Raw genomic sequence first — 72,089 nt, forward strand, 5'->3', positions numbered from 1 at the left:
AATAACAGTTCATTTGGCTTAGTTTATGGATAGAGTGAGAGAAACCCTTTATAGATGAATGTATGGAACAAACTACTGCATGCAAAGTGTAAAAGTAAAATCTAATGTAACACGGGAGAAGGTATTGTAGATCATATGGGGTGAGGAAGGCAGGTATACTAACTGAGCTGGAGTGAAGGGCATTTCTCCACCTCCCTCTGGTGTGCAGCACATGACACAAGCCCAGCTAATTAAGCAGATGCCATAATGCAGTAATCAGGAACACAGTGGAGGGAGGCTGGAGAATTCATTCATAGACTTGAGTCATAACTGCTCAACATGCTTAATAACTTCTCCACCAACATAGGCAGATGGGAATGCAGACCAGCAGAGTGTGTGTGCGTGCGTGTGTAGCTGAGGACACAGTGTAACCTGGTGAGGTCTTTTTCTCATTATTTTTACAGAAAATGAGCAATCAGCTGTCTTGCACAGAGCCTGATTGTCTCCCTCTGTAAATCAATCCAGGAGCTGCAATTAAAAGGTACTCTTATGTGGTGTAATTGATGTCTTGCTAATCCTTTATTTGCACACCTGCCAGTGAGTCTGGATGTTTTATGAATTTCTAATTAATGCACATTGCACACTTAATTTATTTGTTAGCAAATGATGTCGCTGGTCTGCTTTCTGCTGGAATAAAGTGCTTCCAGAATGTCACACATTGACCAGAATCTGAGGTACAGCCAGTCGCATAAGCAGAGAGGAAATTGAAGACTGGGGGTGTGCTGAATAGGAGTTGTGTGCATCCTGCAGAAACTGGAAAGTTCAGTTTACATGTGTTCCCCACGTCCAACTGGAAATGCCACAGCTATGCAGGTGGAGGAGAAACATTAAAAGTTTATGATCATTTGTCAATTGTTCTCTGCCTTTCCCATAACCTTGACAGTTCCAGTCACACGCTGTCTTGCCCACAGTCACCCTCATGTATACCCCTAACACACAGTGCTCTCTGTGTGCACCTGTAAAAACCTCCAGCATGTTAATTACTGCCATTAAAAGCCTTACCTTCTTTATTATGATTACACTGATTGCTCCATTTGGGTGTTGCACTGACCAGACACGGACCAGCTCTATGCCTTGTGACTCAGTGTGCAGTGTGTGTCTTAGTTCTGGGTTTATGTTGAGGTATCACATTTGTTTATATGATACTTGATTATGTGAATGTTTGGGTGAGCACAGGTTTTATATCATCTCTATGTACAGTACTGTTACTGCATGTGGTGGTAGGAACTAGGAAGCGAGGCTATATGCTATAGCGTGTCCCAGACTTGTTAAGTCCCACTAACGACAGGACTGGTGTTCACTCTGAGCTGAGAGCTCTGACATCACTATCAAAACATGTGATGTCCTTGTGGCAGGCGACTGCCTGAGAGACAGATTTGAACTCAAAAGGAATCCATTTTTTAATGCTGTACATTTAGAATATAGGTCTACAAAAAATATATGAATACATTGAATTTTATTTCTGGAGTTTTTAATACTTGCCTTAACAGCAAAAAAAAACAAAAGACATGTTTGTTCCCTTTATTTACCTGTTTCCTTTTAACTTTTGAAAAACATTGTTAAAGGTTTTTGCGGTAAGTAACAGAGTCCATTAAAATAAACTTTGTTTTATATATATTTTTTCTTACCCAAGGTGTTAGACATGCTTAAATGAAATTTCAATATGCTCAAAGACCCCAACTGGTTTCCTCACAATTTTTGCTCAGGATGAAGCGAATTGCTTTAAATGGCAGAAACACTGCAAAGCAGGTCTCCTGTGGCTCTGAGCCCATAGAAACAAGAATTACCACCAACCGATGAAAATCAAAAGTAGTACGACAAAGGATTGTATCACCTAAGTAGCAATCCCTTAATTGCAATGCCTTTGTACATAAAAGCTATTCAGATCTGTTGAATATGCTCCGCTCTCTTTTAATACCCCATATGTTCAAGGCAAGCTTTGCTTTCACTCATAATTCTCCCTTAAAGTGGAAAGGGCCTTATTTTAGGTCTCAAACATTGCATCCTATACAATGTCTCACATTTTTGGTTACTTTCTATCTGATAGTTTCAAGTGATCTTTTTTGCTAATACAGTATTAACTAATAAAACTATATCATTCCAGAATACTACATTGTATATACACAATTCTATTTCATAATAAAATAATGATATAACAAAGTCTTGCGTTTTGCTCCTTGCCTTCTCCCCTCAGATAAAGTGACGGTGCCACCAACCTAAATTGGTTATTGCAGCTCCACATCTAGTTAGAATAAACTCAAATGCAATGAGCATTTATCTAATTTGTAATTTGCTGGTGCATTTCATTTCCCAGCCAATTCACACTCATAATCAGATGGCAATTAGCGAGGCATGATTCAGTGGGTGCAGACTCTCTCTCGCTCTCCCTCTCTGTGTTCTCATCCAAACACTGCTTCTTTCATGACACCTGCACACTCAGTACAACAACACAGTCTGGAGAAGTCATTATTTTATTCCAAATAAAATCTTATTTAGTTCATTTGAAACAGCATTTCTAATTCCATCAGCACTCTTTGCAAAATGTAATAAAACTTCATTTTTTCTCCATCACTTAAAAAAAAAATGTTTTCCCTCACAAGGCTATTTTACAGCTCTGTGGTTTGAGATGATAATGATATATCAACACATGGGCCAGCCTCCTCAAACAACTTTGGTTTTGGTATACGAACAAAAAAAACTCACTATGAACATTTAAGAATCTTTAATTCACACTAGTAATAAAATTGCATTACATTTCATAAAATAAATGTTCCAGTTTATATATACAGAGAAAACAGACTGTACATACCCTCCAAGGAAACGTTCCCGAAAGGGGAAAAGAATAAACAAACCCAAAACAAACGTCACAAAAACAAACAAGCAATACAGTGCTCAGCTAAGCAGGCACAACTGTACATCAAAACTTGTAACTGCTCAGTGTTGGGGTGGGAAGGGGAGGGGCAAAAAGTAGTACATTTACAATAGAGTCCTTATGGACTGATAAAGGGCTATTTAAAAAGTATTGCAGGCAAGCAGACAGACGCTCCTCTTCCCAAGTGTAGCAGAACATCCATGGCATCATGTGTAAGTACGGCGGGCCGAGGGTCCTGGTCGCTGCCACTGGGCCCGGCTATTGAACCTGCGTCTCAAAGCTGCCGTTCAGCTGGCCCTCCTCATAGTCCATCTGACACAGAATCATGTTGTTCTTAAGGAAAAACTTGTCCCCCACACAAAACCTGCCAGCCAGGAAAACACAAAGGCAAAGCATTAATAAAAAGAAAATTAAAAAAAGAGGACAACGTGGGGAGACAAAGGAGATTAGTAGGGGACGATATGACAGAGTTATTTGTGTTGACAGCATTGCTCTAGGAGAAGAATGTGGTTGATTGAGATCAGCCGTTAAAGGCGATGGCCATGGCTGCTCTCTGGGCTTTGATTGTACCCGTTTGGCGACGTCGCTTGTTTGCAAATGCCATTGTTCCTTTTGTGTGATTCAAAGGCCCCTCTGATTGTCACTGAAGGTGTGGCTTCAAATACAAGTAGATAATTGTTTTTTTTAAATAATAATTTCAAAGCATTCGGACAAGAGGACTGGCGTCCAATGAAAGCAGGCTTGGCAAACAAGAAAAGCACCACACTGGTTTCCAAGGAAACCCTGCCACAGGGCGAGCTTTCCATACACCAGTTTGGGTGCCAACTTGTATGAATCTTTGTCTCTAGATTTCAAGTCAATTGAAGAAAAAAAAAACGCTCACCCAAGTAGGCCTTTGATTTATATTTAACCTTTATTTAACTAGGCAAGCCAGTTAAGAACAAACTCTTATTTACAATGACGGCCTACCGGGTAACAGTTAAGAACAAACTGACTTGTTCAGGGGCATCCTTTAAATGGTGGTGCTTATTTACTGTACGACACACAGCTCCCTAGACAGAATGAGTGAAGATAAGAGCAGCCGTACTGATGGAAGGGCTGCTTATCAGGCTGGGCTACAGTAATGTGTTAGGCAGGCTGAGGGCTGGCAGAGGGGCAATGGCATCAGTGAGCCAGTAAAGCCTGGCCCTATGACTGGCTGCAGCCAGCATTCCCATACCCCAGCCAGGTGCTCACCATGGTTACTGACTCATCCCTGTGGAAGGTTAATGTGCTTGTGCTGTATGGATGGAGAGGGTCACAATGCCCCATGTTTAGCAGAGTGTTCTCTGTGTGGCACTGTTATGGGATTGTTGCATTGTATTGTGAGGAGAGTATGTATGGATGTAATAGTGTAGAGCTCAGAAGTGAGGAGAGGTCATTTCTGGACTGAATAGCATACAGTATTTATAAAATATATATAGAAAAAAACATAATTTGGTCTGTTTAATTCCACTACCCTGTAGTGTGGTACCCAAACTAGTGAGGCATGTTCCTGTAGAGTGGCCTCTTGGAGGTCTATTGCTGTGGCTTAAAGTGAACCTTTCAACTAAAGCATTGAGAGTGTTGTGAGTGTGATCAGCCTTGGCATTGGTCTGGCAGCTGTACCACTTTTGATACATGAGCAAATTTTGTTCCCCTCGAGTTTATAATCCCAGTTGTTTCTAGTTACAAAACAAGGACAAACTAATGGCAGGGTCAACATAGAAAATAATTAACAGAGTGTTGCTAATGAAATGCAGCACGTGTGTGCTTTCAAAATGGGAAGACAGACAAGACAAAAAAAAAGGTTTTACCCAGACAGTCTGAGTTAAGTTTTACTGACCCCAAAACAGATCTGTTGCACCTCAAGAGGCAGGTTTTTTGTTAAATGGCTAACTAGTTTGAGCTAATGGCCATTTTAGAACAGCATTACATATTTGAAAAAGGCAATCTCACGACACAGTTGTGAGCTCTCGCTCTCCTTACCTCTGGTTACAAAGCTGACAGGCAAAACAGTCCAAATGGTAAACATTATCTCTGGCTCTCATCACCATTTCAAAGGCTGGGATCAGTTTACTGCAGGCAGCGCAGTTCCCTGTTGTACCAAAGAGCCTGGAAGAGAGAGAGAGAATACAGACAAAGATTAACGTACCTTCCTTAGCCTTCATGCAACAGAGGAGCGAACAAAAAGTAAAAGCCAAGAAAAAAAACCCCTGAAAGAACGGTGAAAAACAGACAAACTCGAAAACATCTCATGTAATACACAAATCTATCTTGGCACACACTTGATATTTTTTGTTAATGAGGGCTACAAACCTAGATGTTAATTCTTTGCTAATGATCTAATTAAAATGATCACATGGTTCTAATCCCCTTCTTCAAAGCCTTTCTCCTAGCACATAGCGAAAGCAATGGAAACAGGTCTGAGGCAACCAATTGAACTGTTGAAAGTGCTCTTATTTTAAAACCAAAGTACCTAATGAGACTTGCTCCAACCAAAGCCAGCTGGATTTTACACAAGAGGCTAAATTCTATAATGTAGTCAAACATTCAAAAGATTCATGTTACAAGGATACTGCCTTGATCCCCCTCTGTTTCATTCAGAGACTGCCTGGGAGAATGGCGGGGAGACCTTGGAGAGGTAACTAGATGTTCGGCATTACACTGAACAGACGCACAACTCACATTTCACTGCTGTTTGTTTAAGCTTATTAGATAGGAGGCAAACGATGAAGGTCACAAGCAGAGCAAGAGGCACTGGTGTAGATCTTTCTCCTCAAAGCAAAGCAAAGGCAACTCCACTCCGGAGCCTGCAGACCCTAGTCACATTTTCCAAGCGCCTGCCCTTATGTTTAATTTGAAGATTTTGGATCAGATAGCGTTGTACATTTTGCAGGCAGGAAAAGGGGACAGTGCCACAGCTTTGTGAAAGGGGATCAGGCAGGCGACAGCAGATTGCCACTCTGACAGTATGTTAAACACTTTCCCAAAGTTGTGGGCTCAGAGACTCAGACGGAGAGAATAGTCAAAAGTTGGTATCCCCTCTCCATATTAGTCTCTGTCGGTTGCTCTCCCCTTGTCACAGAAAACATATCCCTCCAGCAGACCCAGGGTCTAATTAGAGCACACTGCCCCAGAGGAGAGGACTGCTGCTGGTGCCTTAGACTAGGAGAAAGAGAGCGAGACAGAGCTGTTTGGTTCTAATAGATACGAGGTGTTGAACAAAGTCATTGTTAGAACTGGTTACTGTTCCAGTAAAGAGTGTTGATATAGACCTCTGGAACCCTGAGCTTTCCATGCCACCCAGACGAGGTGCTGCTGCTCAAACCCACTTGGTAAAATTATTGTTGTCAAGGCTTTTAGATTTATGTATGTTATATTAGTGATTTCTTTCCTCTTTAAAAAAAAAGATGAAAAGGACTCAGTCTTCTGTATTGATTCTGTTATTATCAGCATCTGCATCAGTTCTAGCTCAAACTAAACCAGGCTGTTATGATCTCTGTGGTCTGACTCAGACCTAGTCTGTCCTTCTGTGTGTGTGCTGACCTGCTACTTGACTGGCCCTGTGAATATGGATGCTTTATTATATGCAGTGTTGTATGCCTCCCAGGGGACATGTCAGTGATGTAAAGCCATCATGTAGGTTATGTTTCAGTGTTATGGCGGCGTGGGCCCTGGGCTCTGTGGTTGATATAGGGACTGCAGCGCACTTTAAGTAATAGATTGAGACGCTGTGCTGACCATTTAGTGGGAGGGCTCATGTGGAATAGGGACTACAGAGACCAGCATGCATAGCACTAGGGAGAGCTGGGTGAGAATGAGGATCGCAACACCTTAATGGCGATTCACCATACAGTAGAGATTTGAGTTCTTTTAAGAATGATTACAAATCATAGAATATTTTCTGCTGAATTCCAACAATGCAGTTCCATTTTCTTGTCTGTTAGGATTAAGAAAAGTCAATATCCTCATAACTGGTATACAAATTATTTCAACATGAATACAATTTTTCCAGTTTGTCCATTGAAGTGCAGTATGAATGCTGTGGAAAATTTGAGGGTAGACTACATTGCCCCTCACTACAGCCAATCCTAGTTTGTTAAGAAGTCATCATTTTTTAGGCAGGGTTTGAAGCACAGAAAGGGCCCAGCTTAAAATAATGGTTCATTTAAGTGGATTAGAGAGTTACAAATACTCATTTGAAAGGTCACCCACATTATATAGCTTCAAAATCCATCCCATTTGTAAGATAAAGTGAAACCAGCCATTACCATGGGGAGGCCGTTTAGTGGGACTTTCCAGTGACTTTCCACTTTCATATTCTCTGTCTTAGTGTGAAATGACCTGTCACGGCATATCTATTCAATCCATACAATAGCATAGAGTATGATTGTCAAATAATTGAAAAGTTAACTGAAATTTGAAACAATCCTCAACAGAATGCCATAAAAAATAAATGCATATTAACAAAAAGGCAGATTTGAACTGTTCACTGCCAAGATTGAGAAAACACTGCAGCGTTAAGAGAGAAAATAAGAAAACAAAATAGTTTATAATGGAAGTCATTTTCTTCCACTGGTTGAAACAAAATGAACTGCCATTAAAGTTAAAGAGCCTCTCCTCCATTGTTCCACTCCTTCAGTTATTGTGTGATTTTTGGATCTGGAGACAGGTGTGCTTTCTTTAGCTGTTTGAACTTGCTGCTTCGCTAACTTCAAACTCTCCCCCTGCATGCCGGCATCATCTGCATGTCTTCTGTTTCATTGAGATTGGACTTGAGCTCTTCAAGTCTTCTACTCTGTTCTAAGCTCTGAGATTCACCCGCTCCATTTACAGTTTGTCCGATTTCATAGAAAGGAGAGCTACTGTATTAATGCATGTAAGGCATGTTTTGACCTTCCTCAACAGTTGTATCTTTCTATATAGATTAATGTTGCCAGAAAATTTGACTACTTTATTTGAGGAAATAACTTTTATTAGATAGATAGAAAAAAAAATGTGGACCTCCACAAGTCTGGTTCATCCTTGGGAGCAATTTCCAAATGTCTGAAGGCATCACGTTCAGCTGTACAAATAATAGTATGCGAGTATTAACACCATGGGACCACGCAGCCGTCATACCGCTCAGGAAAGAGACACGTTCTGTCTCCTAGAGATGAACGTACTCTGGTGTGAAAACTGCAAATCCCAGAACAACAGTAAAGGACCTTGTGAAGATGCTGGAGGAAACAGGTACAAAAGTATCTATATCCACAGTAAAACAAGTCTTATATCGACATAACCTGAAAGGCCGCTCAGCAAGGAAGAAGCCACTGCTCCAAAACCGCCATAAAAAAGCCAGACCATAGTTTGCAACTGCACATGGGGAAAAAGATCGTACTTTTTGAAGAAATGTTCTCTGGTCTGATGAAACAAAAATAGAACTGTTTGGCCATAATGACCATCGTTATGTTTGGAGGAAAAAGGGGGATGCTTGCAAGCTGAAGAACACCATCCCAACCGTGAAGCACGGGGGTGGCAGCATCATGTTGTGGGGGTGCTTTGCTGCAGGAGGGACTGGTGCACTTCACAAAATAGATGGCATCATGAGGCAGGAAAATTATGTGGATATATTGAAGTAACATCTCAAGACATCAGTCAGGAAGTTAAAGCTTGGTCGTATAAATGGGTCTTCCAAATGGACAATGACCCCAAGCATACTTCCAAAGTTGTGGCAAAATGGCTTAAGGACAACAAAGTCAAGGTATTGGAGTGGCCATCACAAAGCCCTGACCTCAATCCTTTAGAAAATATGTGGGCAGAACTGAAAAAGTGTGTGCAAGCAAGGAGGCCTACAAACCTGACTCAGTTACACCAGCTCTGTCAGGAGGAATGGGCCAAAATTCACCCAACTTATTGTGGGAAGCTTGTGGAAGGCTACCTGAAACGTTTGACCCAAGTTAAACAATTTAAAGGCAACGCTACCAAATACTAATTGAGTGCATGTAAATGTCTGACCCACAGGGAATGTGATGAAAGGTCCCGTGTGGCTCAGTTGGTAGAGCATGGTGTTTGCAAGGGTTGTGGGTTCGATTCCCACGGGGGACCAGTACATAGAAAAAAAGTGTATGAAATGTATGCATTCACTACTGTAAGTTGCTCTGGATAAGAGTGTCTGCGAAATGACTAAAATGTAATGAAATAAAAGCTGGAATAAATCACTCTACTATTATTCTGACATTTCACATTAAAATAAAGTGGGGATCCTAACTGACCTAAAACAGGGAATTTCTACTAGGATTAAATGTCAAGAATTGTGAAAATGTTTGTTTAAATGCATTTGGCTAAGGTGTATATGAACTTCGAATTCAACTGTGTGTGTGTGTATATGTATGTATGTATGTATGTATATATATGTATATATATATATATACACACACACACACACACACACACACACACACACACACACACACACACACACACACACATATATATATACACTGCTCAAAAAAATAAAGGGAACACTAAAATAACACATCCTAGATCTGAATGAATGAAATAATCTTATTAAATACTTTTTTCTTTACATAGTTGAATGTGCTGACAACAAAATCGCACAAAAATAAATCAATGGAAATCCAATTTATCAACCCATGGAGGTCTGGATTTGGAGTCACACTCAAAATTAAAGTGGAAAACCACACTACAGGCTGATCCAACTTTGATGTAATGTCCTTAAAACAAGTCAAAATGAGGCTCAGTAGTGTGTGTGGCCTCCACGTGCCTGTATGACCTCCCTACAACGCCTGGGCATGCTCCTGATGAGGTGGCGGATGGTCCCCTGAGGGATCTCCTCCCAGACCTGGACTAAAGCATCCGCCAACTCCTGGACAGTCTGTGGTGCAACGTGGCGTTGGTGGATGGAGCGAGACATGATGTCCCAGATGTGCTCAATTGGATTCAGGTCTGGGGAACGGGCGGGCCAGTCCATAGCATCAATGTCTTCCTCTTGCAGGAACTGCTGACACACTCCAGCCACATGAGGTCTAGCATTGTCTTGCATTAGGAGGAACCCAGCGCCAACCGCACCAGCATATGGTCTCACAAGGGGTCTGAGGATCTCATCTCGGTACCTAATGGCAGTCAGGCTACCTCTGGCGAGCACATGGAGGGCTGTGCGGCCCCCCAAAGAAATGCCACCCCACACCATGACTGACCCACCGCCAAACCGGTCATGCTGGAGGATGTTGCAGGCAGCAGAACGTTCTCCACGGCGTCTCCAGACTCTGTCACGTCTGTCACGTGCTCAGTGTGAACCTGCTTTCATCTGTGAAGAGCACGGGGCGCCAGTGGCGAATTTGCCAATCTTGGTGTTCTCTGGCAAATGCCAAACGTCCTGCACCGTGTTGGGCTGTAAGCACAACCCCCACCTGTGGACGTCGGGCCCTCATACCACCCTCATGGAGTCTGTTTCTGACCGTTTGAGCAGACACATGCACATTTGTGGCCTGCTGGAGGTCATTTTGCAGGGCTCTGGCAGTGCTCCTCCTGCTCCTCCTTGCACAAAGGCGGAGGTAGCGGTCCTGCTGATGGGTTGTTGCCCTCCTATGGCCTGATGTACAGGCCTGTCTCCTGGTAGCGCTTCCATGCTCTGGACACTACGCTGACAGACACAGCAAACCTTCTTGCCACAGCTCGCATTGATGTGCCATCCTGGATGAGCTGCACTACCTGAGCCACTTGTGTGGGTTGTAGACTCCGTCTCATGCTACCACTAGAGTGAAAGCACCGCCAGCATTCAAAAGTGACCAAAACATCCGCCAGGAAGCATAGGAACTGAGAAGTGGTCTGTGGTCACCACCTGCAGAACCACTCCTTTAGTGGGGGTGTCTTGCTAATTGCCTATAATTTCCACCTGTTGCCTATTCCATTTGCACAACAGTATGTGAAATGTATTGTCAATCAGTGTTGCTTCCTAAGTGGACAGTTTGATTTCACAGAAGTGTGATTGACTTGGAGTTACATTGTGTTGTTTAAGTGTTCCCTTTATTTTTTTGAGCAGTGTATATATATATACATATAAAAAGAAAAAAAGAAACGTCATTATTCCATTTCTGTTAGTCACATGTCTGTGGAACTTGTTCAGTTTATGTCTCAGTTGTTGAATCTTATGTTCATACAAATATTTTCACAAGTTTGCTGAAAATAAATGCAGTTAACAGTGAGAGGACATTTCTTTTTTTACTTAGTTTATATATTTTTTCCTCTAAGTCTTTCTCTCCCTCTCTTGTGGGTGGCAGAGAGGTTTGACATACATGAATACATCCACAGAAACTGTCATCAAAACATCTTATTAATATCTACTTCCATTGCAGTGCGGTTGGTACAGCATAACTTACAATGTCCATTAGCTTGAAAAAAAGTGCTTTTAACATTTCAATTAAAAGCGCTCTACTTTGATAAGTAGATGACTGAAACAGTCTGTTCCCCCTAAAATATTTGTCAGTTAGAAGATAAACGATGTCAGGCTTGGGGTTTGGCCGATCAAAAGCATGACTGGCTTGTCAACCTTCTTTGGCGAGGTCGCCAGATCCTGAGTCCCAGACAAAAATTAAACACCTAATTAATCTATTGTTCTCCGTGATAATGAAAGTGTGGTAAAACTGCTATTAAACCAACCCAGCCTTTTACAACGGAGGGAATAGAATGTCAAGTGGATTCAGAAACTTCTGATCTGAGGTTTTAGAAGACGCTGCTGGCAGGCCAGGCAGGGGAGAGCGGGGGGCTGGGGGGGTGCACAAGATGTTACCGGTGCTCCTGAAGGACGAACACAGACGGAGCTCCTATCATAATTAATGTGCGCATGGCAGGGCTCCAAACCCAGGGAAATAAATAGTGTTTGATCCACCCTGGCTGCATGTCCCTAATGAACTGCAGCTCCATACAGGAGGATTCCACTTCATTAATGAAGGTGAGGGGAAGAGTTCCTCGCTCCGTGCAGGACGGGGGCTCTGTGAGGGGATTACAAGGCCGTATGGAGCCTGTGTCACCTACTTTAAAAACTATGAGCTCTAAAACTGTCCCTTCCCTCGCTGCTGAGAAAGGGGACGTTTTTAATTTGTTCCATAATAGAATTAATCTCAAACATCTCCAGCCATTAAGTGGCATGCATTCGTCTCAGGCTGAAGAGCAGACGAGTGGGCTGGATTTCATTAGGCCATCAGGGTCCAGGCAGAAACACAGAAAGCCCATCTTTCTCCCTTGCTTCCTCCCTCTCATTCTAGCCCCCTCTGCCCCTCATTTTCTTCCCCCTCTCACTTCTCTGCCCTGGTCTTGCTTTGAGTTTGCTTTCTGCAGAGCTGCCTGTCAGGCCAGTTAGCCGCTTCTGACCTGCGCCATAGGAACACATTTTCATCAGGGAGCTGATGTCCACGATAAGGCCTTCATAATGGGAGGAGAAATCAATCAGATGGAGAAGCCGGCCCTTTTAAGGGATCATATTTAACCATGTCAAAAGCGCCACTCTTGGCTTAATAATTTCTGCCTTCTCTTGTCATTTGCTCCGTTTATTATGACCTCATCTGCACCATCTGCCCCTTCCGGGGGCAGCAGCAGTCTTAGTGAACCTCTCACTGCATCTTAACAGCATTAAATCTTGGTGGGAGCTGATGGATGGTAATGGCTCCTCTCAACGCCCAGCTCCTAAGCCCCTCTCGGTTGGGACCTGCTGGTAGGGCAGGGTGGGAGAGGGAGGGGAAAGACAGGGAGAGGCCAGGGGCAGCAAGGTCTCTAGGCTGGCCCCCAGGGGATGGTCTCAGGGATAAATGGTAGGATCTCATTCGGAAGCCCCAGAGAATGTGACTTAACGCCCAGAAAATGATCATGTTTAATTTAGCAAGCAGATGGCAGGGTACAGGGGGAAAACATTGAGCCACAGACACTGAGGTTGAAGCTAGCCTGCCTGGAGTCTTCCCAGAACACAACATAACCCATCTCTACTGTTACTGAAACCAGGTCTGTACCGCGAGGGGAGAGTGCTGTGTTCATGTAAACAAGCAACAAAAAGATTGAAACAGAAAAAATAAAAATTGAGCTAAAACAAACAAACAAACATGGAACTGGAAACTTTCTGCTCTGCCTTCCCAAGGCTTCAGATCAGAGCCTGGGGAGAGTCAGCACATGAGCATAATGGGATTCAGGCTTAATTGACACACATCTAGTCAGCATCGATATCCTATAATGAGGAACAAACAGGCGCTTGATCTACTAAAACAGCCTGGGAGGAAATGTCTACTAAAAGCTTGGAGAAAAAAAATAAAAAATAAAATAAATAAATAAAAGGGTTCACATACAAATGGACCCAAATTAGAGAGTTCTAGTGAGAGGCAGGTTCATAGACATTCATGGTGGCGCTACACTAGCGGTAGTGAGAGAGAGAGAGAGAGAGAGAGCACTTTAATGACACAGCCCTAGGTGGGGCGCGGCCTTTCTGTTCTATGAGGGGCGACTGACTGTGGCTTCTCTTACCTCAGGTAGTCCCTGCGACAGAGGATGAGGTTGGCTTTCGTGTAGAGGGTGGAGCCCACCTCCCCCAGGCGACAGTCGCAGCAGGCACATTTCAGACAGTCCTCGTGCCAGTATTTGTCCAGGGCCTTGAGCAGGTAGCGGTCTTTAATCTTGCGATTGCAGCCAGCGCACCCCTTCTGTTTCCCTTTGGGCTGGACGGAGAGCATCGGCACACCTGTAGCGATAAGGAGACATACGCCGCGGCGTGATTCACTGCCCAGGAACACCAGTGACTTTTCATGTTCTCTTTTTGATAAGGCTGCTGCTGCAGCGTCTGGAGGCAGAAGAGCCTCACGAGAAAGTGCACTGCCTCTCTGCTTCATATGCATTAACACTCTTCCGTTCAGATAGGCACACAGGTCACATTGGACTACATTCACTCCACTTGCTGCTCCCATGGAAACAGATGTTATATTACACCAGGTAAACCACATACAATGCAACAGGGACATACTACGCAGGCAGGCCTAGTGTTTTTTGAAGCTGTACTCGTAACAGAGTCACATTGCTTACCGTGGTATTTACAGCATGCTGTATATTATGTTAGTCACCTACCATTTCATCAGCGCTCATTGCTCTGAACTGTCCACAGCTGTAAAAGCTTCTCATGGGCTTTGTTTGGTATAGATTAACATTAACCTTTTAAAACGCCTCTGACCACATGAACGCTGCTCGCAGACCCCAGTGAGATATGTTATGGCCTAAGTGCCTCTCAGCGCGCACTCACACAGACACACACCACGCTCGCTGCATTACAGCCTTTCCTTCTTTTACACTTATCTGTACTCATGTGTCAGCAACGAGCGAGCCTGAGTAACTAAACCCGCAAATTGCCCCGCTGTCACGCAGGTCCCCTTTAAGTGTGCCTTTTAGCCTCCTAAAGGACAAATAAAGTCCATTTAATAACTGCACTAAACACTAATAGTCTATGTGTGGCTGACATTTGTGTTTGGACTAAAAGCCCCCCTCAGGCCACTGCTGGTACAGAGGCAGTGGCAGGCGGCACCCCTCCGTAGCACTAACAGGTCTGCCACAGCTGAAAGCACAGGACAACAGCTCTTAAGACACTCTCACACACTGAGCTATTGATCTGTCTAATAGAACACACGACGGCCACCACTCGCCTCTCTGCTTTCAAAACACATTTCTCTCAAAAACCGGACGCAGCCTGCGTCACAGGGAGGGAGGACGGCCATCGCTTTGTATGTGGGTGCCAATAAAACGGCAAATGCCCGATGGTTTAAAGACATGGTATGCTGTGAGGCTTTCTTTGAATTTCATAGCTTTTATATAACTTCAGTACATTTTCTAGATGTTTTGTCTTTATCCTCGGAGGTGTGATCTGTTGTTGAGGTGTTGTGTTCTAGTAAAGGCAGTTGCTATTGGCCTACGGTATATTTGTCAGAGAGATGGCCGTTACAGGACAGTACCGCTCTAATGTGTGTGTTGATGTCCTCTGTAGTTGTGTTTGGATGTCAGTGGTGTTGAGCAGCCACCCTGTAGTTTCACTGGAACCACAGTAGTTATTTCCATGATAAACAGAGCCTCTGCTGGTAGCTAGGCAGTGTATCACCCAATGCCCCTGATTCTCCTCTGAGCATGTAGTTTTTTCCCCCGCACAAAAACCTCAGCACTTTGTCACAAAGTACTTTGTTCGTCTGAATACCGAAGCACATGTTCCTGTCTCTGTCACACACACCCCTTATTGGATCCAGATTTGTTCAGCAATTTCTGACCATCAGTAATACTGTGAATGTAATATAATTAGCATCTCCCCTTAAGGGAAAGGGTGAGCTTGTTAGTTAAATTGATGGCTTTGGTTTGTATGTGAATAAGATCTCTGGTGGTATTCAGCCTTCGTCCCATTTCTTTATCACAAGTGGAAAGGGGAGGCTAATTGGTCCAGCGCTGGTGATGGGAACCATCAATTAGTGTTCTGCTACCCTCCAGCTCCCTCACCTCCTCCCTCCCCAAAACGGGCCCCTTGAAGCTAGCGCATTAGGATCACAAAGCCTGCTATAAATACCAATGTTGAGTGTAAATGAAGCTAAAAAGCTTCAAATTGATGGTCTGTTCTACCTGCATCTCATGGCTTGTTAGAGGAGCTCTCTGCATGTATGCCAACAGTGCTCGCCTGTCAGCCTTCCACAGAACTAAAAACAGTCTTAATGAGGAGAGTGCTGTGTGTGTGTGTGTGTGTGTGTGTGTGTGTGTGTGTGTGTGTGTGTGTGTGCGGTTTGTGCATGCGCATAGCAAAACAAAAATCGGGTTTCCTCAATTCCCTCAGGGATCACACAAAAATCTTTAATTTGCCTTTTATGACAGCTAATTAGTTATTCTACTCAAAATCTTTGCTTTAAATAAGAGAACTAATTATACACAAAGGTCGTTCCCCACCTCCAGAGAACCACTCATAATTGGTTTAGACCACCGCCCCCACTTACCATCTACCCACCCTGTTACATAACATGTGTGTTTTACATCAACTCTGCAAAGGAGGGGGTTTAACCCCTTCTATGGAATGACTGTACAGCACGTCCCCTGTTCCGGCCTCTTTGGAGCTCTACCTATGTTGAGACATCCTTAACATCAATGTGGCAATGTTCTATTCCCTAACCCAGACTTGAAACTGCAGTGAGTCGGACACTCCTCCCCACCACCATGTACACAGTGCTCCCTCTATGGGCCTGAGAGTGATGCCTGAACAGAGGAAAAGTCTGGGATACATGAGGAAGCCAGGATGCTTACTGCACAGATCCTGCTGTCTCAGGGAAGAAACACATGCTTGATGTCATCTACCAAAACAGCCTCAGAAATCTCCAGTAGTAGTTACACTGCATGCAGCATTTCCTAAACAAAGAGTAGTGACAGAATAAATGAATGTATAAAACAAATGTCATGTCAATTTCCTTAATACCAGGAGAATCATTTTTTGCACCTGTCACCACACTTAGTACCATGTGAAATCCCTGAGTGGAACAGCACCTTCCCAGCCTGCCGCCTCTCAGAGAACAAAAAGTTACATTATAAAAGGAAATGGCAGCAGCCGAAGAGGCAGCCTCCACTTAATCCAATCCATTTAACAGATACAAGTGCCACTGACCTTCCCGTGTCGTTTGATGTCCCAAAAAACACCTTGCTAGACCATGATTCATATTCCAACAGGGAATGCATTTGTCTTTTAAAGAGGGAGCTCTCACCTTGCCAAATATTTTCCCTGAGAAAGAAATGAATTTGCCATTAATACTTGGTTTAAGGGCTGTCATCTCAGTCTTTTTCCACCCCTCTTCTTTTTTAAAGACCTTATCGCTTAAGAATATGTAGAGTTATGTTTTTTTCCTCTTCATTGAAACGGTCAGACCATGTACTTTCCATTATAGAGATAGCATCCGATTTCTATGTAAGCCCATTTCAAGATCAGTTTTTACCGCTATCTAAAAATAAAATCTATGTGGTAACCCTTTTGATGTATTTAAGGTTTTAAAAGGGAAATAAGCTGTTCGGTGCACTCAAGGAAACGTTTTAAAGCATTGAAATGCAATTATCACATCTGCATGGCACATCCTCAGATTAGACAAGGAGTGATGGAGAGAGAGAGAGGGGATGATTTGCCCTCCGATCCTCTTTTATCCTTCTCCTATCATACATCTGGTTGCATGCTAATCTGTTAAATAAGCACGTCTGAATAGAAATGTGTACAGTACATCACTACCTGGTGGGTGGGATCACTCTCTGGAATTAAATACATTTCATCAATTAGGTGGAGTGACACCTTGATGTGACGCAGGCTCCCTAGGTTCCTGCGGAGGGAAGGGGGTTGAATTGCATCACTCAGGCAGCAGCTTGCCTCTGGGGAGGCTGGGCTGAGTGGACCTCATCTCTGGGGCCCGTATAATTACTGCTCTCAGCTCACTGCAGTAAATAAGAGACTGGTAACCGCAATGACAGACGCTGAGAGATGCCCCGAGAAATGACATGCTACATTACTAACAACTGCATTCAAGTGAAACAACGGTGTTCATCATCTCCTCTGTGACTCACTGACTCCTGCAGAAGACATCAGACAGACACATTAAATCAGGCACTATGAATCTATACACTGATTCCCGTTTAAGCATTGCTCAATAAGGATATGATAGGCTTTAGAAACCATCTAACAGATCAACTCTGTATGGGAAAATGAACCATGCTCTCTTGGACAGCATTTCAATTCAGTCATTATAATCTAGTGTTTATTACTAGGCATTTCTTTCTTCTATGTTGAGTGGGCAAAATGAAATCCTAGATTCTGGGTTGGTAAAAGCAATGTTCAGTCCTGTTGGTGTAGCCTAACCATTTGAGCTCCTTAACCAGTGGTGGCGTTGCTCAAGTAGAATTTCCGGTGAATATTGCAGTGGCTTGGAAGAGGCTGAAGCTGTAAACCCAGGCTTTTGTGTTCCCTCTCTCACTGTAAACGCTGTGGCCATGGCAATCCAGAATAGAATGTTGTCCCAGACAGGGCCGAGGCAGCCGCCATGGAGGTTAATGGGGATCTCAGGCAGATGTCCTGCCGTTGTCTGCATGAATCAGCCCCTTTCAATCAGCTCACATCATTACTGTAATTGAGCCTGTAGACACCAATTCTCCTCTATTGCCAAGACAAAACACAAGACATCTGGTCATAATATCAGCTGGAATATAGGCCAGCTGAAAGGAGACAAATGAGTGCATTCAAAATGATAAGCATAATCAAGACTTTGTAGGATTCATATTTCCCTCCGCAGTTGGAGCATATCGCTCCAAGACAGAAAAAACACACGCAGTAGTCGTTCACAGGCCCATGCAGTCAATGACACATGGTGTTATATTCAGCATGTTTTAGACTAGTCCTGTGGGTTCTGTCTGGGTGTGATCTCTTACAGTATACTACAGTACAGCCACATTTCCAGACGGTTGTGTTATGAATGCTTGGGTCTGTGAGAAGTGCTTGCTGGGCTTGCATGCTCTGATTATGACATAATTAACAGCCCCGGTAAGTGGGGTAGAGCAGGGCCTGGTGCCGATGAGGAGGGGACTGTTCATTAACGAGATGCACACTGGCAAACTTTGCAGTGGCTAATAAGCCCCGGTGAAACGGAGCCTAGCCGTCCCTTGCATTGACCCTGGCCCTGCCCGGGATAAGGGAGAGTTTTGTCTCCTGAAATAATTGCTCTTTTCACGTTACAAGTGTCCTGACCCCCGTGGTCGGCAGCCACTTTCCCCACCATAATTACTCCTGATCCGCTCCAAATGAGGCGACCGCATTAGGGCTGCAATAACACTGGCCCGGCTTCAAGCGCGGTGTGGGGAGTCTCAGTAGAGTGGCCTGGAACAGGGCTGCCTTTTCTCCAGGCCGCCGGTCATTTCCATCACGTCAGAGGTGCATTTCTTACACTTGAAGTCAGCATGGGCCCTTTTCTGTGGAGGCAGGGATGCTTACAGCACGATTTGTTAGCTCCTGGTGGCCCTAACTCACGGTGGTTTGGCTGCAGAAACAATCCCAATTAACAGAACTTCATTAGGTTGTTTTTTCCCAACACTTTCACCCCCTATTATTTTAAATGTATTCACATGGGGTTAATTAAAAGAAATGTATCAGAGATATGCAACAGCTTTCTAATTATATTCATTACTGCATATTTTGAGATGAGAAACCGGCAGGGTTTCCAAGTTATTACAGAAGCCAACTTGTTCCAACACTTGGTTGTTCGCAAGCATGGTGAGATTACAGCTTTGGAAGGTGAGCTGTCGACAGCCCTCACTCAAAAGAGAGAATAAAATAGAGAAACGCCCATCGCTCCTAACCCTCATTATGCAGGGTTAGCTCCAAGAACATCTGAAGAAGAAAGATCAGGGGAACAATCTGAGGCTTGGAGAGTGAGGAGGGGGAGGTGTCTGACCTTGTATCCAGCCAATCAACTGTTAGGCCGGTTCTGTTGAGGGCCTGCAGTGTCAGTTTGTTTTTAGCGCTCAGTTAGGCTAGCTCTCTGAGCCTGCTGCTAACTCAACCTCTAGAAGCTACCTTGATAGGCAACCTCTGAAAGGTGGCAGGTAGCCTAGTGGTTAAGAGTGTTGGACCAGTAACCGAAAGGTCGCTGGTTTGAATCCCCAAGCCGGCAAGGTGGAAAAATCTATCGTTCTACCCTTGAGCAAGGCAATTAACCCCCAACAACTGATCCCCGGGCGCTGATGATATGGATGTTGATTAAGGCAGCCTGCCCAAACCTCTCTGATTCAGAGGGGTTGGGTTAAATGCGGAAGACACATTTTGTTTGAATGCATTCAGTTGTGCAACTGACTAGGTATCCCCCTTTCCCCTATTAGCCTGCTGCTAAATCAACCTCTTTTAGCATGCTAACTCACCCTCTGTTTGGCTAGTTCTCTGAATCTGCTAACTCAATGTCTGTTAACTGAGCCTCTTTCAGGCTAGCTCTGAGCCATCTACTTCACCACAGTTCCATTAGGGTGACTGCCAGCGAAGCTGTCAATAACCCGGATAATGAATGCATCTTCATATGTGTGAATTCAATTCATTTTTTCACCGATTGCATTAGCATTTGAATAAGGCGATAAATCCATCTATTCTCCAACCAGATCTTTTCAGAGTTTGATAAAGGGGACAATCGTATCTGCCACTTCATGATTCCTGGCAAAATGTAACCATTAGCACTGTCACAGATGCTTTCCGCCATCCGGCACGGAATAATGCCCAAACACATTTTAGCCCACATTAAAAATGCATTCAGGAGGCATAAATGTAGCCTCTAAAGTTTGTGTCACTCCCAAGGTCAGGAAGTGATGTATGAAATCCCCACTCCCCTGCAATTACAGCACACTTATTATTTCAAAGGATATGCCAGGAGACAGGTGTGCCATTCAGCGTCCGCGGTGAGTCGAAAACGGAGGGAAAAAAGAACCCCACACTGTGGTGAGCCATGTGGGGCGTTTAATGTTGAATAATGAGAATACGCCACAGGGGGCAGTTGTTTGGGGGAACGGGCCTCCAACGTCATTTAAGCAGCCCTCACTCCTTCACCATGGCTCTGTCTCCTTATGGGGTCAATAATGCGCCAGGTTAGATGTACGGCAGGAGTCTAGGCCCTCAAAGGCCCCGGGATTGTAAGGGGAACCAAGCCAGGGTGGTCGCCATTGACAGTCCACACACTGATGATAGGGTTTGCATTAGGCAAGGCCCTTGACCTACTGCGGTGGTGTGTTTGCAGGCTAGGAATGCTGTAGGAGTTATTGATATTAGCTTCTCCAGATGTCTTTGTAATAGCCAATGTTGCATCACAGTAGACGTCTTAGATGCATTACGCCTGCCATTCTGGTCTTTATTCTTCAATGCCATTTTTAAAAACCTAGCACAACTCTTGAGTTAAATGAAATGGCTACTCCATTATTGGGTTGTCTAGTCCAGGGGAATCTGTCACATGTTGGTGTTACGGGACAGAAAAACCTTGCCTGCAAGAGAGGATGGGTGTGTGCGCGAGCATGCTTGTGCGCATCCGTTATGTCTGTGTGTATGTGTGTGTACGTGAATAGACGTAGGGGGTTATTATGTTCCACACTCAGTTACCAATTTCAATTAAAGCCGACCACAATAGTAAGTGTGCATGGATCTCAGCTGCCACTCGCGTCTAATGGATCAAACTGTGGTTGTGTAGGCAAACTCATTGTCAGCAATGATTAAATCCTCAACTTCAATACCCGCTGCCCAATCTCCCCGCTTTCAGGAGGGGAAAATAAACCTGCAATCACAGCCTTTAATTAGTTATTCAACATTTGATTTATTGAAGGTCAACCAATCGGAGATTGTTGGTTCTCAGCAAGCACTATGCTGTTTGCTATTTGTCTCTGTTGTGTTTTAAGTAGCATTGCCCTCCATTTCTATGTAGACTGGTGTACTGTAGAGTTTATTTCTCTGAAGTGCTTGACCTGAATACATTTATGTGACATATTGTTTTGGCCAACAATAGTCACTTATAGGCTTTACATTTAAAACGATTAGTATCACAGCCTTTATTTGAGGGTACTTGAAAGTGAAAAAAACTTTAGTTGCCTGAACAGAAAATAAAAGGATATCTGCCTTTAAGATCTTAAGTACTTCTGTTGGAAGTGGTTGTTCTTTAGCCTGTCCTCTACTCACTGCATGACTCCACCTTATCCTTCAGAATTTACCTAAAATGTGAGGCAGCCAAAAGTGCTGCACATCTTTCATTATAAAAATGGTATCAGTACAGCAACACCTTTAAAGGAGCACGTCTGAAGGGTTACCGTTTTCAGAAGCTAAAATGTCCCAAAACATTAAAGCACCTCCCTCATCAGAATGCCAAATTGAACTCACATCCTCAACTGAGAAGCAGTACCTGAGCCATAATTGAGTCACCACACTCACACACACAACCCAAAAAACAAGATCATAGCAGCGCTGTCTTTTCAAAGTTAAATAGTTCCTGAAATGAACACTGCAGAATGACCAAGTGCAACCAGAGAGAGGATGGGAAGGGAGATGAGGCAAATAGGTCAATAAATACATGTGAGAAGAGCTGTAATGTCATGGAGAAGAGTGTAACAACTTGCTTTAGCATGGCAGAGAGATGTGTGTTTTCGTAATGACGTATGCATGCATGCGCCTCAATGACCATTTGTATCTGTGCAAGAGAAGTCCACCTCAGACGAGGCATCTCAGCCTTGCGGTGAGAAGTGAGTGATTCCTGCTATAACCACACAAGTCAGGAGAATAGTATATACTTTAAAGACCAGAGAAAGTCAATTAAAAACCACCAACTGTAAAATCATCAATATGGAACTGTATAGCCTCTCTCAGCAGAGCATGCACAGTATGTACTATTAGGCTCCTGCTGCAGGGCTACTTGAGACACCAGAGATTTCAAAATACCACAATGTGAAGCAGAATAACACTGCTTGTGTATGAATCAAAGGTCAGTAAGCATGTATGACTGGGGCATTACCTCTGTCTGAACACTGAGCGTGTCTGCATTACCTCGGTCTTAGAATTAGGATTTACAATACTAGAATGGACATTAACCTTATGATTTTTTATTTCACCTTTATTTAACCAGGTAGGCCAGTTGAGAACAAGTTCTCATTTACAACTGCAACCTGGCCAAGATGGAGCAAAGCGACAAACACAGCTATCCAAGAAAACTAAAATAGAGACATTTATGGTCTGTTTACATTTACACTTGAGTGTACAAAACATTAGGAACACGTGCTTTTTCCATGACAGACTGACAAGGTGAATCCAAGTGAAAGATATGATCCCTTATTGATGTCACTTGTTAAATCCACTTCAATCAGTGTAGATGAAGGGGAGGAGACAGATTAAAGAAGGATTTTTAAGACAATTGAGACATGGATTGTGTATGTGTGCCATTCAGAGGGTGACTGGGCAAGAAAATATTTAAGTGCCTTTGGAAGGTGCCAGGCGCAGCGGTTTGAGTGTGTCAAGAACTGCAACGCTGCTGGGTTTTTCACACGCAACAGTTTCCTGTGTGTATCAAGAATGTTCACCACCCAGAGGATATCCAGCCAACTTGACAACTGTGGGAAGCATTGAGTCATAGGCCAGCATCCCAGTGGAATGCTTTCACACCTTGTAGAGTCCATGCCCTGACAAGTTGAGGCTGTTCTGAGGGCAAAAGGACATGCAATGCAATATTAGGAATGTGTTCATAATGTTGTGTACACTGTATTTTAGAGGTTATTTATATAGAAATGTGTTATAAAACCAATAAACATAGTAATTATATGACAATATTTTAGGTCGACAATAATTCCATTATACAACTTCTGATACATCACACCTTACTTTAATTTTCCTGCATAAGTAAAATCTGGATTATGTATCTACTGGCATTCTTTCCTGGTTGGGATTTCTCCCAGATCAATATGGCTGCCATTTTCACCCCATTCTGGAACTTTGGGGGTTTATGACATCGAGATCCTATTAAATTACTAGAAGGGCTATGTCTGAATGCTGAGCATGTCTGCATTCATCTCAAGACTCAAGGTGAGAAATAAGGTCGTTTTGAGATGTCATAAAAGTTGGTCTAAAACAATCATTCATCTAAAAAGGTTTTCTGTGTAACGTTGAAGTGATGGAGTAAGCATCCTTGGAGCTTTAGAGAATTCCGTGTTTACTGACATCGTTTTGCACCCCCTCCACCACGCACTAGTGTGAATAAAACAGAGGTGGATGTTGTGAAGTGCAGGTTGAGAAGAATTTCTAACGACAACGGAAACATAGACATTGTCACTCTTTCTTCCATGATGCATATGGAAAATGGATCTTAGTTGTGAGAAGTTGTAATATAACGTGAGAGCATGTGGCCTTTGGATATGATAAAAGGATGCTCGAAGAGCTCAGGAGTGCATCATTGAGTTAGTGTGCCTCTCTGATGAGAGCAGCCATTTGCACCAGAGGAAGGTGGGTGCACTAGGATCTTGCTTACACGTGTCTCAGTCCCCATTCAGCCCTTTGCGCTCCACTGATATTATGGGAAAGGACATGCATCTTCTGCAGTCACTGATGTGAAACACAAGTCTGATAGGGATCTGGTTTGGGGTGGGAGACATCATTGGGTCTGGTGAGAACTGTGTGTATGCAAGATCATAGTAGATCACACAGAATCAAGCACTCACTGCTTAAAATGGTGAAAATAAATTTACTGACATCAAATTCAGTATGTTGGAAGTTAATATTTTTGTTGAAGTGTCGTGTTGCATATTGAACAGATAGAGAGAACAGTTATGGCAGTATAGGAGTGTATGCATAGAGTGTAGAGGGCACAAGTAGTGAGTGAGAGGTGTGGTATGTTTTCCATGCCTACGTCACATTGGAGTTCATACATTGTAATTGAGTTATAACTGTTGTATGAATGATATTATATCCTTTTGTAAACTGTACATGGCCTGTTTGTCCGTATGAGCCATTGCAAAACATGTCTTCATTAGTGATAATAACAAATCATTCAGGTTTACAATAGTAGAATGGCAAGACATATTTGACCAAGCACGGTTTACCAGACAGTTGTCCACTGGTACGCCAGTGGTATCCCCACTGGACTGGGAAGGTATTCAAGTGAAAGAGAAGAGATGTGTTCCAATAAGGAAGCAGGTGGCATGATAAACCATCTTAATAACGAGATGTGACCACACAATATGAAATGTTGAAATAACTTGTAACATTGTTTAGAGCCCAGGGCAAAGGATACAGATGCAATTTCAATATTTGAAATTGGCAAGTTTAATTTAGAGTAAGAACAAGCCAATAAGCTGAAAAAAATAGCAAATACAAGAGAGAAAATTACATTCCTGAGGAGAAAAAGTGAAACGACTTAAGAAATGTATGAAAGTAATCTCCAACTGGAAATTAGAAATCAAACCGCAGAAAGGGAATAACATAAAATAACTGTCCACTTTCTAAATCAATATGACATAGCTACAAGACAGAATTACTATGGTAACTCCGGGTAAAGAATGAAGCAATTCTTATTATTTCAAAATAAAAATCGGAGCCTGAAGCCCAAGTTTTATTACAGTAGCTGACAGATCACGTCTCTGTATTCATTTGAAAAACCTTGCTTTATGAATGTACACATTTCATTGGACAGGCTGCTCGCGGGGTCATAAATTAAAGTGCAAAAGTAACCAAGAATTTATCATCAGGTTTTAGGATTGGAGGTTCTCTTCAGCCCAGGTTCTTAGAAAGCCCAGTGGTGCGAATGATCAGCCAAAGACATGTCTACAATGAGGACCCAATTATTTCTGCTGCAGCTGATAGTTCCTAATACCTTGAAGGAAAGAAAATGGCTGATTTGCTTTTTTCCACTCGAATTAGAAGTCAATTGGAAACTTTATATTAGAGGGCAAAAATAAAATGTTCACCTTGAATATTTGGGGAAGGTGGTGCCATTCATTTCTAGAGACATTCATATTAAGTAATTTCAGGATGTGGTGCTTCCACACTACACATCTTCAGAATACCAGAAGTACTATATTTTCAGACTGGGTTAATCTGTCAATACAGTTTTATGGGGGGGGGGACAGAATGTCTGAGGTGGACAGAAAGCCTCGTTGATATTCACGACCCACTTGGTATAGCACTACATGTTAGTGATACGAGCAGGTGGTTCCAGTCCATCACTGTTTTCACATGTAATGCCAACACACACACACAGCTCCTACATGGGGAAATGGTAAAGACCTTTAATCCAATCAATTCCATTACAACTCTAAGTAACCAGTTATTACACTGGAGCTGGAAGTCAATGTGAAGTTGAGCCTTGTAGTAGGTCAAAACATGAATGTAAAATGTGTGAGTGTTTAAAAATAGGTGGAGAGGGAATTGATTTGTATCCTACTTTCTCAAAAGAGATTTGAAAAGTGGGAAACAAGATTAGCTTTTCTCTAGAAGAGAGAGAGCTGTCTGGTTATTTCCCTAGATCGTTGTGAGGCATCAGACCTCCTAGAGACTTCACACATATTCACAAGTTTAGCACTGTTAAAGCCAAAGTGTTTCAATAAAACTCAGGCTGTCACAGACTCAACATGTCCTTTTTTCCCTAAGAAAAAATGGCCTCATGAGAATAAGTTTCCAACTTATGTGATTCAAGGCAGAAAACACGATCTTAAAGCTGCATGGTGGTCTTATCACATTACTGTAGGCTAATATATGCAGAATTTAAGAAGTATGCTGAACTGCCAAGTAGCCCACACACACAGTAGGCTAAATGGCTTTATGCTTAGTATGGACACTGTAAAATGCAGGCAATGTCTCTGAGCCAATGGATCACTAACAGCCTGCTCTAGCTATTGGAAAGCACAGATCCAAGCAGCTCTCTCTCTCCCCATCCCTGCCAAAATGCCAGTGCAGTTTGTCGGCCCCAGCAAGCAAAGGGTGAAGCTTTTAGGCAATGAGCAGCAGGTGATCTCAGCTTTTCTGCAAGTCCTAATGCTCCTAAAAGCCACTCTCCCTGGTTCTGTAATTGGGCATCAGTAGTTAATGTAGTATTGACTGCATTACATGCTCCTGTGCATCCTTTCCCACTAATGCCATTTGCATCACCTTGTACATTTACCATATTGCTTAGCCAATAGTTGTTAAAAGCATCTGAATCATATTGGGAACTTTTAGTAAGACAGACATCTAAAGGAAACAATTTACAGTTGAGTTAATCTGGGTACATTAGCACAACATGGATTCAGCTAGACAGACCAATTTATGTTTCTACTGCAATCCCTTTATTGGTTTTTAGATGGGTAAGTGAAAGGATGCTCGTCTAAGAGATATGAAATATCAATTTTCAAACATAAATAATGGGTCACAATTGCAAGCCATTACTTTTGGGGGGGGGGGTGCTCTGGCTAAAACCAAATGTGTGATCACAGTATTCTCTGAGATATGACAAGAATAGCCTATTTTAGGTCCTAGAAGGCTGAGAGAGAAGATATTAAGGAGCCTACCTATTAAGAATACAGACATCACCATACATCAGCTACACAAGTGATAGAAAAAACTACTTTGGATAGCACTTCTACACAAACTGATAACAGAAGTTAAGGGATCCAGTTTCACAACAGTTTCTTATAAGTTTGAGGTTTTTGGTTAGCTTGATCTATTTTAATGAAATATGCTACTAAATATCAACTTACACACAAAATAGAACGCCAAGAGACAGGTTTGCTCTAAAGTAAAAATGTATGGGATTACGTGCTCATTAACCTACATAGCCTATTCCAAAATAGACAGGTATTGCATTAGGAAAGGAAACTGCCATCCCCATTGCATGGTGCTATCCATAATTTGCAATAAAGTTAAAAGCACTCGAATTGCATCTCCCATCCTGTGCTGATGTCAAAGAGGTGCTTCGGTAACTTCAGTGGATGCGAGGAGCACTTTAGGCAGAGAGAAAGTGGTACCATGTTTTACAGCCGCGTTGTGTTGCTAAGGTTGCAATGCCCATCATGTGAAGTCATCACATAAAGCTCCAAATTGCAGAAGACATGTCGTCTTTGAGAAATAAAATAGGCGTATGTATGTGAGTGCTGAGAACTTATAATGGATATTGAAGTAAAATAGCAAGGTTCTTCACGACAACAAAAAAACGCTAATAATTATCACCGGGTATCCAAATAAGTCTACTAGACGTGTCTTTCGTAGACGGGAATGTGGGTTAACTTATATCCTGAGGTAGGCTAGGTTATCTACCTAGTACAAAAACAAACACTGTTCCAATGTGACATCCAGATGAAATACCCATCGTCGGGGGTGTTACTCACTCTCTTCCTTGTCCAACACCATCGTCCTGAGGAACGAGGAGTCCGGCTCCAGACGATCCGTTCTCGGCTCTAGCAGGCTTCACCAGTCGGTGTGCACAAGGCTTCTCTCAGAAATGAGCTTTGAAACAGCGACCGAATCGTCCTTATGTGTTCAGCAAGCTGAAAATTCACGAACGCTTGGCTTGTATCTGCGTTAGTAACGGAAACCTTTGTAACATGAACGCTGGTTTGAATGTTATTCTAGGCAATTTATAATATAATGTATCGTGAAAGAAAGTGCCCGCGCTCAGTTTGCTCTTGCTAAACACAGAAAATTGCCTCTCCGGACTAAACTGCAATTTACACCCGTAAAACAATGTTGGTTGGTCTTCGTAAATTCCATACGCAAACAAAGAATGGAAAGCAGTAAAATCTACTGAATCTAACTGTACTCGTATCAAACGCTTAGACTAGACGATAGAGCCCTCCGCGCTGTGAAATTCTCTCCCCGTTCTCAATTTGCTCCGAAACTGTAACTATATTCAAGAAATCCAATTCCAGACCTGACAACTGCTAAAAGCATACTCACACTGCCTTTCTCTACCAATTTATGTGCTGCGCCCGCTCCTGCTACGGAATAAGTGCGCGCGGTTCCCAGAGACCCTCAGATTCCCCTGTTAATTAAATCAATTCATTATGCTCAGATCTGATTAGCAGCCCTTCCCCCCTCTTTGAATCAATTATTCAATACACAAACATAATTGCTTGTGCCAGAGGTGTCTAAGTATTAGCTTATTTAACTCCAAGGACACTAATTACCCCTAGGGCAAGGGAACTTTTCTCATTAATTCTGACAAAACACAAAAGCACAGCTAAGGGAAAGTGTGCATGCGTGTGTCCCGGTGTGTGTGGTGTGCGCGCTCGGGTGTGAGTGGTCTGTCTGTGAGTGCGTGTGCATGCGTCAGTGTGTGTGCGTGTGTGAGTGAGGGTGCCAGCGTGCGTGTGCCTGTGTATGTCCGTGCTTGCGTGCGCGTGTTTGTGAGTGTGTTTGAGAGAGACAGAGAGAGAACAGGAACGAGCAAGAGAGAGACAGAGACAAACAGACAGTTTTACTATGCAAGATTTTTAATATTGCGCACTACATGTGCATATTATTTCTTGCTTCCCCTCTCCATTATTTTCAGGATAGAATAGAAATCGCATATCTTATTGTATTTATCTGGATATTTCTGGGAATATAACTGCGTGATTAGTGTGTGGTCCAGACCCACTTATCATACATAGAAAACAGTCATTTTATAAGAGACAGCACAACAGATGGGCTGCGTTTTGATTAGTGGGTAGATAGGAGGTTCAGTTTCGAATCTGCTAATTTAATTGTTGGCTGTTATTGCCAAAAAGAAAGTGTTGCTACTGCTTAATGGTGGAACCTTAAATAGCAGTACTTTCACTTGCATTGCGGAGACTGGTAACCAATTAAGTGGGCGATCCAACCAAGATTATCCATTTAGAGTGGAGTATGCTAGAACAATACTGAATTGTCAGCAGGCTTTATCTGCCTGCGGTTTATGCTCAGTCTGCCTTTACTTTTGGTTTTATTACAATGTAATTCATTACTGATGGGAAATTATATACCCATTATAGCTTGACCACCTGCAGTATCTGATCTGATTTGGGAAGCCTACAGTACCTTCTATCCTTATAGGTGGAATAGAAGTGATCTACAGTGAAAATGACCTGGTAAAGCACTTTGAATGTGATAACGTAGTGGATGGCTTGTGGTGTGTACCTTTATTGAAAGCCCATAGCTATATTTAAATTACATTGTGTGGAAATGATCCTGTAATGTGTGTGTTTGAGATGGATTGTGTTTCATCAACTTCACTCACATAATCATGTATTACAGATATTACATGGCTCTTGTGAATTCTACAGTGGTTTTCCTCCACAGAGCGCCAGATTGTAGTGAATACGGGGAGATATTGCATTGCCCCTGAAATCAATGGCCTGATCCCTCTCTCACAAGCTCCCTGGTTGACATGCTTGACTTTTCATCTTCACAGTCATATAGATTGATGACTTATGACCAAGAATGTATGTTTGCTGACCTCTAGAAAAAGTGAATGACACATAATTAATCCAATCACACAAAAAAGGGAAAAAAAGAAAAACATGGTTCAATGTCATCAGTGTTTGACTTCAAATAACCATTTGACATTTGAATGTGGAAACACTTCTCTATAAAAAGAACATTCAGAAAGACGGAGAAAGAAGAATGTTATTAGTCTGTATGTGTGTGTGACAGAGAGAGATGAAGAGACTGGAATGATCCAACTATTTACCACGTCACGGTAACTGTACATGTGTTTCCATGTTAACATATTAGTACTGCGTAATGACACAGTGTTGTGGTCAGGCTACTGCTGAAATGATTCCCACTGACTGACCATGGTGGATTGGTTTATTGGTTTATTCAGATCCCCATTAGCTTTTGCTGAAGCAGCAACTATTCTTCCTGGTGTCCACACAAAAACAAAACATGACAAGTAACAAAACACTGATACACTGATAGACAATGAGGCTGCTGCTGAGACCATAGTACATCCCAAATGGCACACTATACTTTAGTTTATTTAGTAAATATTTTCTTAACTCTATTTTCTTAAAACTGCATTGTTGGTTAAGGGCTTGTAAGTAAGCATTTCACGGTTGTATTCGGCACGTGACAATTAAAATGTGATTTGATATTCCCTATATGTGCTACTTTTGACCAGAAAAGTAGTGCACTATGTAGGGAATAGGGTGCTATTTGGGACACAGGACATATGTGACTGGCAGGTAGGTTCAGCTCCCACTTTGGCGTTAATCAGGAGATGGAGGCATGAAGGACATGTCAGGCACAGGCCCATACGCCACAGCTCTCCCCTGATTAAGCTCTCCTATGAATGACTTGCATTTGTGCTATGACACAGATCATGTTTCCCCATGTAATAATGGTCACCTGTCGATGGAGTACTCTATTGTTTCCTCTGTTCCGGGGGGCTACAGGGGGGGCTATGGTGCAGACTCTTCCTACTCCAGCGCCAACAGCAGGGTCAGTGATGGCTGGGAACAAGCCCCTGAGTGGCTCGCTTCTCAGATACAGAGTTAATTAAAATTCATTTCTGAATGTGCATTAGCCGGGCCCCATCTATTTACCGGCAGCTCACATGCAGCCACTACAAAACATTGCTCTGTAATTAACCCCACCTAATCAGATAAAGGAGCAGTGTTGTGTTCCCGTTCGTCCTCAGGCACACCGCCATTGGATGGAGGTTTCAGAGAGAGGATGAGCCATTCTCTAGTTCAGAATGGCTAAGCAGATTAAAACCTCATATCAAACATGGTATTTAGTTTACCGGGTGGCCTCAATGGAGAGTGCTCTCCTTTTATGTGCGATGGGCTAAGGCTTCAGGGGTGTGGTTTTAAAGGCCCGGCCCTTGATTTGAAATTGTCTAGGTGGGATGAACAGTTTTTTAATCAAAACACTTCCAGCGTATCCAGAATGTGTTTTTCTCTTGTTCAGTACAGCAGTAAAGAGGTTAGCTACATCATGTTTAAGATTGGGAGAAGATTGTGAAACCTACTGTAGCCCTACCTCATTTTAGATCATCATCATCCTTCTGCTCTCATCATCTCCGTATGGATTGGTTACAGATATGTTGCTGAGGTTGTATGCTCGATCAACTCATAGAAAGACACTTAAGGTATAAAATACAAAAGTCATATGCAGTGAATAGATCCCATTTTCCCTGGGGCCTCCAGGGGAAGGCTGGGTTTACTTACTCCAGCAGGTGTTAGTGAACGAGGTGTTTTGGTGAGATGTTGAACTGATTTGTTCACTGCCACTGTATGTTGCAGTTGCTATACTTTATCATGTTTGAGAAATGCACGTCATTCAAATAAACGTTTTAAGCGAACCATAATAACCCACATTTGTTTTGGTCTCTGAAGAGAGTTAAGGTGCAGCTCCTCCTAGTGGCTGAACATTGTATATTGTCACTTGATTCTTACACACAAACTTGTCTTTGAGGATGTTTTGAATTCACTCTGCAGTTCCTGAGAACACTTAAAGCCACATTCCACTTTGTCCTGGGAGCTCTAAAGCTGGGAGAAGATTTTCAGAGAAGGAATTCACACAGTATGGGCACATTGAGTGGTAACGTGACTCTCACACTGACAGTGCCAACAGTAATACACAGTGAGTAAAAACCTCTGTACACCTACTCATTTAGAATTTAAGAACCAATCTAAAATAGATGAGGTGTCATTTGAGGAGTGGGGGTAGGAGAGAGAGAATCCCTTTCCCAAACATTTAATCCAACTTTAATCCCAGTCATTAGGAATTAGACATGCCGAGCTGTCCGGCCGTGCCTCTAAATTACAATCAAACGGTTACCAATTACACAAATTATTGACGGTAGATTCTCTTTTCAACTGCAAATTAAGGCTATTAAGAAAGGCTCCTTTTTAATGCAAAAGTGACTAATTAACCAACGGATGGGAAATCTGCAGCCCAGATATCAAAAAAGTGCTCGGCGCACATTGCAGAAACACAAGGGAACCAATTAGTTTAATTATCAAAACAGCTAATTAAAATTGCACAGTTCCTAATTAGTTCTTTGCTTTTGCCTCTAATTGACAGCATGGAGATAAATGGGCTGCCAATGAAAAAGGGGAGAGGAGAAAAACAGGAGAAACTTGGGCAGAATATTTATGCTGACTTTATCTCTGTCTGTGTGGCAGCCCTTGAAAGTGGAAAATTAATGACCTTAATTCCCAAACTGTTTTCCCTCTAACAGTGCTCCCCTCTGTGCTCCTGGTGCATGCTCCTTTGTATGGGCCTGCCACCCTGCCAACTGCTGGAATGGGAGAAAAGGGGGACTTGGGGGTGGGAAGGAGCCATGATTCTTCTCCTAATGTGACAGCTCCCGCCTAACAATAGAGAGAGATGAAAGAATGGAGCAGATGTAACCACTGGGAGCATTGCATCATGGGACTGCAACACTGTTGCACTTTTTTAAAGGGCTTCTGTCATCTTTTGGAGGACTAATTTGTCCCATGAAAAAGAGGGAACTCTGCCGGGACGGAGATAAAAGACATTTGACGGACTAGAAATACTTTAAAGATTTTTATTTTGATGCCAGACTGAATGCTAAAACGTCTCTGATGAGTAATTGCTCTCCAAACTTTATGCATTCATTAATTTTCTTGAAGAAATGTACCATGTGATCTCATGTCTGAAAACAAAATGGAGGCAGGCAGGCAGGCTTAGTCATACCAAAGATGGTGGATAAATGATGATAGTTCTCAGGCCGCTTACCATATAATTTGTTTGTTTGTCAATTTCACTGGGAGTGTCTCCAATAGACACCAGTGCAATAGCAGCTGGGTCTGACCTACTTAGTTCATTGACTTTCATTGAACCAGAAAAAAAAGCGACTGAGGTGTCTCACTTCCTCTTCCATCTCTAGTTATACCCCATAGATGTATCATTAAGGTTTCCACTCTTATGTGTATGATCTGTTTGAAGGTCCTTGAAACTAAAGAATAAAGATGAATCCTGTTAGACAGAATTGTTACACTCGCAAACCTGAATGACAGTCATTTACATCTGAAGGGAGGACTCACTGTGGTGTATATCCTCCTGGGCAGGCCAGGCAGCTGGAGCTAGGGCTGAGGCTGCATGAGGCTGGGGCTGCATGGGGCTGGGGCTGCATGGGGCTGGGGCTGCATGGGGCTGGGGCTGCATGGGGCTGGGGCTGCATGAGGCTGGGGCTGCATGGGGCTGGGGCTGCATGGGGCTGAGGCTGCATGAGGCTGGGGCTGCATGGGGCTGAGGCTGCATGAGGCTGGGGCTGCATGAGGCTGGGGCTGCATGGGGCTGGGGCTACATGGGGCTGGGGCTACATGAGGCTGAGGCTGCATGGGGCTGAGGCTGCATGAGGCTGGGGCTGCATGAGGCTGGGGCTGCATGGGTCTGAAGCTGCATGAGGCTGGGGCTGCATGGGGCTGAGGCTGCATGAGGCTGGGGCTGCATGGGGCTGGGGCTGCATGGGGCTGGGGCTGTATGGGGCTGGGGCTGCATTGGGCTGGGGCTACATGAGGCTGGGGCTGCATGGGGCTGGGGCTGCATGGGGCTGAGGCTGCATGAGGATGGGTCTGCATGGGGCTGGGGCTGCATGGGGCTGGCGCTGCATGGGGCTGGGGCTGCATGGGGCTGAGGCTGCATGGGGCTGGGGCTGCATGGGGCTGAGGCTGCATGAGGCTGGGGCTGCATGGGGCTGGGGCTACATGAGGCTGGGGCTGCATGAGGCTGGGGCTGCATGGGGCTGGGGCTGCATGGGGCTGCATGAGGCTGGGGCTGCATGGGGCTGCATGAGGCTGGGGCTGCATGGGGCTGAGGCTGCATGAGACTGGGGCTGCATGGGGCTGGGGCTGCATGGGGCTGAGGCTGCATGAGGCTGGGGCTGCATGGGGCTGGGGCTGCATGGGGTTGAGGCTGCATGAGGCTGTTGCTGCATGAGGCTGGGGCTGCATGCGGCTGGGGCTACATGAGGCTGGGGCTGCATGAGACTGGGGCTGCATGAGGCTGGGGCTGCATGAGGCTGGGGCTGCATGAGGATGGGGCTGCATGGGGCTGGGGCTACATGGATGGGGCTGATGCTGAGGCTGGGGCTGGGGCTACATGGATGGGGCTGATGCTGAGGCTGGGGCTGGGGCTACATGGATGGGGCTGATGCTGAGGCTGGGGCGACTCTCTGTCTGTCTGTGTTCCTGGGAGGCCAACCTTGTCATGTGTAATCCTGTCTCTCTGCCTGCATGCAAGTGACATGTGGGTCCTCTCGGTACATTATCAGATAACGATCTACTAATCAGTTTACTTTGGGGCCTGTGTTAAAATGTAAATTGCATTAATGCTCAAATTATGCATCAAACTAGGCAGATAGGGCCAGGCCATAGGCCGCATAATGCTAGGATCATTCAGTTAGTACCTTCTACATGCAGTGTTAATGCACTGATTTCTCCTGCTCTGGTCAAAATCAAGTGTGATTTGTCAGTCAGTTGGTGACTGGGAAACTGGAGGATCCTTGTATGAATTGGAAGAGAAGGTTTTTTGCAAAGTCCTACTAAAAAGCAGTGATGATTGCCTGTCTGTTTCTTTTGTCTAACATGTGCTCATGGAAAAGGAATTTCAGCTCTACACTAATGTTTTGCTCTCCTCTCGGGTTGAAATTGCATAGGTATTAATTTACTTGTAATCCTTGCGAGTAAAAGCGGATTGCCTGAAGAGCTTTTAGTAACAAAATTCGAAATGTGATTTATCTGAACTCACTCTGCCCATTTCAAAATTACACCCTGAAGAGACCCCATGTAGCAAAGCTTTGGCCTGGAGGAACTTGCTGCCCATGACTTACAAACACAAGTCCTGCACTAATTGATTGTCTTGTGTTTTATTTATGGTACGTCAATAATTAGTGGACAGCATAATGTAAGTCATTCATTAACACCTGCTACCTGTATGGATCTCACTGCTTTGTTTTAAATGCACACATCATTAGGGAGAAACAAAGGTGGGAATTTATTAGCGTGGGCTCGTGTAAATAGTCAGTGTGACTTTAAGGAAGAACACAGGCCTGTAAAACTTTTGTCAGCATTTGCTTACTGATTCCATTTGCTGCAGAATATGTTAAGGAAGAGCGGTATAAATTTAATTTTAATTGTTTTGTACACACGCCAGTGAAAAGGAACTGATTGGATACAGTTCACAGACAGTATATTAATAGGTTATTTTCATATGTTAATTAGTTTGCATAATCTCTCCCTGTGCATGGTTTCGAAGTACCTGGCATTGAGAAGGGGACAAGAGAGAAAGGAAGACTCCAATTTACATAAAACCAGCTCTTCTGAACATTAAATAATAATGCATCTGCAAGCTGAAGGTGTGTTCAGTTAGCAGAAAGCTCATTTTTATAATTTATACTCCAGCTGTTTCAATGCTTTCGAGTCCATTTTCCTCCCTGCCTGCATTTAATGAAATCTTGTTACTGGAGAATTGACTGGGGTGAATTGAGATTTTAATCCCATTGACGTTCCACCATGGAAATGCACACTGGTGGGACCTTTTAATGGAGGGTTCTGTAATGAGAAGACACTTGTATTCAGCTCCCGACAATAATGAATCTCATCAAATGTTAAAGCCCAGGCCGCGTGCGAGGGGCTCGAATTTCAAGGTTTTTGACCATCCCCATTTGAGGCATTCCTCGGGGAGTGTGTGATTACTCAAGTTTAGCAGTTTATTGCCTCATCTTTCAATAGCCACTGAAGCACAAAATTCTCATCTAGGTAGTTTTTTTTCTCTCTCCCGTTGAAGAACAGGCCAATATAGAGTGCAGAACAGCTGCTGGGATCCTGAGGAACTGCTGTTAGCATTGCTGCTATTATTAACACCAGTGTTATTGTCCAATGGATCTCTCACATGATTGTAAACTAAAAACAAAATTGGTTGGCAAAGTCGTCTATGTTATTATCATAATGAATGGAATGAGTTTCTCCCCAACATGAATGTGTTCACCATCGCCTATGCTAAGGTGCATCTCCGTTCCTCTCTTTGTTGTGTAACCCCTGACCTGGGGCCATTGTTTAGGATAGAGGTTGTGTATATTAGGTAGCCTTCCATGGCAGACAGAAACTGGGCAGCATAAGACCATGCTGCACTTCTCTTCTTAAATACCAGCCATTCACTTGGCTAGCATAAAACCATGCAAAGAAAATCCTGTGATCCAACAGCAGTCGATTTTGTAGTGGAGTAATTCAGTGCGATGATCTGTTTGGAGAGTCAAAGAGCATGCTCTATGGTTTGCTGACCTCATTCCAGCCTGAATGTCGCTGTTGAAAATACATGTTGGAAATGAAGTAGCTACATACAGTTGAAGTCGGAAGTTTACATACATCTTAGCCAAATACATTTAAACTCAGTTTTTCACAATTCCTGACATTTAATCCAAGATAAAATCCCTGTTTTAGGCCAGTTAGGATCTCTACCTTATTTTAAGAATGTGAAATGTTAGAATAATAGTAGAGAGAATGATTTATTTCAGCTTTTCTTTATTTCATCACATTCTCAGTGGGTCAGAAGTTTACATGCACTCAATTAGTATTTGGTAGCATTGCCTTTAAATTGTTTAACTTGGGTCAAACGTTTTGGGTAGTCTACCACAAGCTTCCCACAATAAGTTGGGTGAATTTTGTCCCATTCCTCCTGACAGAGCTGGTGTAAATGAGTCAGGTTTGTAGGCCTCCTTGCTCTCACACGCTTTTTCAGTTCTGCCCACACATTTTCTAAGAGATGGAGGTCAGCGCTTTGTGATGGCCACTCCAATACCTTGACTTTGTTGTCCTTTTGCCACAACTTTGAAAGTATGCTTGGGGTCATTGTCCATTTGGAAGACCCATTTGCGACCAAGCATTAACTTCCTGACTGATGTTTTGAGATGTTGCTTCAATATATCAACATAATTTTCCTGCCTCATGATGCCATCTGTTTGTGAAGTGCACCAGTCCCTCCTGCAGCAAGCACCCCAACACCATGATGCTGCCACCCCTGTGCTTCACGGTTGGGATGGTGTTCTTCGGCTTGCAAGCATCTTCACAAGGTCCTTTGCTGTTGTTCTGGGATTGATTTGCACTTTTCGCACCAAAGTACGTTCATCTCTAGGAGACAGAACGCGTCTCCTTCCTGAGCGGTATGACGGCTGCGTGGTCCCGTGGTGTTTATACTTTATACTATTGTTTGTATAGATGAACGTGGTACCTTCAGGTGTTTGTAAATTGCTCCCAAGGATACCAGACTTGTGGAGGTCTACAATTTTTTTCTGAGGTCTTGGCTGATATCTTTTGATTTTCCCATGATGTCAAGTAAAGATGAACTGAGTTTAAAGGTAGGCCTTGAAATACATCCACACGTAAACCTCCAATTGACTCAAATGATGTCAATTAGCCAGAAGCTTCTAAGCTTCTAAAGCCATGACATAATTCTCTGGAATTTTCCAAGCTGTTTAAAGGCACAGTCAACTTAGTGTATGTAAACTTCCGACTCACTGGAATTGTGATACAGTGAATTATAAGTGAAATAATCTGTCTGTAAACAATTGTTGGAAACATGACTTGTGTCATGCACAAAGTAGATGTCCTAACCGACTTGTCAAAACTATAGTTTGCTAACAACAAATTTGTGGAGTGGTTGAAAAACGAGTTTTAATGACTCCAACCTAAGTGTATGTAAACTTCCGTCTTCAACTATATGTTGTTACCGCATTTTCAATTTAACGAATCATGGACATGGAGTATATTGATTTTGAAGTCAAACCCCAGATATGATCAAACCTAATATAATGTTTCCCTTTTCTCTCAAGCATAACATTGCTGAAGGACATGTTTTGTGGTACAGGTCAGATATGTCCTCTACTAAGGTTTAGTTCACTTTAGCTGTCCCACTATAGTACAGTTACCTAACCTAAAACAACAGGCCGGAGAAATCTCCCAGGGACATAGGGGTCGCCGTGATGTAATTCAGTTTTATATTTGAATGACAAACGTGACCTTTGAGATTAGAAGAGGAGCCATTTCTCTGCGGGCCAGAGTGTGTCCCTACTGCTATGAAGCCCATGTCCCTTTGCTCTCTCTGTAATGAGACTAACACAACACGTTGTGGTCACTGAATACTATGACACACTGTGACACTCCGCTGGAGAGCCGGGGTGTGTGTCTGTGTGTGTGTCGCGTGTGCCTTCAGGTACAGTACCTGGAGACATACATCCACAAGGACAAGTATGGCAGTACAATACCAATAATACTCCTAGACACCACAGACATTCACACTGATTCAGGATATGGGAATCCCAGGCATCAGTGGAGACATGCTGTGCTGCTCTGTGCTATCATTTGGTTGAGGGTGTGCTTCTCTGGACCCACTGTGGCCGGATGGAGGGATGGCGGGCTGCAGCGTAGCCCAGCTCTCTCAGACATCCACAGAGGTCCGCTGAAGATCAATCATGGCTGCGGCCGTCCCCACGAGACTCTCAGTAACATCCACTGATTGCTTTCTGCGGTGCAGGCCGTTAAGTGGAGCCTGGCGATGGGCTCCTGGACAACACTTAACAATCAATCAGGGGGGCATGGCCACTTCCCTCTGCATGCTGGGCTTAGTGCAGCTCCCTTCCTCCGCATTACACACAAACAATAATTCAGGTGGACACAAATGACACTCAAGAATCACAGGGGGAATGTGGCATTGAGTTAGAATGTGGTAGAGGAGAGATGGAAGGAAAATATATGTTCTGTGATTAACATAGACTAGGTTGATTGAGGCCTGTGAAACCCAGCAGTTCTCATTATCCTTCACAGAGAGGACTTGTCATGTTTCTGTATCTGTCTTTGTTTCTATTTTGAATCAGTGTCCATCAAAGAGAGCGGTAGTTGACATTGTTCTACTAGAAGATGAAACAAGAGACAATCATACATCAGAATCCATCGTCGTCATAGGAACGTGCACGGTGCATTATGGCAAATTAAAGGAATAACTTTTGAGCACGCTGTGAGACAGATGCAGAGCATTTTAGTTTCACTGCATGGTTGTGATGTGCAGTAGGAAGTCAGCTGGGCCCAGCCCTAACTAAGAGGGCTACTTGAAGTTTACCTATTGATTAAGGATTCCATTGACTTAATGAACCCTCAGCCTTCCATCAGACAAGTAGCCGATATATGTTCTAATCTCTAAAACGGATGTCTGGCCCCGGCTCTCTTTAAATTAATTGATCTACTCATCCTCCTACAAATGGGAAAACGGGCGAGTATTGATATGATTCTTCGGCTGGTGATGGATGTCTGTGGCGTTAAAACATGAGCCATAGTCCAGAGTGAGGGAAGTCCACAGGAAACTGCATTACCAGAGCGACTCAGAGAGAGACCATATTGATTAGTATGAAGAAGATCAGGGTTATTCCTATGGATATCCACCATGGGAAAGCTTCACTTACTGTATTTAAGAGATAATATTTTTCAGGGATAATTCTTGATATAGTTTAACACCTGTGAAGAGATTTGTAACACATTATGGGGAGCTGAGCTCAGATCTCTTACAACTGTAGTGAATGTGGCAGGGAATGTCATTAGGCCTATCTGAGGAGAAGGTTTGATGTTGCTGGTGAAGAGAGGATGAAGACTGAGATCATTCCTGGTCCTTGATTCAGGCCTTCACAGTGAGTCTCAGATGAAAGGAGGATATTATCTCAGACAAAGATATTGTTTGATATTCAGACCCTTGGCAAATATTAGTGTTAGTCAGATTGAACCCAAGGGAATGGGAGATGCCTGCATCCCCCAAGAACCTCCATTGTTTCACTGGCCGGGGGGATACATGGGACGATTGTTTTAGGGAACTAAGAACCTCTGTGTTCAGTTCCCACAACATCCCGGCATTGTCGGATCTCTCTGAGATTACAGGCATGACCACATGAATATTCACAAATGTGGACCAGCTGTAGTGAGAACCACAGAGACATTCACATTCAGAGAACTTGGATACCATCAAACAACTCTCTCTTTTTCTCCTGGAAGAGATTGCTTTATATCCCCTACTTTCCGTTTTCTTATTAGAAAAGGCACTTTTTTTTTTGAAACTTTAACAATCGCTTTCCCTCACTGATTCCCCCCCCCTCTATTTGGTTGTCAGAAATGTTCATCTTTTCTCCGGGCCTGAAATAATGAGCCAGCTTTATTGGTCAAAGGCCATAATAATTTGAGTTCTTATTTTATAAACTCATTTCTTCCGAATGACATTGTGATAGAGGCAGGAATAATAAATCACAAACACGTTCCAGAAGATTGCATTGTAAATGTCAAACTAGACAGGAAATTGTAATTAAAGAAAGGAAATTGCTTCAAAGAAGCACTTGAATTTTAAAATGAGCTAAGCATGGAATTTTGTAAGCATTTAATTATGGCCCAATTTGCAGAGGCTGTTTAGCTCTTTCTCTCTCTCTATCTCTCTGTCTCTCCCTCTCTCTCTCTCTCTCTCTCTCTCTCTCTCTCTTACTCTCTCTCAGTAATATAGTAATTCTCTCCTCTACACAGCTGCTATTGAAAGCTGGCTGCTGAGAATGCTTAGAGGATCAGGGCAGAGCTTAATACTCATCGCTGTTGTTCACAACCCAGGTTATTATTTCCTGATATTTCTCCCTGACATTGTCTCCGTTGCACTCTCAACTGAAGGGTCTCAATTGGGGGAGAAGATATGTGGAAATCTCCTATGTGGATAACAACCCCCCTCCTATTCCATCAGCCAGATTGAGTCTTAACCCTAAATAGATAATTGTGTGTCATATTTTGGATGAGAGCACTTTATAGAAGTGTCTAGCAGCAACATCAATATTGAACCCTCTTTATTCATATTTATGTGTTGGTATGACAATACCAGTGAAATCAGAGGAGAGAAAGTATCTAATATGATGTGTCTCTTTAGGAATTTTGCAGTATGCTTGAAAAAGTATTTTATTTTATTTATTTTATTAGGATCCCCATTAGCTACTGAAAAATCAGCAGCCACTCTTCCTGGAGTCCAAGGTTTGGCTTTAAGCTAAGGTCCACTGTCCATATTTACACCTCAGACTATTTGAGTTTATAGAAGATATCTTCCAATGTGTTTTCATATCCTAAAGAGTAACATTGGTAGAGGGGTAGATCCATTGCATTTGACCACCCTGTCAAAACCAGGCCCCAGGCCCATCCCTAACCCTGCCATACAAACAGAGGTCCAGAATAATGGAGTGTGTCTGTGTGAGGGGGGCTGCAGGAGGGGGGCTGGCGGTCCAGTGTTCACAGTGATGTCACGCAGCCTCTCCACAGACTGGCTGAGTAAGAGGAACAACAGAATTTCGACTGAAGAGATCAATTATAGATAGAAGGAAATGAATGGGAAAAGTAATTTAATAAATTATTGAGTTGATGTCTTATATCATGTACAAAAGCAAATGAAAAAAATTGATAGGGTATTTGGATGAAGCTGGATTTAAGCTTCAAAATTATATTTAATTAGAAAAATAAAATAAATGTCAGTGATTGGTATATAAGGTTTCACTGGGGACGATAAATTAATGAGGGCATTTGGAGCGATAGCAAATGATGTGCCAGCATGGAGTGTGACTGTCTGGACAGACAAGGAGAGGAGAGGGTGGGGGCCAGAGTTTAAAGAGTCAACCGTGGACTGTCGCTATGTCTTCTCCCCTCTCACAGATGAGCAGATTGGGAGGCACAGTTTTTCTTCCTCTCTTTGGGCCCCGTTCCACTCCAGTCTACATGGCCACCGACACAACAATGCAACCAGTCTACTGAATGAAAGGCACAGGAGCAGATCCAAAACATGTGCTATGAATGTGTCAGGGAAATTAGATTGAGAGAGCGCCTCAGCAAAGAGTCAGAGAAGATACCACACGTAAAGTCAACTCAAAACATCACTACGTTCTATAGAATGGATGCAGCTCTGGGATTTCAAATGTAAGTTCAAGTGAACTTTATTTTACACTGTTGTTTTATTCAAAACGACAAATCCAATGCTCAATTAAACGTACGTTTCAGGACTTAAAAAGAGGATAGCATGGCTCACACTTCAGCCTGAGGAAATAGAAATACAGATAGTAATTAGACAAGGAAACTTAAAAGTTGAATCGGAGTCTCTCCTCCACGTGAACTGTGATGTGAGGAAAGAAGCCATGGGACAAATGAGGGGGATAAAGGGATGAGAGGAGCAGAGAAAGATGGAGGGGGAGATAGGGGAGAGAGACTAATTTATGTGTGTGTGTTTCTGATGCCATGTCTGGGATGTAGCATCCCCTCAGAAGGCGCCTGGCGCGGAGCGTCTGGAGATACAGAATGCAAATAGAGCAGGTTTCTAGGTGAGGTTGGGCACAGTCACAGCCTGTGTTGGGACCCAATCGACGCGTCGCTAAACAAGTGTTCTTTGTGATGCTGGGCCCCTGGGACCGAGGGAAACGACTCCCATCATCTGCTAGGCTGTGTTACTTAAGCAAAAAATACTCAAGTCTGCAGCCACTATTTATAAGATGAAAGACTCTCTTTGGGGAATGTCAGAATTAGTATTTTTTTCTCCAATTAATTTGTGTTGTGAGATAGTTTTCTGGTGCCCAGATTCCCCAGTGAGTTGGTGTTTGTGTGTTTGCTCGATAGTCATTGTGTCGAAACTCCAGGAAAAGGGGACTGTTTGTTGGGCTTGCTTTGTTACTGTTATGTACTCAGCTCATGTCTGGATGAGCATCCTCCTTCGCAAAACCTTAATAGTGTTTCTACAAGATAGAGTTAGCATTTATTTGATATACTCAGTAGAAATAAGTCATGGATATAGCGAGAGTCATTGTTAAAAGGTGAAGTAGGGAAAGAAATGGTACAACATGTTGTCAACATCTCATTTTCAGAACTTAGAGCATTATCCATTTCTTCCCCTTGATATCTCTCTCTCTCTCTCTCTCGCACGTGTACGCATACACACACTGACAAACATAGAGAACAGAAGCAATAATGAATTAAGAACGTCTCAGTATGATTCATTGGTTATATCAACTAAAGGCAAAGATAAAAGCCGAACTGTAATTGAATGTAATGCGTCATTTAAGTATAGATTTGTACCAGACCACTTTATTGAATTGCTTTCTCACACTTATAATATGCTTTTAAAATGGAGACGACAAACTCATTTTAGGGAATTAAAAAGTCAGTTAATAGCTAATTTACTTAAAATTCACTCTGGAAATCCATGTTGTGCCATAGGCCTAGAGCAGTACTGCAGCCCCTGCCCCGATTATGTGGCCTGCAGTGTTGGTTGAGGAGAAGGAGAGCCTCTCTCTCCATGTCTTCAGGCATTACTGCAGTAATAGAACAGAAGGTGCTAATATTAAAACGTGTGACTCCACTAATGAATCCGTTTCAATATTCTGCAATTCTAAGCACTAAATTATCATAAGACATCCGCTCTTGTGCCCATTCAAATGAGCAACACTTTGCTTGGAATAAACTGTTCGACTTAATGAGTTGAGAACAGAGCATGATTACCTCCTCCACTCCCGTCAACACATTCTAAAGGCTGCCATAGAGAACGTTATGGGGGATATGAATAGACTGCATCTCTTATGACTTTAAATGAAGTCACTAGATTTCAATTGTTGTCCCCCATATGTCAATGTGCCTACGAATAGCACTGCTGATCAATCAAAATATGAATGAGGTAAGTCTGTCTGGGCAAAGTCAAATGCATGTACAATGCCTTTGGAAATCAGACTTAAATAGTAGTTACACTTGAGACTAAAGAGTGAGGGGGCGAGATCCCATCATGCTTTGTTCTGACATCTGTCAGTGAAATGTGATGATTGGTTGGAATGCCACAGTAACTAGATGTTTTCTCTAAAGCGTTGTGCTAAGTCTAAAAATGGGCCCAATCGAAGAACATAAACCAGGATCATTACAGCAATATGAGATCCGTCCTTTATCCTAACTGTTGCTATTAATTACACACGCACTGAAATGTCTGTGCTCGTGTGTCTGTGTTTATGCATGCCTGTGTACATTCACACATTTCTAGGGGAATAATTATTTAGAGCATCAATTTGTTAGTTAGTCATCTGCAGGTGTCCTGTATCCACGGCATGCCAGCTCTTTGCACCATTGTAATTGAATAACTTCTAGAAAAGTCATCACATCTCTGTTTTTCTCTCTCTTATGCGGCGTGTAAAATGTGCTCCTGTAACTACCTGGGAGAGCAACCCATCAACAGCTGTTAGAGCTGACTTGAAGGTTAAATATTAGGAAGGAATCCAATTTCTCTTGTCTATTCAGCTCAGCGGTGTGTTAGATTGCAGCTGGAGTGTGCTTACGGAGTGTGGGATATGAAGTGGGCTAATCAATCCCCTCTGCTTCATTCTCAAATTCCTCTCATATCAGGTCCCTGCCCCCCGGCAGGCCTTCTGCTTTCCCAAAGCCAATTCCACACGAAATAAGAACTGTGACCTGCAGCTAGAGGGTGAAGTTGAGTTTTCCCTTCATGATTAATCTCTTCTTGGGTGGCTTTCTGAAAAAAGAAGAGGGGGGGAGAAAAAAAAAAGAAAACATGCAAGTCGCTGCCTTGTGACGGCCAAGTTTTTTCCCTCTGAATGAGCCTGGTGTAGTGAAGCTTGCTTATCTGCCCAGAGAAAGAGGGCATTCATTTTTTGACAGGGCTTCATGTTGACATTGAGAAAATGAACTACCCGATGCTACGATTAAACCTGGGCTGCCATAATTGTCATCTGAACTGTGGCAATGATGAAACTTAAAGTATGTTTTTAACAGCTCCTCGTTTCAAGGACTTTGGAGGGCCCGGGGCGATGGAGTGACGCATCAAGTGTTTGGCAACTAATAAACATGTGCGTGTATCTCTCAAAGATAGGGGGATGTGCAAGACACTCTGATTTATTCTGAGAGGAAATTACCTTCATCTTCCGAACCTTCCATTTGAATAAACGTGAGACCCAAGAAGACGAGCTGGCCTGGTCTGAGAGCATCTTTATCTACACACTAACAGTTCCCTTTCAAATCAAATCAAATGTTATTCCTCACATGCTCCGAATACAACAGGTGTAGACCTTACAGTGAAATGATTACTTACGAGCCCCTAACCAACAGTGCACTTTCAAAAAAATACAGATAAGAATAAGAGATAAAAGTAACAAGTAATTAAAGAGCAGCAGTAAAAAATAACAGTATATACAGCGGGGTGCCGGAACAGAGTCAATGTGCGGGGGCACCGATTAGTTGAGGTAGTATGTAGATGTAGGTAGAGTTATTGAAGTGACTATGCATAGATGACAACAGAGAGTGGTGTGGAGAGGGGGGGGGGGCAATGCAAATAGTCTGGGTAGTCATTTGACTAGATGTTCAGGAGTCTTATGGCTTGGGGGTAGAAGCTGTTTAGAAGCCTCTTGGACCTAAACTTGGCGCTCTGGTACCGGTTGCCGAACGGTAGCAGAGAGAACAGTCTGTGACTAGGGTGGCTGGAGTCTTTAACAATTTTTAGGGCCTTCCTCTGACACCGCCTGGTATAGAGGTCCTGGATGGCAGGAAGCTTGGCCCCAGTGATGTACTGGGCCGTTCGCACTACCCTCTGTAGTGCCTTGCGGTCGGAGGCCGAGCAGTTGCCATACCAGGCAGTGATGCAACCAGTCAGGATGCTCTCGATGGTGCAGCTGTAGAACCTTTTGAGGATCTGAGGACCCATGCCAAATCTTTTCAGTCTCCTGAGGGGGAATAGGTTTTGTCGTGCCCGCTTCACGACTGTCTTGGTGTGCTTGGACCATGTTAGTTTGTTGGTGATGTGGACACCAAGGAACTTGAAGCTCTCGACCTGCTTCACTGCAGCCCCATCGATGAGAATGGGGGCGTGCTCGGTCCTCTTTTTCCTGTAGTCCACAATCATCTCCTTTGTCTTGATCACGTTGAGGGAGAGGTTGTTGTCCTGGCACCACACGGCCAGTTCTCTGACCTCCTCCCTATGGGCTGTCTCGTTGTTGTCGGTGATCAGATGGTGTTGGAGTCGTGCCTGGCCGTGCAGTCATGAGTGAACAGGGAGTCAGGAGGGGGCTGAGCACGCACCCCTGAGGGGCCCCTGTGTTGAGGATCAACGGATGTGTTGTTACCTACCCTTACCACCTGGGGGCAGCCCGTCAGGAAATCAAGGATCCCGTTGTCTTTACTCTCTAGCTCTTCAGCAGAGATGTTCATTATGCTTTATTACATCAAGCACTCAGGGCTGGATGGTCAGTCTTTTCTTCAGGAGGACTCAGAGCAGAGATTGCCTGTTAGACATACAACAAAGAGGCCAGCCTTATTATAGAGCCAGCAGATGGGCCTAGCACTACCAGAGCAGAGGGGTAAGGTGATATAACCTTAAAGTGCCAGTATCACATTTTACAGGTTATAATGACATCTGTCACTGAGATTGGACCTGTCAAGCGCTCCCTCCGTCCACTTGAATTGCTCTTAATGGCTGTCCGTGATGGTCCAGACGCACTGTTAGACCTGGGTCGATGCCCGTCCACCAAGTGTTGCTGTAGAAAGCCAGAGGAGATAAGGCCCTTTTTGAGTTAGCATCAGCTCGATGTGGGAGCTTTAGGGGGCTAATGTCGTCCGCCGTGGTTGAAGAATGAATTGGGTGCAATCATATACTGTACAGAAAATGGTTTTAGTCTGTTTATTTAGTTTAATCATCTCATATAGGTTAGTACTTACAGTATATTACACCATAAGTCATATTTTGAGGTATCAAATTCAACAAACGATGTGTTCAACAGGGATTCTAAATGGCTTCTGAAAATGTATGCATTTTTTATCTCTTAATGATAATCCCACATTGGATATGTGAGCGTTACACACACATCAAGTGCATTTTTAAGTGTCTAAGCATTCCATTTGTAAAACAGCCCATTTCCCACTAACCCCCACCAAACAAATTGGTTGAGAACAACAAAGTTCAGTCTATGTCTGGATATTTCTTTGTTTGTTTCTCTCTCATCTTATGAAAGTTCTCTTTTGCATCAGAAATAAGGTGTGCTGGTCCACAGGGGACCCAGTGAGAGTGGGTTTGATGGGATGGGGGAGGCCAGTCTCCTACAGCTAGAAGCACCTCAGAGCCAGTCTAAACAGTGGGCACGGACCTCTACACACAGTCTAATGGAAGAGTGGAGTAGCAAACACCAAGGAGCAGCATCTGAGTGAGGGACTGGGGTGAGGTAAACATGTTCCCCATCGCTGCCTGGTCTGACTGACTGACTGACTGACTGGGGGCCTGGAACTCAGTCATAAAATATAGAAAGGGACAGTGCTTTGTATCTGCATAATGATTCCTACTGTACATTATGTTGTTTTCTAGCCTGATGGATGACGTTCTGGGAGCAACAAGGCCTCTGTCGTATCTGAAATGGAGTTCTGCTTGGACTTCATGTTGTACTAGTCTTGAAAACCCAATGCTAGGCAACAGTGACTAGGGTCTAGGTTCAATGATGGACTCTTTTGGAATCTTCAATAAAAGGACAGATTTGTTCCTGGGTCAGTCCTTTTCAGATGAACAACTCTCCCAATGAATTGTGATTCAAAACTAAAGTTTGCAGGCAAAGCCTTTGCAGTAGTTTTAGTGAAGGTAGTTGATGAAAACTAGCCACTTCCGAAATGCACTCGTAAAAATGTAAGCTGTGACGTTGGCAGTGACGTAGTTCCTCCATGCCAAAAGAGTCGCTGTTGCCTAGGGTTGGGTTTACGAGACTGATGTTGTACAGTTATTTAATCCTGCATTCATTATGGTGGTCCACTAGATGAGTTAGATCTGCCAACTGCTGTATAATCAGTCACTGCCATCATTGTAATGTAGCTGAGCTCTTCTCTTAAGTAGCTGTAATTGCTTTGTGTGTATAGGACTTACATATAGTGGCATTTACATGGGCTGGATGGAATTTAATGTACAGTATTCCCCCAGTGCTGCCTCTCTCCAGTCTCCAGTAGCACGCAGCGCTTCACTCCTAGAGCCACTCTCTGACATCTCTGACTCAGAGCTCCATCATATTGATGAATAAAATAGTACCTTTTTCCAATTAGATTTTCCAGTGTTGGCAAGAAAATGCACATGCTGGGGGAAGATTTGTCCGGATCCTTGACGGTTTGCGAGAGCAGCATAAAAGTTGGGTCCTGGGCCTTAATGATATGGATGATGATGTGGTAGGCTGACACTTTGTCAAATGCTTTTACTGGGAGGGCCAGGGTACAGGGTGAGAGAGATCCTGGCCCACTCCTCCTCACTCCTCACCTCATTGTCCTCTTCTCCTCTCCCTGGGATGGAGGAGAGGATGGGGCATAGATGCCCCCTTTCTGCTCCGACTCCAACTGTCATCTCAACCTCGGCGGAGCTGTGCTGCACTTAGGCCCCATTTGCTTTTAAGGATGTCTGACAGGACGGCGGCCACGTATGATCAAACTTTACTTTCGCCGTGCACTTGTGACAGTTCATTCAGAGGGGCCCTAATACGCTGTCACCAGCGCTCTCCACTCAGCTGCCTTGATTTACCTTCCCCATCTGTCTCAGTCAAGCAGCACCAGGACAAGGGTTGGGGAGGGAGGTTGGGTGGCATGCTAACTCTAGGGCCCACACACTTTATTTTTAACGTGTCCCTCCCAGCCCCCACATCTCCCTCATACTCCTCACCTTTATGTTTGCCTTTCCAAACTTCAACCTGCAGCACAGCTGTAACGATCGTCGTGCAGGAAGGAAGAAGTGGACCAAGGCGCAGCTGGGAGCGAACACATGTTATTTATTTCAGACTGAAATAACACGGTCAAAACAGAGAATAAACGTATCGCTACTGCTCAAACAAAAAGAGACAACAACCCACAAACATCGTGGGGGGGAAAAGGAACTTAAATATGATTCCCCAATCAGAGGCAACTAGCGACAGCTGTCTCTGATTGGGAATCGACAGAACCCAACATAGAAATACGCCCCAAAGCAAGGCTATACCAAAACATAGAAAATAAACTATAGAAATGCCACACCCTGACCAAAATAGAAGAGTTCACCTGGTCAGGGCGTGACAGTACCCCCCCTCCAACGGTGCGTACTCCCGGCGCACCAACCTAAAGTCTATTAGGGGGGGACCCGGGTGGGCGCGTCACCCTCGGTGGAGGCTCTGGCCCCGGGCGTGTTTCTCCCCCTGCCTCCACCCTAGCCCCACCCCTCTGGCCCGGACTGGACCACGGTGGAGCGGCATGCTCAGGCTCCGGAGCGGAGCCGCCGACCGGAACAGGACTGGTCACCGGTGGACCGGACACAGGCCATGCCGGACTGTGGACACGCGCCGTGGGCCTGGTGCGGGGAACAGGGACGAGCCGGACAGGACCGGGGACACGCACCACCAACCTGGTGCGGGGAGCAGGGACGGGCCGGACTGGACTGGGGACACGCACCACTGGCTTGGTGCGGGGAGTAGGAATGGGCCGGACAGGACTGGGGACACGCACCACTAACCTGGTGCGGGGAGCAGGGACGGGCCGGACTGGACTGGGGACACGCACCACTGGCTTGGTGCGGGGAGCAGGGACGGGCCGGACTGGACTGTGGACACGCACCACTAACTTGGTGCGAGGAGCAGGGATGGGCCGGACAGGACTGTGGACACGCACCACTAACCTGGTGCGGGGAGCAGGGACGGGCCGGACTGGACTGGGGACGCCTGGCAGCTCGGGACAGTCTGGGCAGTCTGGCCACTCCGGCAGTTCAGGGCAGTCTGGCCACTCCGGCAGTTCAGCGCAGTCTGGCCACTCCGGCAGTTCAGCGCAGTCTGGCCCCTCCGGCAGTTCAGCGCAGTCTGGCCACTCCGGCAGTTCAGCGCAGTCTGGCCACTCCGGCAGTTCAGCGCAGTCTGACCACTCCGGCGACTGTTGACTGACGGGCAGCTCCGACGACTGTTGACTGGCGGGCAGCTCCGACGACTGTTGACTGGCGGGCAGCTCCGACGACTGTTGACTGGCGGGCAGCTCCGACGACTGTTGACTGGCGGGCAGCTCCGATGACTGTTGACTGGCGGGCAGCTCCTACGACTGTTGACTGGCGGGCAGCTCCTGCCCCGTCAAACAGCCCTTGTGCCCCCCAAAAATTCTTGGGGATGCCTCTCGGTCTCCCTAAACTCTTCCATCGCCCTGGAAATGCTCCTCCTTAACTCGGCCCATGTCCATCCTTCCTCTTCGTTCCTCTGCTGCTTGGTCCTGGTTTGGTGGGTTGTTCTGTAACGATCGTCGTGCAGGAAGGAAGAAGTGGACCAAGGCGCAGCTGGGAGCGAACACATGTTATTTATTTCAGACTGAAATAACACGGTCAAAACAGAGAATAAACGTATCGCTACTGCTCAAACAAAAAGAGACAACAACCCACAAACATCGTGGGGGGAAAAGGAACTTAAATATGATTCCCCAATCAGAGGCAACTAGCGACAGCTGTCTCTGATTGGGAATCGACATAACCCAACATAGAAATACGACCCAAAGCAAGGCTATACCAAAACATAGAAAATAAACTATAGAAATGCCACATCCTGACCAAAATAGAAGAGTTCACCTGGTCAGGGCGTGACAACAGCACTATACAATACAGTGTACTACTGTGCATTGCTATTGCTGTTGTCTGAGGATTTTTCATATCACTTTTTTTTAAAAGATGTTCTTTAATAATGGGGACATGAGGATGTTATTGTCTTGAATGGTGCATTGTCCCTGTGTGTATTAACCCCTGTTGGTAGTCCTGATGGGGATGGTGGAGTGGAAGGCAGAACGTGGTATTACAGATCACCAGGCTTTAGTAATCAGGCCCTCTACACTGGCTCCTGGTGGCCTACACACGTGCATGGGGGAGTGTGTATACTAGATCTTTTTAAGCTTATGAAAAAAACATGATATGCGGCCAAATAATTTACATGCTCTCAATTTTGACTCACATTGAGATGGTTCTTTGGCTTATCAGTGCTTAAAAATGTACAGTATCCCCGCAGGGATATGACACAACCCAGGAATTTAATGATTTTATAAATCAGAATCTGGTTTCAGTGACTCTTATGAGCTGGACCGAGGGGACTGAGGGAGTCCGGGGGTTAATGCATGTTTGGAGGCTTCAAGGTCTCACTGACATTATCTTGGGCGCTCATTCATTGGAAATGTGTTAATGTGTTGAAAATTTTATTTTAAGGTCTCCATTATGCTGTTTATGATTTAAGCTGCACTGTTTCAGTGGCTACACCATGTAGTACAAGCCTCTTTAAACCCTAATAAATGTGGTATTGCATGAGATTTTGCCCTCTCTCTCTCTCTCTCCCTCTCTCTTTCTCTTTGATCATGCAATCCCATGACAGATCCATCAGCAGCTCTTCAGCTCCTGCAGGAATGGGCTGTGCTTAATTGGTGCTACCAGGAATAAATCAAAGCAGGAAACAGCATACTTTCCAAACAGACACCACAAAGCAGCACCTAAATCTACGTCAGACATGACTGCCCACTAAATGAGTCTACATGCAACCATACGCAATGATTTTGCAATGTTGCTGTTAGTGACAGGTGTATGTTTACTTCTACAGTGAAACTGTAATGCAACGTTATAGGAACCATCCTGTGTGGTACCTTTGCTGCTCTTTTGGTCCTTATTCTAATCTTCAGTTTCTGCCCGACGTGGAATTCAATGCAGGCCCCCAGATTGGAGAGTTTCCAAACAATCCCGAGTTCACCCAAGCTTGGAATTGGTTTTCCGTGGAACATCTCCCTCCTCCCTTTGGGCACTTTACCAATTTGACCAAATTTGTTCCATCGCTGGTTCTAAGTACGAGAAGTGTTTTCTGCCCACACTTGGACTCGTTTCTGCAATTTGCACATTCTTTGCAGAACATTAACAGCTTTGTCAGAGGCTCAGCCATCGGCAGGCGGCCGGTGCTGTGGTGTGGGGGGCCCTATCTGTCTGTGTCGGAAGGCTTGGTACTGTATATGATCAGGACTAGTTCCCAGCCTCTCCAACATCCACAAAACAAACTGATACTGTATACTTTCCCCTCAGCCTACTATACAATCCTGACATGAAATGGCCAAAAGCTCTCCTAAGGCGTACACACACTGTCTATCTGTTATTTTGATTCAGAGAGAAGTAGCCAACCTGCCCCTGCAATGTGGATATATGTTGAAATATTTCTGCCTGCACCAGACTTATTCTAAAAACTAGAGAATCTACCTGTAATGGGAGACTATACCCAGTCTTTACCTGGAAGTGTACACCCCAAACCATTCTGGGATTTTATTCCTCCTCAGGGAGAAATTAGTGTTTAAATTCTAAAACCTAATTCCAGGCTGGTTTTCCCACACAGCACAGCACAGCATGGCACAGCATGGCCCTCTCTCTCTGACACTGACAATGAGGCTTAGTCAAGCCACACTGGCTCATTGCGATTGCATTACAAGCAAGGATGTGCTCCAATGCTCCTGGTGCCACTCTATTAAAAACTCAATATGCCATCTTCATAATCACCCAGGGATAGAGCACTGCATCTTCCTGAACTTGTGTTTCTTTGCTAGCCAATGCGAGACCAATACTCTACGTGGTGGAGCCACCTGTCCACTTGATGTATTACGGGAGTACAATGGGCCACTAAAAGTTGATATACTGTAATTGTGGAAGATAATTAGAGTTATAAAACCCTCCGTAAATGCCCCATTGGGATCGGGAGTATTAGATTGTGTCCACGGAAATGCATGCCCACTGCTTTTTTTTATTTAAAGGATGGGTGTTAGCGGAAATATCGTTTAGCCCCGTGATCACATTGGAGGTGTACACACAGATAAAGACCTGAATGCTTCATAAACCATTACTTTAGAGCTGGGAGATAAGTCCATGAATTAGGGGGCCACTAATGCAGGCGAATGTAAACTTTGCAGTAGTTTAGCAGTGCTCAGACACGAGCCACTGCAGCGAACTGCTTCAGGCACCAAAAGCAATTAACAAAAACTTAAAATAATTTGAACTAATTCTGCTCTTGCTATCTGCAGAAAATGATGCATTACTGTATATGTTGATTATGAGTGGAAATAACTTCTTTATCTGCAAAGGGATTACCTTATGCTGAGACTGCTTCTTTAAAGAGGCTGCTTTAGGGGCTATTTGGAATGGGATTTTTCCCTATTTTCTACTTCATATGCAAGCTTTTCTTTCACTCTTTCTTCTTTCATTCCTTTCTTCATTCCTTTCTTTTACCTTACATTGAGAGTTCAAATTCGTTAAACACAGTGTCATCATGCATTAGTCTTTACCTGTCTTAACTAACCATTTCTCCCCAAATCCCCTTTGAGACAATTTGCTTGTGTGAAGTCAGAACATAACAAAGCGTAGTAAGTCAAAGTGAGAGCATGGTGTATCCAGGAAATGCACGCCATATATAGCCCTGCTAGAAAAGTAATTTTGTGCACGCATACTGTACATCCACAGGCACACAGTCTCATAGGGGGGTCCTGGCTAGAGGATTGTTGGTAATCTTGGGTGGCTTGTTCATGCCTGCCACCCTGCCTTCCTGCCTGCCTCTTTCCTCTGAAGCTTTGTGTGCTGGTGTCAAGCCAGGGAATCAATCCCTAGTTGCCTTTGGATGTGCAACAAAAGCAGGCCTCTTTGATAAGATGAGAACAAATCATATTCAATATTTGTTCATGTTTGCCTTTAATAACCTGGATAGAAATATTTATTTTTCATTTGCAGCAGAATCATTTGTTTGTGTGTGAAGATACTTTGTTGATGTTTAATTCCATCTTGCATACACAAAAATATGACTATGGTAGCAGTTTATTTGTTTGATTCAAGAGAAAGGGAGAGGTTGTGGCGATCACTAGCTAGGCCACGTCTGAAGCATGCAGGACCCGTTCTCTAAGCCCAGACACAGACTGTTTCTTCTCTGCTCAGGTCTGCTGTTTCTCTGAGAACAGATAGTGGTCAGTTGGGGGGGGGGGGGGCTGTCTGCCTGCTCCCATTTAATGTCCTCTGTTGGGCCTGGCCTGTTCTTTATCTCCCCTGTATCATACTGTTCTGAGTGGCTCTAATAGGATAATAGACTAATCTGGATAGTTTGTATTTGCTTTTAGACCATTTATTCAAAAAGCCTCTTTGATACATGTGTTTCAGTGAGTGCAGGTAAGGGATGTTTTGTATATCACGGATGTGCCAACGTGAAATGGTTGTATAACAGTCCAATTCAGAGCCATAGACCTGGCAGGACAGACTGGGTTCATGTAGTATAGCTCAGTGCAAAGCAAATAGAATGAGAACTGCTGAAGACAATGTCATCTGAGGTTGTTTTCCTTGTATTTGGTTTAGGTTTGACTTCTCCTCCAATGCTCCATTATGCAAAACCAATGTTGTGGAAAAAAACACAAGCCAACTAATGTTTTTTCCCTATGTAGAAATACTGAAATGTTTCCAATAGCTTTATTAGTGTGTGTGAGAGCAATCCTGAATTTTACAGCGATTGCACCCACCTCATGCCATGCATTTGGTGTAATTATTTAGAAATAATCAATTGACTAATGATGGCGTAATTTACGGGACTCATTAATCTGGTGACTGGCTGTGTTAATCAGTTAAGCTCCACAGTCGGGGTGTTGCATATCCAATGAGAGAGCTAGCTACCTGTAGCAGAGCAGAGGAGACTCAAGCTTGGACATTGGGGGTTGGTAGTGCATAGTGAAACAGCAACCAGCAGTGACCCTGATGTTTTTGGAAAGGCCTCACTATTTCACTCTATCCAGGGAAATGATATGGGCATGTAAGGCCCATAAGTCATATGATGGGGTGACTTTATAGATGCTATAGATAGATTGTAGACTAGATCTAAACATCAAAGGTTCTACATCCTCCAGCACTTCCAATGCTGAACCTATTCAGAGCTACTGTACTGATGCCATATTCACCATGTAGGCTACTACTCTAAGGGGACTCACACGTTTAGCCTCTTTCTCTTCTAGAGAACATTTGGTCACCACATACAGTATATGATTGTTGGGTTGTTGACAGATTCCTGCTCCTTTTGAAGATGTCTGTCTGTAATGAGAAATACGGTTTAACTTTCCTTCAGCATTGTTATCAAAGACGGGAAGGATTCCTTGCTCATGATTTGTATGTCTGATTTCCTAAGCGCTATAAATAATTATTTAATTTCCTCAAAAAATTAATTTTCATCCCCTTATCTACACAGCTAACAGTAATTATCGGGCCGATATTGTTTATTCTGCGGAGACAGAATTCAAAGGCTGGATTAGGCAGTATGTTGGAGGACCCCTGCTGTACCAATATTATGAGTGTACATCGTCACTGTTGGAGATGGAAGGTTAGCAGTATTGCTTATTGAGATAATTTTGTAGAATAAATGAGACAAGTCAAAGTCTAAATGATCGGTTATATTTGATGTCATCGCTCATTCATAGAGCTACTGGGTAACTTCTAGGTGTCATCCAAATCAGAATTATAGCAACAAAAAAATGCTCTCTAATCTGTCTTCTAAAAGTATTTCCTGAATAAAAGCTCAGGATAAATGCTTGCTCCCTCTCCAATTTTAAATAGCACTTTCCTATCTCTCTTTGTGTAGGTAATGATCAAAAGTAAATAAAGGGAGATATGAAGAACTTTGTTGCACTAAATTACTTGTGAAGATCCCATAGGGTTGTGATTTCCTATTGGAGAGCTCTGACAATAAGGGATTATTGTTTAAGCCGAGCCTATCAGCCTTTCGCTCTTAGTAAGACAAATGGGAAAATGGAGGTACACAGATTTTCAATAACCCGAGCCTGGACCTACAGTGCCTGCTGGGAGTTGACATGGTGCTCTTCCTGCCAGTGCTGTGGGGGCAGGAAGGAGGGTGGGTGTTGTCCAGGAGGACAAGGCCGTGTAAACGCTGTGCGTGTGCCCAGGTAACAGCCCTCCACCACCCAGTCACCAGGGCCTCCCAGCAACCTTTTAGTGGGAATGTTGTGTTTGTTTCCTGAGGAAAGAGACACAGCAAACGTTACTTAAAATTATAGCATATTCAGGCCAGCGGAAGATAACTGGATTGCACAGGAGACCTGTGCGAATGTCATATGAAGGGCATTGGGATAAACAGGCACTTGTCTGTGCAGCAGGGGGGCTAGGGACTGGAGGAGGGGGGGACTGGGGATGGGAGATAGCCAGGGCTCTTCCAGGCAGATGGCCTCCCTAGTCAGTCACAGGCCTTCAGAACTCCTCTCTCTCTCTTCCACAGATTCTCCCCCATCTCTTTCGCTCTCTCTCTCTCTCTCTCTCTCTCTCTCTCTCTCTCTCTCTCTCTCTCTCTCTCTCTCTCTCTCTCTCCCAGATCCCCCCCCTCTCTTTCTCTCTCTCACCCATCCGTTATTTTACCCTCTCCTCTGCACAACTTCTGGGCCTGTTTCCCTTTCATATTGTTTTGTATGAAGGCCAATGTGCTTCTTCATGATATTTTGTGTTCAGCTTGTATGTTTTGAGACACAGTGGTGGTGAGGTTGCCATGGCGTTCATTAAGGCCGAGGCTGAATGAAATATGGATGTGTAGAGAGTGAATTAGAGTGATGGAATGGGCCGCATATTGCCTTCCTGGCGCCTGGGCGATGCTGTCTTGGGGGCGTAAGCACTCAGACCCCTGGAACCCAAACCCTTTCTCAAAGCTCCGTGCATTCATCAGCAGCCCAGTGGAGAAGTTTGCCTCCCGTCCAATATTGATGTATATTGTGTTGTGGATTCTTGGCTTGGCTAAGGACAGGATGTGTCACAGAGGAATGGCACCTCACCATAAGTCTGTGGTAGACATTTCCTTAATCAAAGAATCGAAGGCAACACCAGTGACAGGAGGAGTCTGACCTTAAACAAAGCACTCTAACAACTTTAATGTTAGTTTAACAAATCCATTATGTCTGTGACATTCAAAAACCAGCAGTGCTTGAACTGTAAATGCACTTTTAATGATTTTAATGAACAATGAGTCACTGAGACAGAAATAGCAGTGTCATTAAATCCTTTGATACGTTTGTTATGTATCACACAGAATACCAATACTGGCCAATAAGCAGAAATCCTAGTCTAGTGACGGACACAGACTATACATCATATTGAGCTCCAAAATGTAAGCACAATGATTAGTAAACACTATGGGCGGGACTCGCCATCTTAGCAAGTCACTTTGACCAATCCATAAATGTACAGACATCAGCAAACTCAGTTTGGAATCAACACAATAATGAATCACTAGGACTGTAGTGGGTTAAGGCGTCCGCACGCTTCCCATTCGAGACAGTTCAGAACAGTTTGTGCACATATTATGACAACATTTGGTGAAGTGCGTTTTGTATTTTGGCCAGGTTTTTTTGGGCTGTTCGTGCACGTTTTTTCTCCAGGCAAGCCAAAGTCGGTAGCAGAAGTCTACGCCCCTTCGTCGGTGATTGGTCAACAGTAGGGATTCTTCAATGAAGTGTTTGTCATTCAACGAGAGACTAATCGTTTTCATGCACGTTTTTTCAGTTGACAAATACTGCACCAAACATCTTAGTTAAAATTGCGCAACTAAGATGTCCTCAGCAAAAAGATCAAAATTAATGACATATTTCTTGAGTTACAATCTTAGATTAATTCTGACTAGTTTCAGGAAGTGTAAACTAGCTATGGTGTCTCAAGATGGACAAACAGTACTACTGCCGCAAAGGTCTTTTAAGCTAGTATGCTAGGACACTTGTTCGTCTAGCCGAGTTCGGCTAGGTGCCAGCTGAACCAAAACATGCTGAAGGCATTAGACCTTGTGCTCATGACTGACTTCCACTGGGCAACAAGGCTGAGCACAATTAATAATGGGAAGCAACCACGAAGAGAATCCACTCGAGTACTCCTTCATTTAAGTTGAATCGACCTGTGACAGAGCTATGCAGACAGCTGCTTCTCAGGGCTATTGGAATGTCAAATGAGAACAGATTTTTGATCAGAGGTTGTATTTCTTAGGTTTGGCTTCTTGCCTCATTATGCAAAACCGAGCTGTGATTTGTTTTCAGCCTTTTGTGTTTGTTTCAATCATTCACATGCTATCATACTCACAAGACCTACCCACATCTCATTCCCTAATACCTGTATTTTTATTTCTCTCTAACATAAAAATTGAGTATGGTCATTAAACCCATTATTACAGCCTGACAGAAGTATATTTAAGGCCTCCCTACGTGAATGTACTGCATGGATATCTGACATCCAAAGTCTTGATTGGACCGACTTTGAAAACAGACAGAGTACACATGGGGGGCCAGACTGAAGAGGGAAAAGCAAGATTAATTGAACAAACTAATGAGTAGTTCTTGTTTCCATGGGGGATATGCCAGTGAGATTGTTTGACAGTTTGTCTGTGATAAATACATGCTTTAAGAGCTAATTAGCTAACTGGCCCCCAGGGGAGGAGCGGTGGTTGGGTGTCCGCCTGTGTGTGTTGCCACGGTATCCAGCAGCAGACACTAGTCCACTTCCTGTCCCCTCCCCAACTACCCCCCCCCCCACCCCACCCCTCAGCCCCCAACCACCCATTGCCTTGGCCTCCCCATGGATCCACTCCCTAATCCAGCATCTAATTTCTGATTAAGACGGGGAGAGCTCAGGGCAACCCCCCTCTCCAAACAGGAGAAAAGAGGCAAGGCACCAAAGCAGAGAAAGCTGTTCAAATAATCAAAGCAAAATGACTGGGTATAGTACATATAGTACATGGTAAAAATGGAGATCCTTGGACCTTTCAACACTAGTCAAATTACATCATGTTGGAAATGGCTCTGACCGCTCTCATGTTCTCATCCCATTGTGACCGATGACCCCAACTTTGGCTCAGTAGAACCAGGTCAGTGTACCGCACTGTGTGACCAAGCACTGGGTGATGAGATCAGCCTCACCTCCCCTTTCACCTGTGGTCCCTCCCACACTCCAGACTACATAAGTCCCTCAGAAACCAGCCCAGCCAGGGGAATGGAGCATGGAGCCTGGGGCAGACAGACACATAGCTCACCTGGAGTCCCTCTCTCACCCCCTGTATAACATCACTGGGTGTCCTGCAGACCTCCCTGCTGATATATGGCCCAAATACCTGACACTAACTGCCTTGGGCGCAGTAATAGGTCCGCTCATGGTCTAACCATATTTCATTCAAACATGTAAAACGGTCACCTGCACTAAGCATTTCACCTATCACACTGCATATGTCCCCCTCCCTCCTCTCCGCCATAGTCTTCTGCTGGAAGATGTATAGTACAGCCTGTCTTGATAAGAGGTATCTGGTGCTGAGACTGCGTTGGAGAGTCAGAGGTTGGCCCTATCTCAGAGGCGGAGTCCTCATCGCTGCATCTGTGTCCCTGTGGCAACTAAGGCTCAATAGAATGAAGCCATCACTCAGGTTTGTTGTCCATAACTGCTTTCGCCCCGGTGGAGATCAGTGCAAGAGTCGGTGCACCCTGCAATGTTCATTACATAGAAAATTAAACAAAATCTATACCGGTGATTGAAGTGTTTACAGACACCAGCAGCGACTGGGGCCCCGTTCCATTTGTCATTCGGCTTGAACAGCAACCAAAGCAGATAAGAGGATGTATGATGAAGACTACAGCATTGAGTTATTGAATAAACCAAAACCTCTTTAATTCTACTGCAAGACAACTCCACACTATTTCCTGAGCTCAAGGAATCCGCTCATTGTGAAGATATGGCCCATTATCTAGAAGACCTCTGTCCTTGTGCCATGGTCAAATCACTAGATTGTGATTTTTACATTTTTACACAATGACCGTGGCTTGGAGAAAGAATTTAAAGACTGGAACTGGGATGACAATACGCCAGAGAAGCAGAAAGGAGAGAGAGCGACAATAATTATGCTGTTTCTGACATCTGTCACCTCGGAATGTCTTTCACCAAATGAGGAGGAATAAACAGAGAATGTTCTTCTCTTGTGAAGGAGTGTAATCCTCTTCCCTCACCATACTTTCTTCCTCTCTTTAACAATGATAATTGCAGTTTTTGTTGGACGACTTTCAAGGATTTATCTCTTTTTTTTGTAGTAATAACTTTCTGCTTCTTGTAAACCCAAACATTTTATGCTTTGTTGCTCACTGTAGTCATTGTTATTTTTCAATTTCCCATACTTTGTTTTGATTTACTGTAAAACTTTCATTTGTAATATTTTGAGTTCCTTTTTCCTATTTTTCCTACATTACTCTTTCAGTTAAGCCTCTTTCAACCCCTACAGTATTTCAAATTGTTTTTTTCAGTGTAAATTTGCCTCTACATTACACATTGCTTTACATTACACATTTGCCTCTACATTGTGACATTGCTTTATCAATGTATCAACATTCTCAATTTGTAAAAAATAATAACAGGCGGTTCTGCACTAGCGGTTCTGGGGGGGGGGGCAGTGCCCCTGTGACAACAATTTTGGACCCCCTTGTGGCCCCCCTAAATGTGGAGTATGAAATCATTTTTACATAACTCATTTTTGCTATAATTTTTTTTTTACATCCGTTATTAGACAGTGGCAACGATGATGATTATGAACATGGTATTTTGCCTGCTAATGCCTGCAATGCAGTGAAGAAAACGATATGACAACAATAACGTCTAATGTAACTGGCCCCTCTAACAGTACAACTGGCCCCAGCGTGGCCCCCCCAGTTAAAAGGGTCTAGAACCGCGACTGGCCACCTGTGAGGCCCAACAGAACTTCACCCCACAGGGGCAGAGCTGGGCCTCGTTACTGGCTCCCTGGTTGTGGCCCAGTTCTCTAGTCTCTCTCTCTCTGCCTTCCTCTGCCACTCCACTCTACCTTGCAGGCATGGGACATAAATGAGAGTCGGCTGCTTGGTCCTCCCTATCACGCCATGCCCGCAATTTGTCATTTTTCACACGAGATGAAGCCTTTTATGAAGCGAAATGAGTTTCCCTAGAATGAAGCGCCACAAAAGCCCCGTGATTAATTTGCTTGTTAGGCTATTGCAGCTGTCACCTGTGGAAGACATCTGGACAGCAGATTGACTAATGCGGAGTGGGCCTGAAAGCGTGTCTCTCTCTCTCAGTAACCTACCATACAGTCAGCCTGCCTTTCAGTGGGCTTTTAAAGGGACTACTGGCTGCTTGAAATTGTCCTTTTCTGAGGGGTAATTAATAAGCATTACTTGTGATTGACATGGTAATTACAGTAGTTGTATTAATGTGGCAATAAGAGGCTTTGAACAGGGAGGAGGGACAGTGAGCTGGCGAGGGGGCGGCATTCGGTGTGAGGAGGGGCGGAGGGGCGGAGGGAGCTCAGTGACCTCACTTATATCTAATTGGTCGACTGATTATGACCACCTTTTGACAGTGTTGTCATCCAAAATAATATGTCTAACTTAACACTGGTACTCATCTGGCTGTACAATACTTGTGATGAAAGGTAGATGTTCATTCTTCATACAGTGTATATGTTTGTTTGTACAGTATTTGAAGGATACTGCTGCCTCCTGAGACGGTCCCCAGGACGGAGCCTCCAGCGACGGTCCCCAGTCCGGAGCCTCCAGCGACGGTCCCCAGTCCGGAGCCTCCAGCGACGTTCCGGAGTCTCCAGCGATGTTCCGGAGTCTCCAGCGACGGTCCGCAGTCCGGAGTCTCCAGCGACGGTCTGGAGTCTCCAGCGACGGTCCGCAGTCTCCAGTGACGGTCCGGAGTCTCCAGTGGCGGTCCGGAGTCTCCAGCAACGGTCCGGAGTCTTCAGCGACGGTCGGCAGTCCGGAGCCTCCAGCGACGGTCGGCATTCCGGAGCCTCCAGCGACGGTCGGCAGTCCAGAGCCCCCACCGATGCTGGCGGTTTCGCAGGAGGAGAGGGTTCTTCGTCCTGCACCAGAGTCGCCTCATATGCTGGCGGATCCGCGGGATGAGAAGGTTCTTTGTCCTGCACCAGAGCTGCCACCAACACTAGACACCCCCACAACCCTCCCTTTTGGTTTCAGGTTTTGCGGCCGGAGTCCGCACCTTTGGGGGGGGGGGTACTGTCATGTCCTGACCATAGAGAGCTCTTATTTTCTATGGTAGAGTAGGTCAGGGCGTGACTGGGGGTGGTTTATCTAGTTTATTTAGTTCTATGTTGTTTGGTTCTAGTTTCTTTTTTCTATCTTGGGGTTTTTGGTTATGATCCCCAATTGGAGGCAGATGGTCATCGTTGTCTCTAATTGGGGATCATATTTAAGTAGTTGTTTTCCCACCTGTGTTTGTGGGAGATTATTTTGAGTTAGTGCATGTAGCACCTCTGTCGTCACGGTTTGTGTTTTGTTTATAGTTTATTGTTTGTCTTGCATAGTTTCACATTAAGATAAAAGATTTGGAACGATACCCACGCTGCGCCTTGGTCTCCTTCCTACGACGAACGTGACAGCTGTTCCTAGTCACAACATGCCTACAATACCCTTTGCAATCAGAGCCTGAAATTAATCGATTGAAACTCAAAAGGACAGTTTACAAATTAGTGCTGAGCGATTAACCAAAATGTTTCGTTTTTTAAACAACTAATTGACCGACGTCAGTTCAATTATTTGAATTCTGTTTCGTAATTTTTTTTCCGTGAGCTCAATGCGCAGTTTCTCTAGAAATAAATCAGATCAAGCCCAAATTGTGAGATGTAAGAGGGAGTTGTAGTTTCCAACAGGCCAATATTCTACATAGTTTAGCGGAGAAAACCTGGTAATTAACTACAATGACCATAATCCATTGTGTGCCTACTTGTCCGGTCTAAGACAGATGAACGCATGATAGAGAAGGATAGAGATAAGGTATCTCTACAGCATAGGCAGCAGCTCTATAGGGATAAGATAATGACTTATATACACAGCAACTGAAATATTTATTAAAGTAAAGTAATGTGAACAAATGATGGTTAATAAGTGATAAGCAGTAATTGGCAGTCACTACCATCATGATACTATTATTAATTGTTTTATTCTGTGTTGTTACAGCATTCAACCCACATAATGCATAGCGCATTTAGTAATCGAACCAAAACCGAACCGACCTCAAAAAGCACTAATCGCTCAGCACTATTACAAAGACATGTATCATATGTGTTTACAAGGTCCTTCAGTTGCAAAATCCCATCTGCAGTCCTTCAGGTTGGTTAGAAGGTTATTTCCCTACAACAGAAATGGAATTTGTCATATATTTTATTTTTATTTATTTAACCTTTATTTAACTACGCAAGCCAGATAAGAAAAAATGTGTATTTACAATGACGGCCTACCAGAAGGCAAAAGGCCTCCTGCGGGGACAGGGGCTGGGATTAAAAATAAAACATTTAATATAAATATAGGACAAAACACACATCACGACAAGAAAGACACCACAACACTACATAAAGAGAGACCTAAGACGACAACATAGCATGGCAGCAACACATGAAAATACTGCATGGTAGCAACACAACATGACAACAACGTCGTAACAACACAACATGGCAGTAGCACAACATGGTAGCAGAACAAAACATAGTACAAACATTATTGGGCACAGACAACAGCACAAAGGGCAAGAAGGTAGAGACAACAATACATCACGCAAAGCAGCGGTAACTGTCAGTAAGAGTGTCCATGATTGAGTCTTTGAATGAAGAAATGGAGATAAATTCCCATTCTGATTCCCATGTAAAATAGCCTTTTTGTGTGACTAAAATATCACCCATAATATTTGTTTTGGATAGAACTTTTTCTCTCATGGCTAACTACCAGGAAGTTTGAAAAGACAGGCTAAATGGGCAGGGAGCTTATATGCATGAGCTCGTCTTGACTGACAGTTTTGAAACGCCTATGTCAAGCAACTTGGATGCATTGAGCAGTGTTGCAGTAAAATCTTCTCAAGCAAATTTGGTGATACACAAAGCAACGCAAACAAAATTGAAATTGCATCAATGTCACTTCTTTTTTATATACATCTCCCGTTTGGCATGTCTCTTATGATGCGGCTCACAGTAGCATTGATGGATGTGTTGACATGACAACTGCGTCAGAGTTTTTAATGACCCTTCCCCCCCTTTTGTTCCATGCTGGCTGAAGATCTAGCTAGCCAGTAACTGGCTAACACCAGCCACAGATGAAAGGGGAAATATATAAGTATCTTTGCCATAGATGAATAAGGTAACGTTTTAATTACATTTGCTGACACCCTACAGTAAAATTTGGCCACCAGAAGAGTAGCTACAGTTTCTAGCTATATAAACCATGCCCCCTCTGCAAACGGCCTTCTCCGATGTTGGTTACAAGGCGGTACTTACTTAAATTAGGTAAGAGAATATCATGTTACCATTGGTGTATTAAAATGAGAGAGTTAGGGTAATATCACCCTATCCCCTTAATAACCCCACCTCCTCAATCCAATTGTTTGGCACAGGGGAGGGGATTAGTAACTTTATGATCAACCTTTATCAATGTAGAAGCAGAAGTCATTTTTCGTACTTTGATCATCATACTTTGATCTGGCTTCATCAAAATATCATCCAATTTCATGTAAAACATGATTTTGACTATTCATGACCTTTAAACTACCAGTTTACTGAAATTAGATTTTATTGCTCAAAATACAACCTGATACAATACTATAAGAGGGAAGCAATATGTTGCGCATTGAATACTGCATGGTATGCACAAAATCTCTTCAAGAATGAACCCTTCAGCCCTGGGTGTGTTTAAAAGGGGCAAGGGCGAGTTTGGTTCTGAGAGTAGCACCGTCCAGAGTGCTGGAGCCAGGAAAGGCAGTCGTGACGAAATGTTATGCTGAGTGCAGACCCATGCTTCATTTTTAATTATTAAGGAATTAGATGGTAGTATCCGTTTATTTGCATATCCTGTGTAATCAGGAAACTGCTTTGACAAGGCTGAGGCCTTCTGAGAAGGCTGAGTCACAACTGGGAGCTAGTAACATCAAAAATGCAACACAATACTCTCACATTCACATACCTCACATTTGATCAGGCTATTTTGGAATATAGATAGGAAAAGCACTAAACAGGTCCCATCATAATACTTGTGCTGGTTATTGCCGTGACCATGTCCTGCCTTTACCAAACATAAACCAAAAAAATGTGGATTTGGGGATTTATAAAATGAACAGCCTTAATCTAACCTGCTAACACTGTACATGAAAGCTGCAATAACAACATGACTGAATGACGAACGTAAATGCTTAAAAACATACACTGACGTCTGCATTTCTTTCCCCAAATCAATGTGCAGTTAAAGGACTCATTCTGCACAGATGGGCCAATTTGAGATGGATATAATGCTTGAGAAAGCGTGAATTACTCTGGGCATCGATCACAGGAGCACAGGGCTTTTTGTGCTCATAGTGATAGTCTGAGTAAACCAGCCCTTCCAACCAATCACAAAGCAGCATGCTTGTCAATGGGATGAGGTGCAGGGGGTCTTTATCTAGACAGGCTGATGATCAGACCTCTGAAAGGAGTCATATTCCACGGAGCTATTACGGTAAATGGAAATATGTGTTTTGTCCTGTTGTCTAGCTGATGTGTTCTGTAAAGTTGTATTTGTTGAAGTTTGTGACGATCTCTGGCACCAGTGCAAATATATTTAGGGATGTGCCTTTCACACACTCTTGATAAAAGCCAACGTCCTACTCTTCTCTCCCTACTGTGTTTGTCCCAGTGACCAGCTATAGAGCATGGCCTAATCATCAAGTCACTGCACACAGCAGCCCTGCTCACTGAAACACACTCACAGGGGGAATCACGGGCGCTGTACACAGTGTACAGGATACTTAACTTCTTGCCTAAACTTCTGTGACATCCCTGCAGCAATATCCTCAAAGTCATTTTAGAACAGAGGCTTGACAGACTAATCTGGCCCCTCCCAGACACTTACCAAAGGGATTCTTTCTCCTAAGACCTCAGATCCCAGCATCTCGTCACCTCTCTGCCCTGATGTCTGTCCTTTCATAACAGCCCCAACAAACCAACCAACAGCACAAACACACCACAACATCTTGCTGCAGCCGGCGTCAGCAAGTGTTTTTAAAATCAAAAGCACAGCCACATAAAAGCAGCTCGCTACACACCCCCTGTCGTCGGGCTGTTTCAATAATCCCCAACATGTATGTTTAATGCCGAGGGCCCAACAGGAAATGATTGGCAAATGAAATAAAGCACCTCTCTGGTGTCAGCCCAGGCCTTCCCACCATTCCTTTTATTGTAAGTCATTTCTTCGGCCAGAGTGGAGCAGAATTTAATGTTTCCATTCCCCCAGTCCTGTTCTGCATGATAAATTGTTTTAATAAACATATACCGGGTAATAATATAGTAATAATAAGCCTACCAGTCACCTTATATCACTGCAGTTAAATTTTCTCATCCGCCAACATTGGTTACAATGACAATTACATGGGAGCCAATCCTTAGCAAGGCAAACACAATAGACAGATTTAATATAGTTTGTAAATATGATTAGTGTGCTGTTGTATTATTGGAGTGTAGTATTTACATTTCTCTCCGGGGTTATTCACAATACAGATCAACATTAAATGAAGCTCTGTTTTTCCATTCTTGTTCCCTTTGTTCTTTCAGTATGCCTCGCTTCACAACTTAATGAAAAACACTGCTGACCGTTAATATTCCACGGATCAATCACCATTTTTAATTTTGAGGATAAATGCGCAGTTGTGAAACCCTCAAAGGTCACTCCCCCATTGTGTGTGTGTGTGTGTGTGTGTGTGTGTGTGTGTGTGTGTGTGTGTGTGTGTGTGTGTGTGTGTGTGTGTGTGTGTGTGTGTGTGTGTGTGTGTGTGTGTGTGTGTGTGTGTGTGTGTGTGTGTGTGTGTGCATATGTAAGCTCACACCTGTGTTATTGTGTGTGGGTGTAGGTCTCTGTTACTGGAAGAGGGAGAGAATGTGTTCATGTAATGGCAGCTGGTTATTTGCATAGGGTAATTTCATGCTACATTTCAATTATTGCCTAGATTTGTTTTTAGCTCCTCAAGTCATTTGGTTCTACCTACAATTCAAGAAAAAAAATAAACATTTACGATCAGTGTAGTGTGTACTTTTGGCTCAGTGGAGGAAGTTGTTTGGGACTTACAACATCCCACTCCAGCCTCTCGCTTAATGAAAAACAGTGTGGAGATTGGTGAAGTCAATTAATGCTGCAGCAATACATTTAACACATTCAGCTGTGAGAGCCAACAGAGGGACCAATTTAACAGCCCTTTGATACATCAATACACTCTGACTTCTACCAAACAAGTAAAAGAAACTTGGCCGCAAGATACTGTAGCAAAAACATCAGCTTCGTTCAATAAGTTTGGGAGAATTCACTGAGTCAAGGTCTGATTATTTGTAGCTTTCAAAATCAGCTTTGAAAACTTTTAGGAGTGTTGTCAATAAAATATATAATGTTATACTGGAGAAAAACATATACCCTAGGAAAACATCAGTCCAATCAAGATGGGTTGACCCCACAAATGGGCTGAAGGCTAGGTGTAATATGAATTCCAGCAGCCTGACAGTCTACCTAAAGCTTGATAAAAAAAAGATTGCTGGTGTAACATTGATAATACTAATATTAGTCTCCTTGCTTCTGTCCGGTAGATTCCAGTAGATTAGAAGTAGCTTGTTCTGTCTGCATGTCAAGCCATCATTCAGAGCAGTAACAAAAGCCCGTTGTATACGTGTACACAGGTAATTAGTACATGGAACTGTTGAATCTCATCTGGTTCTACTGTTCAAGCAGTGACTCCATCTTTCCATCCTTGTAACTCCTGGAAGCTTTGATTGAGTGTCGATGTTGTGAAGAATGAATTGGATTATGTTTGTGGGTGTCGTATCGCCTGTTTCCTATCACAGCCAGTCTGCGTGTGATTCTCACTTCCCCATTCTGTCACAATTAAAAGCAGTGGTCCTAATCTTGCCTCTAATCATAAAAGTTAGTAAGCGAATGGGTATTGTTAGAAATAAAGACACCAGTGCAATATATTCATTGTATGTAATAGTACATCCTAGCCATAATTGAAAGACACTGGCATTGCAAGAGTTAGGAACGTTATGCCTGAGCCTCCTAGATTGCCCAAGACATGTATGATGACATTACTGTGTCTGCTACTATTATTGCCCTGAATACAATATGAGGATTTGACTGTTTTATAGCAGCGGACGTTGCCTTTGAACATCAGTCCTGTCTGGAGGAACAGCGATGGCCCTGTGATGGGCCTGATCACTGGGAGACAGGAGGTGTGTGATGGTTAGTGCCTGGCCTGTCACCTCTCAAACCCACACCACTAATTGTTGTCAAGCATCGCCCCGATCCTGCCGGGCACACTCAACCAGCCTAATAGAAAAAGGGCACAGCTTTTCGCCTCTCTTTCGGACGGGGATCTTTTTAACCTTGCTACCGCCCGTCTTCAGTGGCACTTCCAAACCCCCCACCCACCTACCCACCCAAACACCACAGTGACATGAAAGGGCCACATGCACCGCCTGCCTGTGTGCCATTGACAGTTTAATGAAATATTTATTTAAGATATCAAAAAACATATATTCCTCCTCGGCACTGGTTACCGAGAACATTGGCTTCAGAAGCACCTCCCTGCTGCCACCGGAGCCTGGCCCTCCAGTGAGTCAATTAGGAGGGCTTATAAATGTCTGCTGCGGCTCCTCTGCTGCCTTTCTTTAAGGCTCTGCCCAGGCCCCGGCCCTCATTCTTCATCTCCCGCTCTCTTCATCCGCTTGCTGGATGGTGAAAACATGAAAAACAGAGAAGGCCACAACTCTTTAACCTGGACATGAAACCGAAGCCGAGATTTACATTTGGAGGTTTTCAGCCATCAATTCTGCAGAAAAGACATAGCCAGATCTCCAGCAGGACTCCCATGTTCTGTAAACTAGGTGCCTTGATTATCTAGCCTCTCATAAAAAAATAGCTTGCCTTATTTGTCCCACAGGACTGATCACATTTTTACTGACTGTGATAATATTTGAGTTGGCATTAGGGTTTATATGCTTCCAATGATTTTGGCTTGCCTCAACAAAGCTGTCTAAAGGATGCATGAGCTTTTCAAATAAATTCATATTTCCATAATTGTATTTTATGCTTGTTGCCCAGTGTTGGCTTGGTGACTATTTTTATTGCCTTTTTTTCCCTCTACAATTTTGAAAACAAATCTGGAAAGTAGGATTAATATCTCTGAAGTTATTTTTCATTTAGTTTTTCTTCTGTTCTACATGGAAACATGTTGCGGTTAACCACATTATCTAGCAGAATGCCGACTGGAGAGGGATGTCAGTGTAACTTCATGTGTTGTTCCAATGGGGGAGTATTGGATTTCCAAAGAAGCCTAATACGGGGCTCTGCACGTCTGCCAAAAAAAGTGACGTTTTTTCTTTCTTGATAATTTTTCAGCAGCTGCTTTCTTGGAAACCCATCCTTGGCCCACTAGTCTAACAACGAGGGTGGCATCTTCTACCCACTGACTTGCCTAAAACCAGAACATACTGTAGCTGAACACACAGAATGTTCTACTAAAGACTGTAGGGGCCTATAGTCAGAGGATTTATTGGCTGACTTTGCTGCCATCTAACAGTGGGTTGGCTGAGGACATTGCAGGTGACAGAGGCTGGGTATGATGGATCCACAGTTAGCCTCATTAGATCAGAACTGATATTGGTCATGGAAAGTTGGATATGGGCTCTACGGAGCATCACTGTAGTAATTGCACCAGCACACTGCCAGAGGGTTTTTGTAACAGCTCCCCTCATATGGAAGGCCCTCTCAGTAAGATAATATCAGCTAAGGTAATACAGAACTGAGGTGTGGAGAGAGTTGGACAGTGGAAGAGGCTGAGTGCTGTGTGCCAAACCTGACCAGCAGCGTGACATCATCAAGATCCACAGTGTAATTACCCAGTTCTTTCATTAGAAGGAAGATACACTGAACGCCTCTAGTTTAATCTGCTGGACTTTACTCTCAACATCTTGACATTCATGAAAAGAGCAGGGGGATAAAGGCTTTAGAGGCCTCCCTGAAGGGCTGGCGTCGAGATGGAGAACCAGGGAGACGAGGGGGACGTGGGGGTGGAGGAGGTGGGGTAGTAGCTCCTTGAGGTGGTGGAGAACACCTCAGCTCCCTCAGCCAGTCGCCTCTCCGTGATATCCTCCTCACGGAGGAGTGTGGAGGACCAGTGCTTCTCTGTGACACTTCATCTCTCTGCTTCCAGAACCCAGGGCAGCCCCCTGTAGTGCTGCTGTGACGAGGGCCCTCTCTGTCGAGCCAGAGCAAAACAAGCTGTGCCCCTTGTGCTCTCTCCAACATGGTTGGAATGTTTTCCTGTTAGTTTAAGTCTTGTCTCAACTAATTAATATTTTTGCTTATAGCGGTTGCAGCTCCCATGGGAGCCCCCTTAATTAATCATTTATAAATCTACACAGCCTCATAGTTTATTAGTCTCTGCCTTTGGCACTGGCTGGCTGCATTGGGAAACCGCAAATGATTAGTTACAGGAATGAAAGCTTTTTTTCTCCTCTCCCTCCCTTGTTTCCAACTGATTAGGGCCTCACACAAAGAGGCATTTCCATGGCCCTGTGCTGCACTTTAATTCATTTTAAGCTCCTGACACATTGTTCAATCTCTCCCCTCTGCTGCTACACTGCCCACTCTCTGTGCCCATGTTTTGACTCAGCCGTGGTGGTCAGCGCGGGACGCCATGGTCAGAACAAAGGGCCTGGCAACAGGCACGTGAGAGGGAAATCATAACCACTGAATGAGAGCACTTGACCCTCCCTGGCACCCGGGTCGGGGCTACCGAGGAGAAGGTGATTTCTGTCCGTCCCGTCGGGGTCATGTGGGAGCTACGGGGGTGAAATCCATCCACAATTAATTCCGCCGGGCTGAGGACTGCAAGCCGTGACACACAGTGCTAAAGCTGTCTGGCTTTTATTGGAAAAGAGGCAGTATTTCCATCAGTTTAGCAAAAAAATGTATTAATTGAATCAACTGGAAGAAACGCGGGAGGTTTTCATAATGTCTTAGCGCTCTCAGAGAAGGACGCTTTGTGCAACAGGGTTCCTCCATCCAATTATACCGCCACTGGCGCCCACACACCGGCCTCACACTGTTCTCCATTCCATCTTATCACTGCGTTTTCCCCTCTCTTATCATCAAAGAGGCTGCACTTCACTATGGAGCAGTAAATTAAAGCCAGCAATAAGTCTGTCTTCCTAAAGAGATAGACTAATGAAGTTATGAGGGACACACTGTGCAGCTTTGGATTGTGTGCCAAATGGTGGCATACTTAATTTTAAACACCGTAGCCCAATCACATTTCCACTGCAGCCAGGTAACTTGGATGTGTTGAGAGAGTGGGTGCTGCTGGGAGTCATGTGATCAAAGTTGACAGACGAGGACAAAAGCATCTTCAGGCCCTCTATAGTTGTAGACCTCAGACAACATTAAGCAGAGTGCCTCATTGCATTCTGCCTGACTATGGCCCCATACCCATACAAACGTCAGGAACCTGGCTCAACAGAACTGGCACTGCAGCACACCTCCCTAACAGATAACACTGACAGAATAGTATAATCATAACAGAGGAACAACATGG

The 72,089-nt window shown here is 44.0% G+C and overlaps 2 protein-coding genes across 2 annotated transcripts; both read right to left on the reverse strand.

Moving 5' to 3' along the window:
* Positions 1-2,494: 2,494 nt before the first annotated feature.
* LOC115203243 (rhombotin-1) lies at positions 2,495-28,660 on the reverse strand. Its single transcript, XM_029767760.1, has 4 exons — positions 27,806-28,660; positions 13,442-13,655; positions 4,919-5,044; positions 2,495-3,275 (listed from the first exon to the last, which is right to left on the reverse strand). The coding sequence occupies exons 1-4, from the start codon at positions 27,825-27,827 to the stop codon at positions 3,170-3,172; spliced, it is 468 nt and encodes a 155-aa protein (XP_029623620.1). The 5' UTR covers positions 27,828-28,660; the 3' UTR covers positions 2,495-3,169.
* A 5,053-nt stretch (positions 28,661-33,713) lies between these two features.
* LOC115204753 (vegetative cell wall protein gp1-like) lies at positions 33,714-56,889 on the reverse strand. Its single transcript, XM_029770462.1, has 4 exons — positions 56,850-56,889; positions 56,271-56,454; positions 34,241-34,507; positions 33,714-33,969 (listed from the first exon to the last, which is right to left on the reverse strand). The coding sequence occupies exons 1-4, from the start codon at positions 56,887-56,889 to the stop codon at positions 33,714-33,716; spliced, it is 747 nt and encodes a 248-aa protein (XP_029626322.1).
* Between the last annotated feature and the right edge of the window lie 15,200 nt (positions 56,890-72,089).

The sequence above is a fragment of the Salmo trutta genome, chromosome 12, assembly GCF_901001165.1.
Source record: "Salmo trutta chromosome 12, fSalTru1.1, whole genome shotgun sequence".
Classification (NCBI taxonomy): Eukaryota; Metazoa; Chordata; class Actinopteri; order Salmoniformes; family Salmonidae; genus Salmo; species Salmo trutta.

Bases quoted from the DNA above. Each gene is read 5' to 3' on its own strand.
- LOC115203243 (XM_029767760.1), bottom strand. From the start codon at position 27,827: ATGGTGTTGGACAAGGAAGAGA. The intron at 5,045-13,441 runs GTAAGAGAAGCC...TCTCTCTTCCAG, and splicing joins TGTCGCAGGGACTACCTGAG to GCTCTTTGGTACAACAGGGA. The intron at 3,276-4,918 runs GTAAGGAGAGCG...CCTGGCTGGCAG, and splicing joins TGTCAGCTTTGTAACCAGAG to GTTTTGTGTGGGGGACAAGT.
- LOC115204753 (XM_029770462.1), bottom strand. From the start codon at position 56,889: ATGAAAGGGAAACAGGCCCAGAAGTTGTGCAGAGGAGAGG. The intron at 34,508-56,270 runs GTAGGTCCAGGC...CCATCCATGTAG, and splicing joins GTCAACTCCCAGCAGGCACT to CCCCAGCCCCAGCCTCAGCA. The intron at 33,970-34,240 runs GTCTCATGCAGC...ATCCTCATGCAG, and splicing joins CCCAGCCCCATGCAGCCCCA to CCTCAGCCCCATGCAGCCCC.